The sequence below is a fragment of the Parasteatoda tepidariorum genome, chromosome 7 (genome assembly GCF_982258835.1).
Source record: "Parasteatoda tepidariorum strain Cologne lab strain chromosome 7, Ptep-v5.0, whole genome shotgun sequence".
In the NCBI taxonomy this organism is placed as follows: Eukaryota; Metazoa; Arthropoda; class Arachnida; order Araneae; family Theridiidae; genus Parasteatoda; species Parasteatoda tepidariorum.
In genome coordinates, this window is record NC_141761.1 from 105,597,403 (window position 1) to 105,669,491 (window position 72,089).

Genomic DNA, 72,089 nt, shown 5'->3' on the forward strand with positions numbered 1-72,089 from the left:
ATTAACACTGTGACGTATATTTTTCACTAATTTTATTTTTCTGCTATTGCCAAAGGTTCTTAAAGACACCCAAAATTTTATAGTAATTTCAATAGCTGTAAACGCTTACTGTTGAGAAACTTTTAAACTATTAAAGTTTTTTTTTAACTTAAAAAGGTTATTGACAAATGAAATTTTTTGAAAATGTATAATTATTACTTTTGAGATTTATCATTGTTTTTACGATGGATTAAAGCTGCAAGCCAGTAAATAAAAAAAATAATACAAATTTAAAAAAAAAACAACAAGCGTTCAACTAAATGGTTTGTTCATTGATTCGGTGAATGGTGATGCCCATATGCCCCATTTTATTTCTTAAATAAAATATAATTTTTTATACACGAAATTTTTTGTGTCTTAATGAATGTAATGTAAGAATATTTCAATGAAGATACCATATTTTATATGCTTGGCCTAAAATGGGTTAATATGAATGAACTATGTACTGGCATCCTGTGTAAGAAGTACATATGACAGATTGCAAATTGATTAAACTAGATTTTTTTTTTTTTGTAACTTATGCTACAGCAAAAGAAAAACAAATATAGTAAAACAGACGAATAAAGTAATTTATTTTAGGAACAAGTAACAGTTTCACAATAATAAAACAAATCTGAATTAGTTATTATACAGATGATTGGTAAACCAGCACAACTATGCTTCGATAACATACACTTTTGTTTTTACAAATGGGGGGAAATGAAAACTAATTTAAAATTTCACAAAACTGAAAGAAAATAAACTTATTTAGCATAAAATAAGGCAAATTTAGACAGCACATGTTAAAAATACAAGGTCAATTAGGATTTAAAATTTTTTTTTTGTTTAACTCAAACAGCAATATATCAAAAGCAATTTAACTCTTATGCGGATACATTAGAAAAATATATTGGAGAAATAGAGATTTAGTTCAGTATTATCATATTTTTAATATGCTTTAGTTATGTGAAAGACAACTTATAAACGTTTGGGAAAGAACCATTAAATCATAGAAAACAATTTTGAGCAAAAAAATAAATAAAATACTACAAAATATTGTTATAATCTTGATCCAATTTTTTTTTTTTTTTTACTGTTTTTATAAACTTTATGTTCTTATAATTCAATAAAATCAAAGGTTATTTGTAAAACTATTTTAAGACAAAGGATTATAAAAATATTTTTAAAATTTCAATAATTTATAAAATATTTATAACCTTTACATTTTTACTATTTCTTTTATGCATATAGAAAACAAAATAAGAAAGAATAGAAATAGAAGCATATTAACAGAACTCCCAACTATTCTTTTTAATTATTAGTTCGGTAAAAGAAAACCATTATACAAAATAATTTTTTTTTTTTAAAATAATAAAAAGAAAAATTATAAAAATATTTTTTTTAACTTCAATAAAATATTTACAGTCTTTAATATTTTACAATTTATAGTGGCATTGAAATTAAAGATAATAACAGAAGCACACAAATTGAAACTCTCACTGAGTGCAGTATTTAAGTCTGTAAAAAAGAAGCAGAATAAAATAAAAAAAATTTTTTTTTTTTTGGCAATACAAAAACAAGGAAATATAAAGGTATCTTCTTTGCAGTAACTTTTGCATTTTGAATTTATGACAAAATATAAGGCTAAAATATTTTTTAAACATGAGAAAATAAAGCAAACAGCTTCAACTACGAATGGGCTGTAATATTCTGTAAGTGCCATTACTTAAAAATTGTTACCACTAATTTAAATATTTCACAATAGCGACTCAAAAACTGAACAGAGGTGCTATATTGTTTGTCATTTACACATATATAAATACACATAAAAGGCATGATCATTTTTTTTTTTTTGTTATTTAAAATGTATTTCAATAAACTGCCCTTAAGCTACTTTCTCTGCCCCGCTATGAAGATAGCCGGAACAGATATATAGTCCTATTGTTTAGTGCCCAGTGGTCCCTGCCTATACCTTTCACAAACTTCAAAAAAAAAAAAAAACCAAAATCGTACACCGGAGTACCAAAACTATAAACATTAAATGAAGGGAAGAAAAAAAATTTACTTTTAAAATTCAAAAAAAAAAAAAATTGAAAGGGGACGACACAAAGACAAAAAGGAATCCTCTAAACACAAAGCAAGAAATGTACACAAAAAAAATCATCGATGAGGAGATGAACAAACAAAGATAATTTTTAGGCCAATGACCACAAGCTGTGTGATAATGTCCAGATCTCAAGAAACGCCAGCACTGGTACAGTTGTAGTAAATCAAAACTTTCAGGAGCAGTCAGCTTTGCGAACCGTAGGCGGCTATCATCTGTCCCACTTTGGGGGCATCGTATTTCAGCAGCCGGCAAGAATCTTTACTGGACACATCAACACCATTTATCAATTAAGAGGCCACCATCAACGCCTTTCCATATCTGTGGTAGTAGTGGATGCTTTTATTTTATTTTTATTTATTTTTTTTCTCATTTTTCATCTGGTAGCAGGTATGAGCGCTACTCTTCTGCTTCTGTGTTAGGAAACCAGTGGCTTTGTAACCAGCCCACTGATCAACTGTTGACCCATAGTAGAACTTCAATAGGGTTGTGAGAATTGGCCACCTTGAGATGCAGCAAAGTAGGCCCTATCTCCTTGGTATGTAGAGTCTTGTGAGAGCATCCCTTCTGTCTGGGAACGCATATCATCCACCAGGTAGGTGTCCTGGAGGGAAAAAAGTAGTTTGATAAACATTACAGTTTTTTTAAAATTAAAAAAAAAACAATTAAACTTGAAACTAAATTAATATAAAGCATAAAATAGGAGAAAAAAATTAGGGTTTTTTTCTGTATAATATGCATACAAACTACTTTTAAGCAAGACAAATAATAAACTTTAAAAAAATAAAAATTCCAAGAAAAAAAAATAATTTGATAAGCATAACAGCTTTTACCAAAACATTATTTACCTTGAAACAATAATTAAATATAAAACATAAAATAATAGGCCAAAATGAAGAGAAGAAAAAAAAAAATTTTTTTTTTTTTTCTGTATGATGGTATGCAAATTGACTACTTTTAAGCTGGACAAATAACACACTAAAACAAAATTTTAATACATAACGAAGAAAAGTTTATAAAAAGAAGAAAAATTTTATTCCTGGAAAAAAATAATTTGATTAGTATACAGCTTTTAACAAAAAATTATTAAACTTGATATAATAATTAAATATAAAATAATAGGCCAAAAGAGAAAAACTTGGATTTTTTTTTCCTGTATGGTATGTATACAGACTACTAATAAGCAGGACAAATGACGAACTAAAACAAATTATAATACATAAAGAAAGAAAATTTCATCATAAAAAAAAATCATGATATATACTACAGTCTTAATAATGTAAATCTGGAAACAAGAGGCTTTGTGTTATATAGAATTTTGTGTTACATAGATCATTTCGCATAACATTAAACTTACCTACTAGACATGGCAATCTGATACAGAACAATAGCAATACCACTTAAAAATAATTTTTAAATAAACAATATTAAAAAAAAAAAATTCTAAATCAATTCCTACTTAAGTCAACAAAGAAAAACTTTATTTTAGTTACTTTTTTTTTTAAATAATTACAATTTTTACTCCCATATAAATCTAAAATTAATTAATTAATAATTGAAAAAACTGTATGTAAAACATCAAGTGTCATTAACAACAAGTTTTTAAAAAATGTATTTGAACTTGAATGAATGAATAAAAAATATTTTATGAAGGATTGAAAATTTTAATAAGTTATATAAATATATAGAGGGAGAGTGTGAACTAATAGTAGGAAATGGAAAGAAAAAAAAAGGCATGGATCACACGTGAGCAATTAACTATTTCTTTGTTCAAATAGAGCTAAAAGTTAGAAATTAACACTGATGTTATTTTTAAAATATGTGATAAACTGAATCGCTTATAGTAAAATTTAAATCAATCAGAAAATTCCATTTCGTGTTTCACTCATCCCTATTTATCTAATAAATTAATATTTGCAAAAACTGTATTATTAACATCAAGTATCCACAAGTTTAAAAAAATGTATTTGAACTTGAGCGAATGAATAAAAAGTATTTTATTAATGATTTAAAATTTGATCAAGATATGGGGAGAGTGTGAACTAATAGTAGGAATTGAAAAATACCAAAATATACATTTACTTAAAGTATTTATTATTTATAGAAAAAAATTTATTATGCATGCTAGAAATAAAATTCATTTGGTTTGCTCTAGAGATTTAAAAGTTAATACGGTTATGAAGAATTGCAGTTTACATTAAATAGCTTTTCTACTGCATATTTTTAATTTTAGAGTTACTTTAAGAAAAGAAAATTAACAGTTTCTAGTGTAATTTTATAGAAGACTGAATTTATTAAAATTTGCGATAAATTTATGATTCAGTTGCTTTAAAAAAAAATAACCAACATTAATTTATTCATATTTCCTCCTACTAATAATTTATAAAATTTTTTAATAAAGTTTAAAACTTCCTTAATCAAACAAATTTAAAGTAGAGTTTCATTAATCTCACTATGAAAATATGGTGAATACGACTGTTTAAGATAAATTTATGATACTGTTGTTTAAAAAAAAAAAAAAAAAAATAGCCAGTATCAATTGGTTAATATTTCCTCATACCAATAACTTATAAAAATTTTCAATCAAGTTTAAGATTTCCTTATTCAAACAAATTTAAAGTAGAGTTTCATAAATCTCAAAATGAAAACATAGTGAATATGATGCTTAACAGTTTTGTGCGAAAGTAATTTTTGCAGATATGGATTTTCCTTCAAGTACTGTTAAAAATTCTATGATGACTAAATATGCAGCTTTAGAAACAAAACTTATTTCAGATTTGAAATTCCTATACCCAAACTAGGCAATATCTAGTATTTGCATAAATGCAACAAAAAAAATTTTCCAGGTCATGGAATGCCCTTTTCCTGTATATCCTTACTGGTCACCACACAACTTGTTTTTGTGCTACCCTCTACCTCTACACCCTGGTAATAATTAATAATTTGAGTGAAAAGAATATATAATATAATCAATGAGATAGATAGAGTATAAGTTGTAAACCATTAAAAAAAAAGTAATAGAGAGTGGTTTTCAAAGTAATTGTGGTTTACTCACCTGAGACAACTCTGGCTGTGATAAACCAGGCTGAGAGAGTCCTGGATAATTGGGCTGGCTCATCTGACTCATGCTCAACTGTCCTTGCGTAAGAGGACCTTGAGAAAATCCACCCATCATGTCCTAAAAGGCAACATCAAAATTGTATTAGTTTAACTTCATTGAATGGCATCAGAGCAGTTACAACTCAGGGTTGCCACTCCATACTGGGAAAAAATTTCCTATGTTTTCCCTGTACACATTATACACACTATAGTAAGAAGAAACACACAATATCTGTGCTCTTGTACAAGCTACATTGGGCTAACAACACTAGTTTTAATTGCTGGAAAAACTTAAGAGAAAAAAGGTACATCTGAACATATTTAAAACAAATAATGCTATAGTAAATTAAACAGTTTAGTATAGTTGAAATATCATCCTCAAATATTCCAGACATACCTGCCAACATTGGAGAAATAAAATAACAGAGATTTTTCCAGCAACATGTTTTAACCTACGAGTAGAGTTTTGATACATCATGCATAATCATGTAAGTCTTAAAGGAGAAATTCTAATTTGGAAATATAAAGCACTTACGAAGTAAAAAATATGTATACAAATCTTAACCTAAAGAAGTTTTTTTTTAAGCCATAATTTATAATTACTTAGACTGCTAACACTCAACATACTGCAGTAAAGGCAATTGCACTATCTGTTGGGGAATAAGAGAAATATTTTTGCCATCAGCAAATATTTTATCACCCAATATTTTTAAAAAAATTTCTTAAACAAATTATGGAGAAATTTGAGAATATACGGGTAAACAGGAGACTTGGCAGGCATGCATAGATTGTGCTTTGAGTGGCCACTATTTTTTAAAAAACAAAAATAAGAAACAATTCCCTTTTTTTTCTGTTTGTAAAGAAAAACTCCAAATCCCCAGCCTTTTTAGTGTTATTTTAGGTGATTTGTAAATTCCCTACTCTCCCTGTGGAGTGGCAACCCCGAAACTGTAAGCAGTTTCAAGAGAGTTAAATGAAGCATCCAAATATTACAAACTTTCGCTATGCCAACGTAGTTACAAAAAAAATCTTAAAATTACTTGGCTAGCTTGGCTGTTAAATCCAGTCTGGGAAAGGTTAAGTTGCCCATTGGAGACTGCTCTACCATTTGCTTGTCTGCCTCCACCTTTTCTTGTGGCATTACGATTCCTTTGGTTTTGACGAGCTATAAGGAAGAGAAAAAGTATTTTTTAACTAGTTCTGAAAACATTACATAAATGACAAAATAAACCAGTAAATTTTTTACCTTGAAGAGCTTGTTGATGTTGATTGTAGAAACGTGGAGGAATGTGAGCCATGTTCAAGAACATCCCAACAGGAACAGGCAAATTAGCAACGGTACCCTGAGCTCTTTCTGGACTAATGTAGGAGAGTTGATCGTGTGGTCGATTGTAAAATGCTGGACCTGAATGAAAGTCATAATCATTAACTTCCCTTCTTCATTTAAAATTAAACAGGGTGCGTAGCCAAATCTTTCAACAAAAAACAAGTACTTTTCAAGCACTCAAAAAATATTTTTAAGCACTATATACTTTAACAAAATGCAAAATAATTTTTAAAGACTTTACATGATCATGATAAAATAACTAATTTCTGACAAAGAACTCTTTTCTTGATTATATCAGCCATTATAAAATGATCAAGAGATTTTTAAGTTTGATATCAGTCTGTGGCAAAACACAGCAGAGTTGCACATGAAAGTGCAATAATCTTGTCGAACCCAGCTCAGTAGACGCATGTGTGGACTCGCAAGAATTTAATGTAAAATGATTGGTGATTTCATACGCCAATCATTTTACATTAAATTCTTGTCGACGGTACGCCGAAATAGATTGTGGTTGAATGAATTGTGAAAACGTTGAATAGAACAATTTGAAAAGCAGGCTTTTGCATAATACGTGGCGAAAATGGACATGGTAAAGAAGAAAAAAAAACTCCTTTTCAAAAAGGGAAAATTAAGCACTTTTTAAAAACAATTTATGAAAAAAAGCACTTTTAAGGGCTTTTAAAAAACGAAAATTGAAAATAAGCACCTTTAAACATTTTTTAAAAACCCTACGCTCCATGTTAAATGTTTAAAACAATTAGTGAAATGTTTCATCTAATTAATGTTTTTTCACCACAAAAAATATTTGAGTATTTAATTATCAAAAAACATTTCATTGTTTCATATATTTCCTAACTGAAATTCAAAATGTTTAGTTTGACCGTTTTTAAAACCAGATTTCAAAAATATACTCTTAACTTTTGGTGTTTCTAAATAAATACTAGCAAGAAATGCATTCATAATACCCATGGAGAGACTATATATTTTTGAACTTATCTCAATCAAAACTAATTTGTTTCAGACCCAACGTCAATAAATTGAGTAGCCTTATAAAAAATAATGCAAAATACGCCCAACATAAACAATGTAATTTAAGACCATGCTATTCAAAATAACTAAATAAAAAATAAAATAAATAATAAAGCTAAATACGTTTTAGAAATTCAAAAAAATAATTTAGGAGCTCCATGTTACTATAATTTAAACAATTATTTGTCTTGTTTTCTTTTTTATTGTTATTCAATTAGTTGCACAAATTGATCAATTAGTTTCGAGACCATTAGCTTTCATCTTAAATGAGTATTGATTTTACAGTGCTTATTATTTACTTTAAAATAAATTTTCCTTTTAAAATTTTATTAAGGTACATCCATCAAATTCCTTAAATATTCATGAAATTAAATTGAAAAATAAATAGTATCAATGCTATGAAAATAAAAAAGTTTTTTACCGAATGGAAGATTTCACAGTGATGTCTTATGTCTTAAGTTGGGCTAGTTAATAACAATAATATTTAATTGAAGTTTTCTATCACAAATAGCAAAATGGTAGAATAAAGTTAGAAATAGATTATTTTTTTTATTTCATAAGTGCTTTGCTCATTCTTTTTTCATTATGTTTCAAAATAGCACGTGCATTTTAAGGTTTAATAAAATATTAGATCACCTATCCTAGGGGTGCACAACCTTCTTGAGTGAAGGGCCACTTGCACAGCAGGTTGGCTAACGAAGGGCCGCACATGTATTAAGACATGTTAATGACAAATGTAATAATGTATATTTAAACATCAGCGTTCCATTTTTCTTTATCAATAAACTTAGTAACATCAATAACTTAGTAGTGTTCCATTATTAGAATTCATTCAAAAATAAAAAAACTTGCTATTTTTATCATATGAACAATAGATTTATCAAAATAAATAAACATTGAAGAAGAGAAATATTTTTTTTATCGTATCATGCAATATGAAAACTCATTTTAGAATTAAATTCTAATAAATTTTAAAAAAACTGCAATGCCCACAGAATGAAAGTAGGAAAAAGTTTAGTCATAATTAAGTCATATAAATTCAAATTAAATATTTCAATTGAAGAAAATTTATAGGTTTTAAACAAAAGCCTAAAATAAAAACAAAACTGTGATAGTTCAAAATAAAATTCAATGCTTATTTTGTACTGTACTTTATTATTTTATTTTATTAATTATTAGATTTTTTATATTGTAAACATATTCCTCTTTTTTATCGAAAAATATCACTTAAGCAACAAAAAATTGAAATCTAAACTACAAACAGTGAGCAGTTTAAAAATTCACGTTTTCCTCCATTTTATGAATTTCTCAAGTTGCAATAACATTGCGTTTAAATTTCTGAGGGATGTAACGAGTATTTAGCCCTTCTGTGAAAAATTAAGTTGGTTGAATGATCAGTCAAATATTTGGCAGAATATTTTTTAGAAATGTATTTTTCTAAGTTTTTTTTTATTTTTGAATTTTTACAGATATTACTTTTTTTTTTTACATTATAATCAGACAAGTCATTTTTGTCATTTTTTCGATACTTTGAGAATTGAGAAGGATCCATTTTTTGCAGTTTTTATTATAACCCAGCATTTTAACAGAATGTCTCATAGTATTAATTTATTATCACTCTTTCCCTGTACTGTAATATAAATAACCAGTAACATAAAAAAGTATGATTTTCAGTATTAAAGTTTTGTTTCAGGAACTAAGAAAAATTTGTTTTTTCTATTTTTCTTTTTTTAGGCATTTTTATTATGACTCAGCATTTTTTTTAAAAAATAAAGTTACAAATAAAATTTATTTTACAGCAATTTTTTTTCTTCTAAGATTATGGCAATGAGAAAAATTTAAATTGAGATTTTTATTTAAAAAATTAAGAACGTTTTTTCTAACTTTTTATTATCTTTAAATAAGAAAAAAAAAATTTTTAGACATTTTTATTATAACGCAGTAATTTTTAATAGCATTTCTGTTGACTTAATTCTTTTTTCTTGGCTTTTTCTGATAATTGGAAAACAGAGATGTTCAGCTTTAAAATTTTCTTTCAAAAATTAAGATTGATTTTTATGTTCTCTGTTTCGCTTTTCGACATTTTCAAAAACGTTCTTGATTGGCCTTATTTTTTAGAGTTAATTTATGAATACGTTTTTCCAGGAAACATTATTCTGAGCATTGAAATTTTAGTTTCAGTGTTGCTACAATGCTAAAAGATTTTGCTATTTGGCCCCAAGTGTACGGCGTTCAATTGATTTTTTCTTCTTTTTTTTTTGCCTAATATTTGGTTTTTGATCAAATCACAATTCATTACCACATTCGACCAAATCATATTCGTTGCGGAAATAAAAATGAAGGAAAAATAACTAGGAGTAACGATTAAACTGTACCGTAATACCATATCAAAAAGTGATTATTTAATTGCGTGACTAACAATCACGTGTCGTAATAACATCATAGTTAAATAACGGGATCGTCAAAATCATGAGGAAAAGTATAGAAATAATTAGGAAAAAATATATTTTTATGCTGAACTCAGCACGAATAAAGCGCGTCAAATGCATGATTTAAAATTTGCGTGTCGTAACAGAATAATTGGAATTTTTTATAATACGTGGGAACGCATAGCAATAACTGCCGAGAAAAATTTTTGAAAAAAAAGAAAGAATTGCAAAAAAAAGATAAAAAATCACTTAGATTTAAGATGAAATCGTCAGAAATAAAGTGCACAAAAAGTTATTATTTAAATTTGTGATCTGAAACTCGCGTCGTAATAAAAATTCGGAATTTTCAAAATCACTTAGAAAAGCGGAAATAACTGTTTAAAAAAAAATCCACAATTAAAAAAAAATCCAAATATTTACGATAAATTTGGCTTCAAGAAAGCGCGTTAAACGTACGTTTACTAAAGAATCTGTTAAAATTGATTGTGTCAAAGAGGGATGACTTAAAAGAGCGATTAAAAATTGCCATTTTTAAAAAAAAAAAAAATTTATTGAGTTTAGAAGCTCTCGCGGGCCGCACTTCAGTAGTCGAAGGGCCGCATTTGGCCCGCGGGCCGCAGGTTGTGCACCCCTAACCTATCCAAAAAGTACTTTGATTATAAATTTTATTAATTTAAAATTTTGGACTAGAATTTTTTTTTTTTTGAAAAATCCTAAATTATTATGATGATGGTATGTTTTCAACCCAATAAATTCTATAGCAAAAACCATGTTTCTTACTTTTTTGCGCAAAGGAAGACTTTGTAAAAGCTTAATTTGAGCAATACTGAAATATTTGAAAATGAGTAATAAACTATAATGCAAAGTTAATAGCTTATTAATTTAAATTTGGATCCCTGCCTTTTAATAAAATATAATTAAATTTAAAATAACTGGTTTCATCTGTCTTAAATTATCCAAAAACTAGTTTTGTAGTGTAAAAAAATTGGCAATATAATAAATTAGTGCTATTTTTTTATATTATAAATTTATTGTAAGTTTAAATATAAATTAAAATTTTGAATTCCCTTTACAAAACACACACTTTTAAAAATAATTGCTGTTGCTTTAATGAATTAAAACTATTAAGAACAAAGATTTATAGATAATATTTGAGTTTATGTAATTTACTGATATTTTATATTTAATAAGTTATTAATAAAATCTTAATACTATGAATAGTGGGACTTTAATCAATATCGAACTAACATCAGAGATGCCATCTTGCTCTGGACAGAGAATAAATATTTTCTAGTGGTAGTCTTTTAATGCCTGATTCTTGGTTTAGTAAACTTGATTTATAGAGATTTTATTCACCACTACTTCCAAATAATTCAAATGGCTTATGTGATACACCACTTTATTACCATAAAACTGTGTTGAGTCTTTTAAAAAGTTGGGGAAATTCATTTGAATCATTTCTAATAATGATTCAAATATTTAAAAAAGTTATAAGTAAAATTAATAATATTTATCAAATTCTTTAACTTAAATGCCTGCAATAACTTAGGCCAAGATTATTGCAGGCCTAAGTTATTATTATTAAATTATAATTATTAAGTTTAGGAGTTAATGAAGTCATAGCAATTAAAAGTCTCGTAATCAGCCAAAAAAAAAAAATTAAGGCAGATTTTGTAACAGCATACATACACCATAATATTTTTAAAAAAGGCAAAAAGCTAACTAAAAAAAAATGAGTATAATCCGCTTTATTTCGGTATAATATGGACATATTTTATCACAAAGGAATAAAATATACTAATTTTAGTTACAGAATTACTTATTTTAAAACAGTTCCCAGTATAATTTCATAAATAGAGCAGTGAACAATCTTATCTCTCTTAAACATCTCATGCTGGCATGCCCTTAACAAATTAAAACGCGAGATAACAAATTTTTACTTTTGTTTCGCTGTAAAAGACAATTGTCTGTAAGAAAATAATATTTATTATTCTCTCATCAGTTTCTTTAAATGTAAATAGAAAGAGATATGTTTGTTACGACTTTTAGATATTTTTTTATTAACTCTTATTGACAAAACAATAGTTTTTATTCAATAAGTTTATTTTCCTCATTTCACACTATTTAAGAAAGAAACCAAAAGAAGGCTGAGCAATGCCGATGTAGATATACGGCCGATGTATAGATACGGTCAAGCTGGAAGCTAAGATGCAAGCAGGCTCCTACATAAGGACTATTGTTTTTTTTTCTTAAACTTGCAACATAGTATAGAAATAAAACATACCTCCATTTAGGTGAGATGATCTATCATACACACTGCCTGGAATCATGGCTTCTCTTGCATCGTACATGGCAGTATTCATGAAATGGGATCCCTGAAATTAAATGAAAAAATATAAATGTTTGAATAGCAAAAACCAATTTGAAATTTATTGCTAATAGAATTGGAAGAGATACATACCGGGTTCACTGTGTTGGTAAGCTTCCTCGGTTTGCTAAACTGTATTAAGCTTTCCTTTAAATTATTTAACGGCCCTTCAACCAAAACTTTGTTTTCTTTGTAAAATGTTAATAAGTGATTCCACAAAGTTTGCTATGGAGAAAACGATTAAACTTTAAAACAAAGCTAAACATTTATAACAACAATAATTCGAAACCAATTTTATTAATTTTCATAATAATAATAATATTCAAATACAGAGGTTACTACTTAAAACACCATCAAAATCAATTTTGGATTCAAATGTTAGTAGAGAGAAAGATTTCATGTTGAATATATGAAAAATTTGAAAAGTAAATATTAAATATAAAAACAATGAAAAATATTTATATTTACCTTGGATAAAACTTTAGGGTTGCCAACAATAATTATTCCATACCTAAAATACACAACTCAGTGATTAACAATTCACAACAAAATAAAAAGTTATTACTACAGCATAAGGCAATAATTCATATAGTTTAATTTTAATAAAATGATATTTCTAACAATATTGTAAGATGACTAAGCAATTAAAAAGTATTTACTACAATAATTACTTACTTAAAACTTTTTCAAACTTGGAAACATTTAATTTTAACAAATAATAAATAATATTAAACTTAATAATAAATTTAAATAATAATGATGATTTTAAGAAGGATATTAAAATATATGAGATAATTTGGTCGCACACTGATGATAGATTTCATTTTTTCTCACTCAGAACAAATAATATTATTTATGGATTAGTTTTTGCAGCTTTGTAAACAAAACAATAAGTTAGAGACGATGTTCCATACAATACAGACTATGTTACACAATTGTCTTGTTGATAATTGTTTTAAAACGGAGCTATTTTTTTTAATTACAGTGGTCCCATATCTCAAATGGTCCAGACATCTGCAAGTCTGGAAAAAAAATTCTAGGCACTATGTCTTTAAAGTAAAAAGATTAAACCATATATCATTCTATAAATAAAAATTACAAATAAATGACAAGGTCAATTGATGAAATGACAAAAATGACAAGGACTACACCAAATGCTTTGCTTTTGATTAAATGACAGAACTTAACAATATTTAGAGTGAAGAAAAGAAAAAGAAAGCAGATTTAAAACAATTTTCATTTGAGGTGAAGAATTAGCAAAGATATTCAGATAAATATAACATAAAACAAGGTTTAAACTTCAGTAAATCAATCGTATATATTAATAATAAAAATAGGAAATAAAAGAACAAAGCGGATTTCTTAAGGAAAACATTAATCTTTTGAAAACTTTTTCAGAATTAGAAATTTCACGGTTTACTATATACCTGGACTCACTTTTCTCAAAAACTTCAAATTTTAAAATAACATAGTAGATGAAACAGAATTTGCAATGAAGAGTTTTTTCCACAGCCTGGCATCTTCTTAAGAGCAATTATTAAAGATACATAAATGTTCAACTATGTCATAAATTATTACTAATGTTTTTCAAGTTTATTTTTATTTAGTGTTTTGAAATTAACTACTGACCAAATTTAAAAAAATATTTTAAACATCTTCATGTTTACAGTGTAACTATTGAATAAAACTAAACTTTTTTGTTAAACAAACTTTTTTTGTTAAAAAAAAGTTAATTTTCTTTTCATGGCATGGTATGTGCAAAATCTGCCTAATATTTTATTCTTCAGCTATGGACATGGCAAAAAGAGACAAAATGAAACTTTTTTTTTGTTGTCAAAAAGATTTCTTTTTTATTGAGTGTTAAAAATTTATCTAAAAAATAGAAATTTCTAGAAATGGAGGTTTATATATATATCTTTATACAGTATCGATTTTCACATTACTCTAAATATATACACACACGTTTTTTACAACAGAAGGGGATTCAATAATTCTGCTATAAGATACATGAAACTTTTTTATTAATGTTCCAAAAAAAATTTTAAATTTAAATGTTCCAGACTCCTTTTTTTTAAATTTATTCTTAACTCTCGCAACAAAAAATTAACGTCAATACATATTACTCATGTTTTGCAAGCAATTAACTAATGATCAAAGTTTTTAAAAAAATCCTTCAAAAAAATTTTTTTTCAATAGCACCTATCGAATAAACGTACATTTTTTTAAAGAAACATTTTCTTTTCATGGCACGATTTGAGCAAAATCGGCCTAATATTTCAGCAATGACTAAATAAACTAAGATTTTTTCAAACAAATTATACACAATAAACATGTATGACATAAAAATAGATTAAGTATTAATTTATAAATTTATTAAAAACAGAGTTTGCGAAACACAACAATTTCTATAATTTCGTTAAAATAAGCAAGGAATTCATTTACAACTACCGAATTCCGCAATTTATTTCTCTAAGGGAAAAAAAATGCACATAATATGAAAATGTCTATAATTCATACCTAGCTCTTGTTAAAGCAACGTTCAAGCGCCTTGGATCGTTCAAGAAACCAATGCCCTGATGTTCATTCGAACGTACGCATGACATAATGATTAAATCTTTCTCTCTCCCTTGAAACGCGTCCACACTCGCAACTTCTATGTCCTTAAAAAGAGAATATAGAAATAAACGAATAATGTATTTTTAATACACAAATATTATGAGGATTTTCAGTCAATTTCACAGATTTCCAGATTACATTTTTGCTATACACAACACAATTAGAAATTTTAGAAATTCACATTTTTTTTAATCAATAAGCAAGGAAACTTTCTTTTTGATAGAGAATATGTCCTATAACTAATTATAAAAAATTAAATTTTCACTTAGCAAAAGTTTAACAAGCAGATTTCAAAATAGACAAAATCCCTGTGGCAGAATTTTTTTCGAGATTTCTGCGACCAACCTTTCTAATACTAATATCTTTCCGCAAGATAATCTTGAACATGACAACTATAAATGTTACTAATTCAAAGTAACAGAAGTGTCAAAAAAAATTGCATCAAATAAAACAATTTTTTAAAAAAATATTTAATTTTTTTTTAGTCTAATATTATGGGCGATATTCTCGCATTTTGTAAGGGGAAAACACACTGATTATTCATTTCCTTTTTCGTATTTTGTAAATCCTCATGCCATTAAAAAATCGTGAAATCCGTAGCAGTAACTACCGGGAAAAAAAAGATCGGCAACGAAATCACGTGATGAAAAGGGTTACTAAATGTGTGTTTCCATTTCGAGATTCGGTTGTTATAATAAATAATATCATAAAAATATCTGATTTTAAAAGCTATGTGGAAATCATTAGTAATGACTGCATAAAAAATATTAGAATGAAAGTTTCTGCAGAAAAAAAAACTAATTTTTTACCTTATTATTCTTTATTTCTCATTATTCCACTCCGATTAGCGAAAAAAGGCATCTTTTGAATATAATTCTGAAGAAAAGATGAATGATTATACAATTTCGATGTACTATTTTAGAGGTTAAATATTTTCAAATTCCCCTTTGACAAAATTGATTTTTTGGTACAAGTAATAATCACTTGATTATGATTCGCTCCACATTTTAAATAGTTGTAAAATTACTAAACTATACTTGTAAAATTACTAACATATGGAAAATTCTTTACACTTTTGTCAACATCATCTTGTGACATATTCACTAAAATTAAATGTGTTTTCTGGCATTTTACATTATTCACAAGTAACAAAAATGCAAATTAGCATGTAACAAAAATCTAAGAATATAGCAAAAACATTAAGAGGAATCTCAATTAAGGACATCGGTTCAAAACATTATTTTACAAGGTCTCCGATTGCTTTACAATATATTTCACACTACTCTGATCTGACACACAGTGTATTTTCAACTTCAACTAACAAAATCTAAATAAATAAATGATAAACTATTGAAAAATAATATGATAATAAATGATTGGGAAAAAAATAAATAACTGATTGAAATTAGTACAAAAATATCCTACCTGATACAGTTTTGCATGTAATGAACCATTATACTGCATATATTGCACTAAATATGCTCTTTGACCTTCATATGGTGTGATTATACCAATTTGCTCTGGTTTAACACTGCATTTCAGGAACCTTGTCGTTAGTCTTTCCACCAAAGCGGCTTCAGTTCTACGTGAATAAGGAAATTAAAATTAAGTGATGAAAATTAACACAAAAGTAACTTGTTCTTAACTTATGTCTAAACCTACCTATTAAGATAAGATGTGCCAGAGCCCGCAATTTCTTCTTGACCTTGGCAGGCATAGAAAAACATGGGTTTATCCGGCTGCGGCCACGGGAAATCAACACCTTTCATTTTTCTCTCCTCTGCAAAAGTTAAAAATTAATTTCATCATGAAACATTCCAACAGGAGAAAATAAACCAATAAATAAAAGGCTAGGTGATCACTAACACTGACAAGGAAATTACATGTAAAATTTCTACTGAAAATCATTAGAAACTGAGGTAGAACACACAATTTCTGAACAAATCATAAGTCTCAAATATTTGGTAATAAATCTGCATCTATTATGTTTTCTTTTTTTGTTTGTTTGTTTGTTTTTTTTTAATTTTCATAGCAAACTAAAACTTTGAAGAGCCATAGTTGCAACAAACTTTCTTTCCAGGGAGTGTTCTACTTTGCTCTTTATTTTAAACTTTGTTTATCTTCATCAGGAATTTCATAGTTGTTGCCATTGTGAGGACAAAAGTTTCCAAAATACTCACCTGATTTCTCTTGACAGTATTCTAAATTTGCCTCATTTTCGCAAACGACTTTAAAAATGATATTTCCAATCTATATTGCTTACGTCATTATATACAAAAGAAACACATTGTTTATGTTAAGGTTTATAATAAACAATGTGTTTCTTTTTTTAATTATTAAAAAGATAAATCAAAGAACTTATTCAGAAATGAATCAGTCAGGAAACAGAATAAAAATAAATAAACTTCCTTTTTTGCAGCAGTTTATAACATATATAAAAAAAAACACTCAACACAGTTAGCATAATTGCTGGGGAAATTCTGTTTTCTTATTTATGGAGATATATTTTTAATAGGATTAATTATTAACATTATTAAATGTTATATCTGTTCCTTACCTGTTATTAAATATCAAAATATCATTATATCTGTCATTAAATGCTATTAAATCTGTTATTGAATGTTATTATATCTGTCATTAAATGTTATATCTGTTATAACATTATTAATGTTATGTTATATCTTTCTGCGCAAAAATATCTTTAGAAGTGAATCTGCTTTGACCAAAGATCTTGATATGGTTTTAAAAGAGCTTTGTATGTTTTTAAAATTTTATCTTCAGATCCCTACTTTTTATAAATATATTTCACATGAATATCAAGTCTTGGAGAAGATAAAAAATTTATAAGATTTTTAGAATACTGATATACTAATAAGGTGAAAAGCCTTTAGTAGATACAGGGGTCTGTCCAGACATTTTGTGAAAAGTTCGTTTCTGTAAAATTGTGAAAAAATTACTCGTAATTTGTGAATATAAAATAAACGTTAAGTCACATTCTTTCAACCAGGGTCCTGTTTTGATGAATTTATACAAATAGGGTCTTTATTGCAAAAACCTTTTTCAAGGAGTTTTATAATTGTAAATCAATACAAGATTATGCTCAACACTGTAAAACTATAATTTAAAAAAAATTACATTTTCAAAAATAAACAGAAATTGCTGCTTCTAAATAAGAGATGCAACATACAAATACTTGGTATTTAGCCTATACTATTAAACGCAGAATATTCATTTCGGACGAATATAGGAAGAAGCGTCTGCCGAAGGCAAAACTTAATTCATTTACAGTTTTCTTTTTTTTTTTCTCCTTGGGAAGGGTTTATTCGATTAACAAAACAATAACGAAGATAAACGAATTTGTGAAGGGTCCGTTTTTAAGTTAAAATATTTTGTGAAGGGTCCCTTAACGGACCCAAATTTCTTCGAAACAGACCCCTGAGATATCCATAATGATATAAGAAATTGAAGCAAAACAAAGTGTTAGAAATTTAAGCACTGTTTGATGCATCTGTTTTACTTTATTTTGCATTTTTTGTGGAGGGAGGACATCCATCTTGAAGGTTCTTAAAGTAACCCAAACCAATAGTTCTTTCTCCCTGGTTTTTGGCTCATCTAAATAAAATTTACAGATTTTTGAAGATTAATTTAAATACTATAATAACTCTTTGGTTTAGATCACGAAAACATTTATCACAATAAAGATTATTTTAACCTAAAAGCTCCTGTAAAGAGAATAATAAATAAAATCATTTTACCTGCATAAACTCCATTTTGAAGAGAACCTTCATAGAAAAAGTTGGATGGAAACTTGCTAAGTTGAGGATGCATTCTGTATTGCACCTCCAGCCTCAGAGGCCTTATTCCCAGAACAACCAATCTCTCAAACAAGGATTGTGAGAGACCAGCTCTTGCAGCTTTTTTACACATGACAACAGGTCCCAGCTGACAATGATCACCCACTAGTATCAGCTGTAAAAGGATAAAATAAGTTTAGAAATGCTTTAAAAAGAGAACTATCTTTAAGAGAATGATATAGCCAGGCATAAAAGTGAACAAAAATTTTTTAAAAAGTTGAACTTATACAATTAAACTTTTTTGACTACTACTATACTTAATAATCATCATACTTAATAATCATCATAATTACTTAATAATCATCATTTTAAATTAATTGCCAGTAAATCATTCTAAATTAAAACAGTCGCTAATTTTCACCTCAATATCTTCTGAAAGATTGTTACTAACAGTTTTAGTCACTTGGACTGTTTTATTTAACCAATCAAACTTGAATTTATTTTTTTCAGTAGCATCGATCGTACCTTTTAGTTCATCTATCAAACTGACCTCCATTGTTAAAATACATTAATCCTATGATGGACCACGTAAAAAGGACAGAAGTAAATAAAAAACAAATAGTGCATGAACAATTGCAGAGACGGCTAAAAATAAGAACTGGTAAAGTCAAGAGAACTATGTACAGGTATGCAAACTCAATGAGAGTCGAACCAATAAGGAAAAACCTGGATCAAATATCAGGGGTCAAAACAAAATCGTTAAGAACTCAACAACAAGAACCTCATCCGATCTACAGTTGAATCGCGTTGTCAAAGCAATGGCACACCTGCAGAAGCTCCACCCATTTCCACCTGAGGATCATTCTTTCTCAGGAGGCTACTGCAGTGAAAAAAAGTTCGTCCCAAGTACTGCTATCGTTTAAGCGGCTTGAGTTTTGGCAATTAGGGGAGAGATATGCAATATTTGGACCCCCCCCCCCCAAAAAAAAAAATTCTGTTTTTGAAAAAATTGTCATACCAAATTCTGTTTCACATCTATTGTTATTCTAATACTTAATTTAAGAGCAAAATAAGTTCAAAGTAAAAATCATGAATTTTGAATGCAGAAAAAAAAAATTTCGAAAATATCAAAAATTCATATAAATCTTTACAGGATTACTTTCCATTCTTTTATTCTGAATAATCCAGCAATAATTTAGAAGAAATAAAATTTCAGAGTTTGATATTTAATGATTTACTCTAAATTTATCTGAACTCACTTTTCTATACTTTAAATTTTGAATCATTTATGTAGATAAAAAAGAATTCAACATGAAAAGTATGTTTCTCCCATGACATAGTGCCTTCATAGGGATTTACAGGGTAATATACTACATTTCTGATATTCGAATCCACAACTTTTCATGACTAATTCCAAAAAAAAATTCATGATTTAAAGAAGTTAGTATTTTCTCAGACAAAAATACAACAATAAATTTAAAAAAGCATGTTAATAACATTAATTGAAATGATAGGTATAACCAAAACTGTTATATTCTGCATCTTCATGTTTATAGATTTTAAATTTAAAAAACAGGTTTAAGAAAGAGTTGAAGCAATAAGATAGCCAAAAAAAAAAAATGCAAAAGTAAAAAATTAAAAAAAATGTCTTTTTTTCTGCAGAATTGACTTTGAAAGATACTTTTCTCGTTCATCGGGAAAGGAAAGTAATACTCCTGACTGATTTTTTCTGTTCTCATTTCAGAAAAAAATAATTCGCCTACTGGCTTAATTCAGCTAGAATTTTAAAAATTGATAAAATAAAAGAAAAATAAATAATTAAAAAAAATTCTGAAATTAGAGAAGTTTAAAAGATAATTCGCTCTAGAAATTATGGTCTTCCTTTCACTTTTTGAAAGAACACCATAATTTTTAAAGAACACGATAAAAATATTTTATATTTTAATAATATATGACAGTGAGTGGAGATTTTGTTACGAATGAAGTAAGGAACACCATGAAATAAGAGGTGGGGTGGTAAATTTCATTTTAAAAATTGAAATTTTTTGGCGACCTAAATCCGTGACTTTCCATTATTTATTTATTTTTAAAAAATAGTTAAAATCATGAAATTTCATGACAAATTTTGTTAAATATCGAAATCCATGACTTTCCAGGATACCCTGGATTTAAAGAGCCCATACAAAACCTGAAAAACTGCAGAATAAAATAAAATAATAAATTTTCCTTAATAATTAACTTGAATTATACGAGAATGATAAGCAATTTAAAATAAATTAAACAATTTCATTTAAACCATACCTGTTTGGCACCTAAAACAACAGGCACCATACATTCAGGTTCAGTAGCTTGCATGCTTTCATCTATTAATATGGAATAAAACTTGAACCTGGCAAGTCTAGGGTCACCTGCTCCGACACACGTGCAGCATATCACATCAGCAGCCTTAAAAAGACAGTTTCAATTACACACACTTAAACAACTATAGATTTTTAATTAGCTTCGTTGCAACTTGGAAACTTTTTGGTACAGTAGGGTAGATTTATTCACAAATTCATATTTTCTTTTGAATAAAAATTTAGATTAATTAAAAAAAGAAAAAAAATTCCACATGTTTTCTCTGTATATACACAAAATATAAAGAGGATACACAATAATTACTGTGCTCTTGTATGAAATATATTGAGCTAACTATATTTATTAGTTTTAATTGCTGAACATACTTAAATATCCCATAGATTACGCTTTGAGTGGTCACCATTTATTAAAAGACGAAAATAAGAATCAAAATTTTCCGTATTTTCCCCAGTTTGTAAAGAAAAACTCAAAATTCCCTGTCATGTTAGGTGATTTTTAAATTCCCTGTATTTTCCAGGTTTTCCTTATTCTCCCTGTGGAGTGGCAACCCTGCATATCCTACTTCTCCTAAAAATCCTTCACTCTTTCTTCTGTCTCTCTTTCTTCCTTTGAAAAGTTAGGGAAGATTTTTAAAACATGTAAATAAAAGAGAAAAACACATATTTTAATCTAAATTTTCATTGATTAAGTGGCATTCCATACACCTAAAGAAAAATAATTAAATTACCCCATTTAAGACACATAAATACTAAAAATAAATTAAAATTTTAAAACTCGCAATAGTCTATTCAAATAATCAAGTAGTGTAAATATTCCTGATTATTTTTAACCACACACTCCTTTTTTTCTCTTCAAATAAAGTTTTAAGAATAAAATAAAAATCTATTTAAAAAACCCTTTTGAGAATATGATGAATACTAGGTGCCGTAAGCTAAGGTGTCAATCATAGGAAAAATCCAAAGTGAGATGAAAAGGTTGACACAGATTTTACTTTTTCGTACTTGAATGTTAACTAGTTACTCATGAAATTCAGTAAATAGATATCAAGTGCTAAAATTTTTATATTATATAACTAAGAATAATAAACTTGGTATATATATCTATACATAGATTTTGCCACACTGGAACACAATCACTTCATTAGCAGTCTTTTTTTTAATATATATAATATTTTTATTCCCAATAAGACAATTTCACCATTTATGAATGTCATACTTGCTGACTTTAAAATCTTATTATATTTCGAACAGTTCTAGTAATTTTTTTAAAATAAGTATTGGTGAAAATAAGAATAAGTTATTTAATAATTAGAATTTTATATTTAGCAACTTTGTTAAATAGAGGTCAGGCAATATTTATGGATATTCCCCTAGGTCTAATGTATTAAATCTTAGCAACTTGTTAATTATATATTTCATCAAAAACTGCCGAATTTTTCTGATCCACAGAAAAGCAGAATGTCAGTGCATTGTTATTCAGTAAAACATAGAATTTTTTTTTGAGTAAAAAAAGAAACAGTTTTAGGACGACTACTAAAAAAGCATAATAATTATAAATATCATTGTCATACCTCTAAAAGTTCTTTTTCGCAGGCTTTCTTCAACATCCTATATCGTTTCTCATCAGCAGAGGATAGCTCACCCGTTTCATCCTTGAGTTGTTGTAATTTATGCAATTCGGAATGACTTTAGAAAGAAAAATATAAATAGTTAATAAAAAAATAAATTTTTTTTTACTAATTTCTGAATTTAATATAAAATTTATTAGATATAAAGATTACAAACCCTTCCAAATTTCTGATTTGATTGTGCAAGGCAAGAAAGGATACAGGAGAATTAATGGCTTCACGACTCTTGGCACATAACCGAACAACCTTAAAAAAATAGAATAAAGTTTTAAATAGCAACCTCACTTGGAAAAAAATAATTCACTAACTAATAATAATATATACACTCAAAAACTTCAGCTATCCAAGCTGCAATCAGTTAGAAACAAACTAATTGGCAAACATTATAGCAGAAATTTGAATAGATGTAATTTTAATGGATAATCTAATTAGCTGAATTTCTGATTATCTAGATCGTGCCACTAAGGTAAATTAATTGAAATTTCATATCATTGCTGATTCCATACAATGCAATGATGCAGGATGATTGCATCAATAACTCCAATAGATGCGGAAAACAAGGCTGCAAATATATTTTTAAAAAATTGAGTTATTCTGTATACACATACCTTTAAACCAGTCCTATGGATTTTTTCTGTTAGCTGATCAACAGCAATATTACTTGGAGCACACACTAAAACAGGTCCATTATTTTGGCGAACCAGGTGGTAAACTATAGTAGCTGAAGTAACCGTTTTGCCAGTTCCTGGAGGACCCTAAAAGAAAAATAACAAACTTATTATTCAAACGAAATAAAGTCTGAAATAAAACTATTTTCCTTTATGTATTTCAAAAAATAATTATGATATATGGCCCATGGGTATGTGCAGCATTTTTCTTGCAACCATCAAAAACTTTTCAAGTATATTCCCCCCACTCATTTATCACAAAATATATTTGAAATCAAACTTATAATTATTTATGAAAAATACATGTGTTTTACTTAATAAAACACATCTAAGATGCAACAAAAGATGCCTTGCTTTACCTTGCAATAACCTTTACTTAGTCACTCTTCTGTTACTCTAGTGACTACAGGGAAAATATATTTTTTTAATGTTATTACAAATTCCATGAATTGTATTCGAATAAAAAATTGAAATTCACATGCGAATGCACATTACATGTGAATCCATAATTAGCATGTGAAATTCACATGTGATAGCTGGGAGAAGAAATTATCTGAAATTTTCTTACATGTTTATTTTTCTTTTTTTCTGTACATAGAAGACAGATATGAAACTCATTTATGTGCACAAAAGTAACATTTATAAAATATAAAGAAAGAAAGAAAAATTTATCTAATAATTTTTATTTTCCTCTTAAAAACCTTTAAAAAAAATATTAAAAATTTTCTTTTAAAGATATTGTACCTGAATCAAAGACAAGGGTCTTTGCATGGCATGCTTTACAGCATAGACTTGAGATCGATTGAGTTCTGGAAGATTTGGAGCAGAGAAATGTTTTGGCAATTGATTTCTCATGGTCACGTCTTCCACTTCATGACCCAACAGCTTGTGATAGATATAAGCAGAGACACTAGTTTCATCAACAGCAAATTTCCTCAAAGCTGCCTGCATTCTAAACAAAAACAAAATTTAGGATTTTTAAACTTATACCACTTACAACTAAAACAAAAGAACACTACATATAAAATTAGCATTAAATTAATAAATTTAAAACATTAATGCAATAAATTACTCAACGATTACAAACACCAGTAAAACCTAATTAAGAAGGGACGAAAGAAGGTTCATTATTTTTATAAGAGGGTTCCCACAAGTAATAAAATACTCCGGTTTCTCCCCAAAACATTTCAAGTAACTTCTACATTACATTTTTGCAATATATAGTAAAAGTTCATTAAAATTACATTTTTTTATACTACAAAAACCTAGTTTTAGATAATAATTAAGTCAAATATAAAAAGCTATGTTGCCAACTGAAAAAATTAAATTTCACTTGGCGAAAGTTTACACTCTATAAATTATATATCAATGTTTCACGAGAAAACTAGAAAGAGTTGCATCAATCAGAGTCATGTATATATCCTACTTGTTATACTTGTAAAAAACCAAAATTAATTTATACAGAGAGACCAATTTTTAAAAATATAGTCTAACTGAAATATAAATATAGTATTATAAGGACGATTATGATTTATTATATAAAATTTTAAGAAAAGTTAGAAACATAAGCGCTAAAAGGGTAACTTTCATAAATTAGAAATAAGTATTCTTATAAAATAAATCTAGAGAAATTCAACAAAGCTTTAGCAATATTTTCCATGAAGTAATAAAAAAAGATGTTAGACTCATTTATGATGAACTTTATTGGCTACTAATTGTTACCTAGAAGTTTGAAATTTGTTATTTTCCAGGTATGTAACAGGATTCCTTCATATATTTTTTCAAAAAATAGCACTTTCCTAATATTAAACCTCCGGACAATTCCTCAACCTGTAGCAACTTTGCATAAAGCAAATTTTAAATTCCGAAAAACTAATTGCTTTGAATATTAGGGGATGTTTGGCAGTATAAGAATTTAATATTTTTCTAAATTTAAAATTCAGAACAGATTTCCCCTGTACTTTCTTAATACAGATACAGACATGCCAACCTGGCAAGCAATTCCTCAACAAGAACTCCGGAGGGATAAAAAAGGTAAGATATGAGACATATTCATCACTTTGAATACAATATTTTAAATAAAAACCAAATAAATATAAGCAGAGGTCTGTTTAGGATTTTCTGTAAGGTACCTATTTTGTGAAAATTTAGAAATAATTTGTGAAAACTAAAAATTATATTAAAAAATCAACACAAAAATGTGGTAAAAATATGGATTCATCGTTTCTTATGGAATACAAGAATAAAATTTTTAAAAAAAAGTATTTTTTCCTAAAATTGAATTTGTGAAGGTAACACTAAACAGTAATAAATTTGGCCTGGACAGACCCCTGATAAGATTGCAAGAAATCTTACACTATAAAAGAAAACAAATCGTGGAAAAAATGTAAAGTTTAATCAACAGTGTTGTTGTAACACTCTTAAAATTAAATAGGCAGTAGTTATATTCGAGTTTCTTAATTTCGACAGACATCAAAATGCGCACAGCTGTCATAGTTTTCTCATTGTAGCATGTAACAAGGGGATACAATTTTACATCCGACATGTTGCTATTATCAGCTGATACTGAAGATGAATATTGTTTTATTATTTCTATCACAGATTATTTTTCAGTCGCAGCTATTTCGCTTACAATGACTTTTTTTCTGTTCTATCCGCTATTTCTCTGCAATACTATCGCTCAGAATCATTTTTCAGAACAATGGCCAGCACAATTTATGGGCAAATTGTGCACTATCAAAAATGCAGTTATGTATGCTTCAACCCTTATAACAGAATCACCGTCAGTGTGCATTGAAATTTTTCTATACCTTGCAAATATTTTAGAGCTTCTTAGTGCTTTTGCCCATTTACATGCAATACTAATTTTTCTTGCCTTTATGAGCGATTAAAATATCACAAGCACAATCCGAACAAAAAGCATCCGTGTTTCCTTATCCCGCAGCAATAATAGAAGGAAATTCACTGGTAAAGGATTGGTTATAATAAGTTGCATATTTTCATTTGGATTTAGACATCCTAAAAACATTTTTTGGTTAAATATATGAAAATGAAAATCTTGATGCAGTTCACGTTGATTCAGTGAATAAACAGGCTTACATCAGTCTCCTGCTAACGGCTGAAGAAAAAAACAATCCCATTTTTGCAAACCGTTGAAAAATTACTCACTAAAAAGTATTTGAAAACAGCAGGATATGACATCCATTTCAACTATCAAGAGTCAGACGGGGGAGGGAATTTGACTCTCTACAGTTGAAATCTATATCGCATTTGACTATTGTTAATCAATATCGTTCTGAGACGTTATCTCATACATTTACCCACACGATAGGGAAGGGAAAAGATTCCGATGAGTCCTATTGGTAAAGGGGCGCGTTAAATAGGAGTGTGAGATGAGAGGGGTAATGTTGAAGAGTGAAAGTAAAAATAGAGTGCATGCAGCAGGGTGCGTAGCTAAATTATTCAACAAAAAATAAGCACTTTTCAAGTACTCAAAAAAATATTTTAAAGCACTTTAAAAAAATAACATAACTAGGCAGGGTTGAAAAGTTTGACAATTGATGGTTTTACCTGGTTTTAAACGTCATGTCAAAAAAAAAAAAACTTTTGGCATTGTTTTAGACAATTGTCAAAAATCATGAAATTTAGAATAGGGTAAAACAAATGGCGTTTTCATACGCTAGGGACTGACAATACGCTGAAATAGATTGGGGTTAAATTAATTGTGAAAACGTTGAATAGAACAATGTGAACGGTGTCTTTTTGCATAATTCGTAGCGAAAATCAACATGGAATGGGAAAAAATCTCATTTTGAAAAAGGGAAAATTAAGCACCTTTTAAAAACACCCAATGAAAAAAGCACATTAAAGGGCTTTTAAAGAATGAAAATCGAAAATGAGCACCTTTTAAAAACGCTATGCACCATAATGCAGCTGCGCTTTAGCCAGCTGGTAGTTCAACAAAAGGGGACATATTGTTAAGTAGGGAACGGATCCAACCGGGCAGATTTTCAGATTGATTCCAGAGGGTGGGAGAAGAACGCGAAATGCAGGAAATTTAGCACGTCAGCAGATAAGATAAATTGAAAAGAATAATTACCTGTCAAAAGAAGTTGATTTCCAAACGAAATCCACCACAAAGTTAGAAGTGCACTCAGATGGTACACCTAAATTGGTTTTCATTTCTATTCCAACTTCTTCACTGTAGTCTGAACAAAAAATTAAGAAAAAAACCACACAAAAATTTCAACATGCAAGAATACACACAAGACCTTTGAGATATGAATTGGTAATTTAATAAATGACGTAAAAAACATTTTTTAATGCAATACAGTTAGCAATAAATTTGCCATATTTTAAATAAAGAAATCAGTAAGTAATTCTGTTGTTATCTTTTAAAATTTAAAAAAGAGCAACACAGAGAAGACAAAGTTTCTATTAATTATTTTGTGAATGTATTCATATGATTACTGTACCGTTTATTAAAATTAATTATTTTTATCACACGTCACACAACAGTTAATACAGCATTTGCTTAAACTAATGAATAAGCATATGACTCCTTAATTTATCAACATAAAATTTTTCTGTTGAAAAACTGTAAATTAATTTTTTTCATAAAATGACCGAATTTACAAAAAAGGTTTAAACAAAAAATCATGTGGGTATACATGCCACAACCAAGTAAATAATCAGTAGTCGATCACTAAATTATAAAAATTATAATAAAATTAAAAAGTTATTTCAAAAAAATTTACCCCTAAAAATATAAAAATATTGAATCAAGAACTTTCAATTCTTCAAATTTGTTAATCCACATTTGTATCCGAATAAATATTGTCCTAATGTGACCTGCAAGAATAAGGCTTTTTGTTCAAACCATTTAATAGTTTCCAAGCATAAAAGATCAAAGTTTACATTTTCTACTAGTATCAATAGTTGAAAAAAAAAGATGGTCAATTGAAAATCCAAACCTTATCATTCTTCAAAATAACCATTTTAAAATCTGCATTAGTAGAGAAGATTACACAAAAATCGGTAATATCAGGAAAGAAAACTTAAAATCAAAAACAAAACAAAAAAATATTTTTAACCAGGAAATTAAAAATATCAAGACAATTACAAGCTCTATGCTAACTAATTGCACGATAACAGAAAAATTGCATATTTAAGTATGAACTCATGCCTGTAAATATCTTAGTTGTCATTTTGGTAGATGTACAGTGCGCCAAAAAAAGGACAACTTTGAACAACTTTTGATCAAATGAACTTCATGATATTCATGTTCTTGGACTCAGTCTTAATGATTTGAAGGTGTAAATAAGTTTATATTTGTGTACATAATTTTTCCAATTCGCTTAAGAAGTTCTCGAGCTATGTTGAAATACACAAAAAGTCAAACTAATATTAAGGGGTTCAAACTTAGGATCGCTCTAATAACCAAACTATGGAGACCATATTTAATTTGGGGGGGGGGATCCTCAAAAATCTGAATTCGTTAAAAAAAAAGGCTATGTTTATTCAGAGTACACTTTTGTGTTTGATTTTGTAACATAAAATATAGCTTGTACTAATTCTTTAGAATATTTGAGGTCACCCACCCCTTCAAGACATCAAGATTGAGCTCTTCAACTTGAAGATCTAATCATTAGATCTAAAGTTATCTATTGTGGTCTTTCTTTTTTGATGCACAGAAAAGAAAAAAAATGCTGGCATAAAAAATTGTCAAAAATTTGACTAAAACTTTACAAAGTGTTCGGCATGGATATCAAAAAAATAATAATAATAATAATAAACACTCAATATTGTTATAAAAAGGATACTGTCTGGAATCTTAATAACATGTCCAACGCCAGACCATGGCTTGTGAAGTTCTCCGAGATAACGAAGTCTCAGTTCATCTCCGTGCATCAGGCGCATATCTAATCGAAAGTAACATACAAAATAAGCAAATACTGTTAGCAAACAAGGAAAAATAAAGCAGTAAAATAACATTTCATAGACACAAATATTTTATAAATACATATAAATAAAATATTAAAAAAGTTTTTTTAACCAATTTATAATTGTAATCTAATTTTAATAATATTATTAATTTTTACACTACTACTTAATACATTATTTTTAAATAAGCGTATGCTGAAAAGCATTTGGAAAAAAAATTTATTTTACTATTCTTTTAGGAAATTAAAATAACTAATTTTACTAAATATGTAAAAGAGTCTAGTAAAACTGATAATAAAAAAGAATCAAAAAATAACTGTTTAAACAACAAAAAACATAATCAAGTTTTATTTATATGATTAAATTAACCTATCACATATTAAAAATACGGAATTAAGAATTAGAAATAGACCAATTTTTTAATCAAATACAATTGAGTATAAATACTCAAATCAACTCCTAAAAATATAATTTATAGTCAATTTTTAAAATTCTGAGTTAAAATTTTTCTTTTTAAAAAAAAAAGTAAAAAGTAGAGATGAAAAACTTTTTAAACTTACAATACAATAAATTTGTATAAATTTAAGCTACTTTTCAAAACAAGATCCAAAGATTCAAAACAAAACAAAATATATCACAGAAAAAGTAAAATAGATCACCTGTATCTGACTTAGCAATAGTGAAATAGCTTATTATTTTTTTATTAAGACCAATATCCCATCGGACTTCAATATTATCTTGGGTTTGAGATTCTTTCAATTTCTTATCATAATCTGCTTCCATTTTCACTAAAGGTCCAAATATATTCTGGTATTGGTACCCATCTTCATACCTGCATAATGAATAGCTATTATATACTAATATTGGAATTTAAAAAATCTTAAGATTCAAAACAAAACAAAATCAATAATTAGGAATTATCTAAACAGAATTAAAATGGTTTTTATTTTTTTATTTTTGATGTTTCACTATTAGAAATAAAAATTTCATGAAAGGGTAGTCAGACCACTCAGAAGGGTAGTCATGAACACTCAGAATTTAAAAAAAATTGATACACTTTTACCAGACTGGTTTTATCAAATTTCCCTGATTTCCTGGCAAGATAAATTTTATTATTAATTTTTCAATTATGTACTATTCTTAAACACGAAACATATAAACATTTATATATGCTATTACAGTTGAAAATAAAATTAAAAAAACGTTGCAATACTAATTTTTTTTTTATTATTAACATCAGATTTCCAGGTACTTTAAACATAAATGAATTTACTTTTTGTAACTTTTAGGACATTTTAGTTAAATTTCTTGATTTTTCCAGATAAAATTCCTTGCTCTCATTATTTTGTGGCCACCCAACATAATAAATTTGTCAGCCTTTCTAATAATTTTACCATTTTGTAAAGCTGTTATATAAATCCAAGATGGTCATTTTAAAAAAAGTCAATGGAAGTCGAATAATTTTGAATGCATTCAAAGATATTAACCATGCTTCGATATTTTTTTCATTCTCTTGAATATTAATATATCTTGATCAAATACTTTTTGTTTATTTTTTTGCCTTCAAATGCAAAAAAATTTTTTTTGACGGAGTTAGATATTTTTCAATGCTAAATACGTAACAATTTATTTAAAACTTTGCTCATTAGTCCAGTTAGAAGTAAAATAAATAATTTATGAACCTTTCTTATAATTGAAATATTCTATAATTTTTTTCTCCCTCTTTAGCAGGGTTGGCAGGTTTTTTACATGTGACAGTTTTTGAGAGTTTAAACCATGGTTTAAACCATCACGTCAAAAACCTCACTGTCAAAAATGTCAAAAACCTATATTCATATGTGAAATTTAATTAATACATAAAATTTATAAATTTTTTAAAGGATAGTGTTTCTAAATATGTTCTAGAAAAAATAAATTTAAAATTTTGAAGAAACACTTATATTTTGAATAGTAACCAAAATCTTGTACTTTTGAAAACTCACATCTTTTGTAATATTATGTATTCATTTTCATGTGTTATTGAAAATCTGCAGTGATATTATTAAGAAATTTATTTATAACCAAATTTAGTGTATAGTATAGATTATACTAAAAATTAGACATTTTTAAAGAATAATACAGTTAAATACATAGAGTAGTTAGTGTCGATTTACAGTATATTCAGCCTATTCATTTACTATGCTGAAAATTTAGTTTATCCAAATACTTGTGAATTTCATTTTGCTGAATACGATATAGTTTTGTTGAATATCTAAATATTCAGCTGTTGAATAATTACTTCTTGCTTTCAAGATATGCATTATTTGTATTCTTAATACAAGTGGAGAAAAAAAATTAAGAGATAAAAATTGTTTTAAAATGATAAGTGTAATAATTATAAATAAATATAATAAAAAAATATGAATTATATTTATCATTATTCATAAATATAACTACTTTTAAATTCAAATTAACATATTGGATAATAAAGATACTCGGTATAACATTAAAAAAAAAATTTTATACACTTGTATCTTGTATCAAGTTTGTATTTATACAACATAACTTGTAAGTTCCTTATAAATATTAGTTATATGTTCCTTATATGTCAAAAATGCATAGTAATAAACTTTTAATTTTCTTAAGTATCAAAGAGAAGAAAAAAAATTTTAAATATAAATATTTAAACAATTTTTGTGCAAAATTTTTCTGCACATGCATTTGAATATAAATTTCTGAGATTTTAAATCTGTTATTTTACATTAATTTTAATTAAAAAATATTTTAAAACCTGCTGATTACCTATAGTATAATTAAATTTTAATATAATGCATGGCAACTGTTGGTAGTTTTGAAGTTTATATATTTTCTTGGCAAACTTCAGCTTTTGACATTTTTGACGGTTTAAACCAGTATTATACCCTTGTCATGTCAAAAACCACTTTTTGACGTCAAAAACCCAACCCTGCTCTTTAGCAATTGAGACATTTTTCTTCTGCTTTTTTTTTTTTTAATTACATAATATTTTATCCTATAACATTTCCTTTTCTTTCTTCCACAGTTTATTTCATTCCTTTTTTATTAATCTGGACCAGAGGGTAGTAAAAAAAATAAGCAGTTGAAGGATAATGTTGAACTGCGCAGAGAAGGTGTAATTGTGACAGAAAGTGAAAAATCGCGAAAATTTTATATGCCAAAATGTGCTAGCAATTTATGCACAAAACATAATAAACAAATAATTCTACAAACTACATGCTTATTACAATATTTTGAAGATTTATGTTTTAATAATTTACCAATAATAAACACCCTAAATCAATTACTTATCAATGATAAACAACAAATTTTCATCCTTCTAACTACCAAATCTTGTATTTAGAAAATTATTGCATTTTTTCCCCACATCTCAAGAGTACGGAAAAGTTTTACGGCAAATCAAGTAAGTTTGCAGCCCTGGATCTACACTATGGGGGAGATATTCTCTTCTCACATTGAAAAAAAATTGCATATTCCGTTGCTTTACATTTTGAAAATCATAATTTTTTTTAAAAAAATAAAATAAAAAACGGAACTTGAAATGCAATGAAGTTAACTGCATAAAAGAAGAACTGCAGTTAATTAATGAAGTTAACTGCAAAACCAAGTGAATTTACAAGCAAATCATTCTTAATAATTGGATCATTCTTAATCAAATGGATTAAATTAATCATGCTTTATCATGTCACATTTTAATGAAATATAAGTTATAATAATAATATAATAATATTATATATAATTATTTTAATATAATTTATGCTATAACATTAAAAACGAACCACTTTTGGAGTGGCAATTTTTTAAAAGTTCTCTTTTTCAAAATTATATTTTGTACTATAAATGTTACAAATTGGTTTTGGTGATATTCCTACAATCGTTTTTGTGCTAATCTGAGTTTTTAAAAAATTATAGCATATGAATGAAAACTCAGGTGAAAAAAAGGGGGTGCACGGTAAGGAAAGGAATAAACAATTCGTACCACCGGTTTTGAAATATGCAAAATTCTATGAATTAGTGGAAAATCGCATCTCGCCCCTTGTTTCAAAATCCAGAAGGACAAGACAAAAAAAATAGCATAGAATTCCATGGTACACTTGGAATACAATTACAATTGATAGAGGTTATAGAGTGACAAACTTGACACACCAGGCATCTAGTACAATGAAATATAAATTAAGAAAAAAATATCAAACTTGGTATTTCATCAACAGTTTCATAAACTAATTTAAAAATATACATTCTACTAATGAGTCCGACTTCGAGTTGTCAGCTGATACAACTTACACAAAATGAAATCTTTAAATTCATTACAGAATGAATTAATAGCAATAAATATACCTTAAAAGTACTTGTTGTGGTTCCTCATCAACTCCAGGCTTTTCAAGATCCTCAAAAGAGGCGTCCACATTATCCTAAAATGACAAAAAAACAATTTCAATTTCATATGGTAAAGTAAAGAGAATATCAAAAAGGTTAACTAAAGTTAAAATACAAAAGTGTGAAATACACTTTATAAGCCAGTCAAATCATTAGTATACAAATAAAAAGTTACATAAATAAAAAGCTACATAATCAAAATAGTATTACTGAAAATTAACAGGCTCAAGCATTTTGATACAAATATATCTTTATAGAATAACCAATTTTCTCATTTATAACTATATTATATAGGAAAGAAATAATTTAACTTGCCAATTTGGTCTTCAAAGAATAATTAAAGGGGTAATAATCACACACAAATATAATGCTGAAATTTTCTATGAGTTATAAATACAAACTATAAAATTCATCCTCTCAGAGTACAGTCATAAAATAAAATTTAAAAATTTTGATGAAGAATTAAGTGTTATCTAAGTAAAAAAGGTGTTACTGTTACATAAATTTCAAGAAAATTTTTTATAAAATAATCATGATACTGAACAATAAAATAATATAATTTGACAACATAAAAATTGAGATATTTATTATGTACTATATAAACATTAATTGTGATCTTAATTATTAAAAAGAGAATTTAGAGCAATAAATGGAAGTTGGTCCTTTTTCTACACAACACAGGATAGAAATTATTAAATTTACTTTTTGTAAATATGTAAAATATTGTAAATATGTAAAATATTGTATATCTTAAAAGTAGTGAAACTTACCTTCCACAACTCTTCCAGCTTATTAATTTGTGCTGCACTAACCTGCCTTGCACGTAACTGTTCTTGTTCCTGTGGTACTTTTACTAACCATGCTAAGAAACTGCGATCACTTATAAGTGGTTTCCACTGGTCAGGATCCCTAGTAAATATAAAATTAGTTGTTATAAAAATAAATGTTACAGTTAAAAAAACAATCTATATTCTTATAAATGAATGAATATAGTAAAAATTTTCATTAAATTTTTGTCTTGTTTTTCCTAATTTGCTTTATGAGAAATTCTAAAAAAAAATTAAAGGATTTTTAAAATGTGACTTAAATAAGCCTATAATTTAAAATTAACTAATAAATAAATACAATAATAAATTTTAAATCCATGAAAATCAATAAAAATTTAAAACAAAATTACATTAAAATGCGTTGTAAATTTGGAATTATCTATGATTTTTTTTAAAAAAAATAATTTTAATTAAATCAATTATTTTCTTTAAGAAATCACTTTATTTAAATCAGATATTTAGATTTAAATATAGATTTCAAACCCTGGACAAAACACTGGCTAAATTCAGAAACCAAGCTCTTACCTTGCAACGTTAGCATTAAAACGTACTTACCAATTCATATCTTTTAAACTGCTTTGCGCTGCACAGGGTTGTCTGCAAAGTAAAACTACAACAGAATCTGCTTTGGCGGGAATAAACCCGAGGACAAATACATTTCTACAACCACAGCTGTAGCACTCTAGGATAGTTTCACCAAGGGGGCCATCCTTATGAAGAGTAACCTCTTTGTGTTTCGCACGAACAAGATGGTTTATTATGTGACTGCAAGAACAAAACTGCATCTTAACATAAAATGTATAACAAATATATAAAATATGAAACTCAGAATGATTAACCATTTAATTAAACGCTGAGCTAGCTGGGTGAAGTATATAAAATATTTACCATCATAAAGGATCCCTTGTAATAAAATATTTGAAGAAAATACATAGCTGCCAACATGCATAGGTAAGAATTCAGTAAATTTTACAAAATAATATGAATTTTATGATAATATGAATTTTTTGTTGTATAATATATTTAATGTCTTACACATAGGGAATTTTATAGACATCAAAATAGAAAAACTGCAATATTTTCCAGTTCTGATTGACATTAAATATGCCTGAAATGATATATATTATGTTTACTCATAATTTTAAATAGTAATGGTCATTAAATTCTTTAAAAAAAGTTAAAAGAATTTTTAATTAATTTAAAAAAAGGAGTTCTGAATAAAAATAAACTGAACATTTTAGAACAAAAAAAGTTTTAAACTGATCTTTAAAAATGAGAAACACTTCATTATGTATTAGTAATACCTATTTAAATATTCATCACAAGCAATAATCTGTGCAAAATAATTATTTTAATAGGAATTTTTTAGGAAACTTACACAATTTTAAGGAATTTGTTAAAATGTACAAAAATCATGAGAATTTTTATTAAACCAGTAAACCATGAAAAACAAGCAAAATCCAGTAGTCTACTGGAAAACCCAGTAAAGTTGGCGACTATGTACATATGAATAACGTAAAAAGACTAATAGTAGACTCACTTTCTAAAGATTTAACTGTGCCCATTTTAAGAAATATATTTATTTAAAACCATTCTGACAAAAAATAACAAAAACAAAATAGAAAGAATATCATACTGACCTCCCTGAAGTATTACCTCGTCCATTACAAAACCATCTCTTGCAAACATTGCACTGTACAACACAACTGGGATCATGAATTCCACAATACCTAGAATAAAAATTCAAAAATGTTCATATTACCGGCATAGTTTAATAGAAAACAAAATAGAACAACAGATTTTAAAAACACTGTAGTACAAGTAGGCTGATGGAATTTCAATTTAACTCAATAAAAAAAGTAGCCTATGAATATTCTTTATATCTCTGTATTTTAATTCCCTAAAGTGAAACTACATTTTAAATCATGTATCTTTATTCAGTGAATGGACTTAGTCTATTAAAAATATCTGTTAACTATTATTTATTAAAAAAATAAAATTTATGCCCAACTCTAGGTTATTCAAATTCATCCGACATTTTAAAAAAATAATATCACAAATTTAAAAAATGAGAAAAATAATGTCATGGGTAGTTTAAGGAGAGCATAAAATAACATGCTTTATTCATACCAAATATCATTTATAATAAATTGCTCTAGTCACAGTTACAATTTCATAAACTAGGTGCCCCAGCCATATTTCAGATTTTCACCAAGAAAAAAATTTACATTTATGTATCATATTTTTCATAACTTACGATATATTGATTTAATATGCACCATTACAAAACTTAAAATAAACTTTTTGTAAATTAATGTATAAAAATTTTTTAACTTCATATTAAAAATCTGTTTTTTTTAATTACTCCTGGCGTTAAAAGTATCTTTGTTATTTTAATGCAACAATTACCAGATACAAATTATGAAAGCAGTTGCTTTTATATGAAGGCAAAATTTAATGGAAATATTTCAATATTAATAATTAAAGAAAATAGCATATTATTTAACACAAAATTATAACTCTGAAATTAGCCCATTTAAAAAGAATCAAATGATTTAAATCAAGATTTTTTTAGAAAACTCAGATTTGCTGACTTTAAAATTATTTTTAAATAATAATAATAATAATATAAAGACAAATGTGAATAGCCAGATAATCTATAGAAATTTCCTTACTTGCAAGCATGTTCAGGTAAATCTTTAGTGTAATATTGATCTTCTTCATCTTCTTGAAAATTCAACTCTCCTATTGTCTGAGTAGTAGAACAAACATCACGGTCTAAGCCATTTGTAAGTGATAAATCTGGGCCATTCAACTAGACAAAAATAAAATTTATACAATCAATAAAATTCCTACTTACTTTTTTTCTTTAGTTAATTATGAATATGATGAATGCATCTTTCAAAAGTAAAATTACTGATAGAAAGACTACAACAGAAATGTTACAGGTATGCCACAGTAGTTTCCGAAACTGAACTTTGCATGATAACAAAAACAGGTTTTTTTAAATTATGCTAAAAATTACAACCTGAAAGGTATTATAATACACTAACAGGACACATGGGGTTTTGGACAGGGCACATAGGTTTTACTGTCTTAAACTGACTAAAACTGTCTTAAAGTATCCAAAACCTTCAACATTGGTAAAAGGTAAAAATTCTATGAGTGTAACCATTGTACACATAATAATTTCATTTATTAATAAATATTTGATATGTTTTATACAATTTGCTTTATTAAAGGAAAATAATGTAATATAATAGGAAAAGATTTATAACTTTTGAAGCTCCACAATTCAATTAACAACAAAAGTGAATACCTTATCCTTTAAATACCAATAAATATGCTTTAATACTGATAAATTATGTTTTTGCATAAGGATAAATAAAGCAATATTAAAAATAATAATAAACTTTTTAATAAAACAACTTTTCTCCATTTTTCCTGTCATGTTCAAAGAGTTTAAGCTTATTTACACATTATTGAAATGAAATTGACATATAAAAGCTTAAATAAACTCAGCTATTTTCTTAATATAGTTATGTTCTTTTTCTTTTTTTTTTATAAACTTATTCTATGCAGAAATGTTTATTTAACTCTAGTTTAATATAGAGCGAAATTAAAAAAATTTGACCAACCAGTTGTAGCATATTTTAAAACCACTTTTTTAAAAGTTTAATCACTTATAAATAAACTGTTGATATCATTAATGTAAGGCATCTCTTTAAAAATATTTCTTAAAGATCTTATGGTAAATACTACATGATTCATTTTTAAAGTGAAGAAAAATTTCAAGAAACAAGTGTGAAATAAAGTAATTTTCATAAAAAAAATTTACATATTTTGATATTTAATAAAATGATAATGAATTACACATGGGATGGAAAAAAAGCGATGATTGAAATACATTTTTTTATTAAATTACAAATGTAATGTAGATTTAAATTAGAAATTGATATAAATTTGAAAAAAAGAAAAGTATTCTTCTCCTAATGAAATACAATTCATTTTATGATCATTTTTCAAAACATTTGCACATCTTTTTTAAATCCTGATGTTATTTTAACTCACAAATTTCGAATTTGAGTTATTCTTTTGGCAAGTTTGATTCTTCTTGGTTTTATCATAAATCCATGTCTTACACTGATCATTTGTATGCTTTGTATTACTTTTCATCTATTTCCACAAGGTTCTGTTCTTCTAATTCAAACATTTTCAACGTATCTATAAAATGTGCGAATTTAAATTGAGTTATAACTTTTTAATGTACTCAGTTTGCAACAATTCTATCACTAACTCAGACCCATTTTCAATAGCTTTTCTTTTTTTACAATTATTATAGTTTAGCAGGTTTTCAAATGTTCATGTTTTTAATAAAATGTTAACATGCACATTCCGAACATTGAGATGTCACTTGTAACTACTCAGCTCACAATAATTCCATCATAAATTCACACCATTTGCCGGCCGTTTATCATGCGCTATTTATCGGGTTTTTATTTCTTTTTACCATTTTTACAGGATTTTTCATATTTTTTAATAACTAATGCAATGTTAATTGTTAATTATAAACTCATAGCACAAATTTGAGTATTTCTTTTCGGCATCTTAACTCATAATAATTCTATCTTATAACCATGTCGCTTATTCAGCCGTTATTTATTGTTTTCAGCCATTTTTACATGCTTTTGACACTATCAATTCACAATGATTCTATTGTACATTCACATTGCATTTTATTTTTGCAATAATTCTTTTTTCTTACCATTTTTACAGTTTTTTAAATGCTGATGCTTATATTATGATATTACAACTCATTGCCATTGTTCTCCCATCATTTGTCTTCCATTATTTATCTTTCTTTGTATCATTTTCACATGATTAACACAATATTTTAAGGACAAGCAAATTTTGAATTTCAGTTACCACTTGTTAAAGTGCTTAAAAATCAAAATATTTTGTTATATTTGTAAAAACTTGGGACTTTTGTGCCCCTCCAAGAAATTTGAGACTTTTTCGTGACTGAAAGACACTTTTGTATTTATATACTGTTAAAATAAATTTCAAATGTCTGCACAAGCACATTTAATCACAACACAAATTACACACATCTGGTGACATCAAAAGTTTGATAATTCCATTGGTTTAAGCAATACACCTATAGGTAATCTGCAAATGTTAGAAATCTGGACCTTCCAAACACATTAAGCAGTCTGGAATTTTGAGATCATATTGAAGATTATAATGCGTAGGTACATTTTTACTAGTAAATTTTGTAATTAATATCTCTCTGGTACATTTCTATCACATTTGAATTGTGCATTTGTATGTTAAGTACTAAACAATATTCTAAGCAATATTAATTCTACAAAACATATTTGATTTGTTTTAAATATTTCAAAATGAATTTCATTAGTTTTTGTTTATAACAAACTTCCATCTTATTTATGAAAACAAAAAAAAACAAAAAAAAAACACAGAAACACAAAATTTAGATTTAAACTCACTATATACCAATCAATAATCAATAATCACAGTTAAAAACAAAGCAACAATTATTTTACAATAGAGTGGAGAAAAACTAACTGCATTGAATAAAGTTAACTGCATTTAATGAATTTCATATAATTCAAGTATTTTTTTTTTCTAAACGGTTTATACAAAATCAAAACAAACAAACGGTTTAAAATTATTCTAGAAAACATTAGCAGTATTATATATCATAACATAAACAAATAACAGTTAATATATTAACTTTCTACCGTGAATATAATACATCATACAATGAAATAATCAATGGGTTAAAATAATTTCGTAAAGTTATTGTTCAAATGTCGATAATCAATTACAGCTTTAGTATAAAGTAAATAAACCAAGTAGAACATCAAAAAAAAGGAAACGGAGATAAGCCTACATGTGAACAAATCTAAACAGACTTTTTAAATAAATAATTACCTGACTTCTTGATGCTTGACTTTGATTTTGGTCAATTTGTGATGCTTGTGTTTGAGATGCTAAGGAAAAGTCTGTAAATTCGAAGTCCGACCCTTGGGTATCTGCTCCTAACAGATCGTTTCCTTCATCTGGATCAAGAAATGTTAAAGTCTGAGAACTAGGCCCGTATGCGTCGACACTCATATTAAATAATTCGCACTAAATTGTCGAATCTTTAATGTCTATTAAGTTATTATTGCACGCGAAATAAAAATTTGCAGCAGTCGCTACTACGCAAGAGGATCTGCCATGTTTATTACAACACTACAAAAATCGAAGTGCAAGTTTGTATATAGTATCGATATAAACTGATAAAAAAAATATAATAAAAATCGTGGTTTAGAAAAATAAGAAATAGAATTATTAAGAGACTAGTTATACAGCCAGAATTAAAATTACACATGAAACTATGTCATCATTATTAGTTCTAAATTAAAACATTATACTTCATTTTCATTCTCGATGCATGCGATTCACGCATATGAGAGAAATTCACAACAATCGAACGAGCTGTAGAAACATGACGTCACATTGAAGTCTTGTTTCTACATTCAGGTTGTACTGCGATCGTCATTAATCCTCCCAACTATCGAATGTCTTTCACCTTTCAATTTGCTGATAGAGCACTTCGAACGTTAGAATAGGTTACATGTAACACAGGGATTAAATCAGATTTCTGATTCACAAACATAATTTTTTCTCTCTCAAATTTATTGTGTCCCGCAGTGGACTGATCGTTAAGACACGGTTCCCAGCAGATCACCGAAGTCAAGCATCACTGGCTACGGTCAGTGTGCGGGTGGGTGCTGGGTGACCACTTCGATCAGTCTGCGTAGGGACCGAGGGTGTGCGGTATTGGTTCTCGTTAAACTGTGCTACCGTAAAGTGCTTAACTTCGCTCGCAGGTCGTCGGGCTACCGAAGCGGGGGTGCCATCCCCTCCGCAGAAGATCAAAATTGTGATGGCATGTCTTCGGATCATCCTCCGAGATGCTTCCCAGACCGTCACCAATAGCCCATTGCGCAGCTTTAGTGCGACGTAAATTAACAACAAAAACAAATTTAATGTTTCATAAAATAAATTGATTAAATAAATTAGTTTCTTGAACAACTTGTTTCGAAATAAAATGTGAACAATTTATTGTGTATTCTTGGTTACATATGTTTAGTATAATTTAAAGTCAGATTTTTATTAAATTATATTTTAAACTTAAAGTATTTACTAAATATTCAGTAAAAAAATGCTTTGTAGTTAAATAAACTTTAGTAAAGTCGTGCATTTTATTTTTCTTACAAAAAAAGAAGAAAAAAATCGGCGCGCTTGGTACTTAATAAACAAATATAATTTCTACAATAACTCGTGTATAGTGCAAGTTATTTTAGTATAATAATCTCGTGCGTAATACAACTCAGAATTATTATAATTTATAAACGTATTTTTCATCCATGAATTTTAACATTACAATTTTCTGTAAGAAAAAATTACGAGAAATTTGTAAGATCAGAAGTTTCAATGCAATCGTTTTCGAAATTAGTATAAAATTGCTGATAACATTAAATGCTTAATTAAGAAACATATTTTCATTTCATTTCTTTGTTTTTCTCTTGAAAATCTTTCAAATGCGAAAATTTTCATCTAAATATAACGAAATATACTCGCTTGTTTTTTAAATTATGTCACATTTTAGGAACGAAATTTGTTAAGATTAACATTTAAAAATTTCGAAAATCGCAATTTTAAATTTTTGTTACAAATTGTATAAAAATGTCTTGAATAAGAATTTTTTTTAAAATTATTTCTTAATTTGTTGTTTGACACTTGACCTTTCAAAAATACTTATTTTTAATAAAATGATAAATTGAAAATTTTTTGGGGGGGAAAAACTTAAGAATAGTTTTTTCTCAATTTTGAGATTCTTTATTAAATATCAGTTAAGGTATTCTAAAGATATACAGATATATGCATGTATTATTATTAAATTAGCGTTATTAGGCTTTATTCAGATAATCTTTTTAAATTACTGTGACATCGAGTCACAAGTTTTAATTTAATTTATTCTAATTTTGTTATTTAATTCGTTTTAATTTAATTTCTTCTAATTTTTGTTATTTAATTCTAGTTCTAATTCTGTTTACTGATCCGATCCCTCTCGCCCCTTAAGCGTTAGGCAATAGACACATTCTCCCCAAGAAAATTCCTTGCCCTTTCATCCCAGTTCTGGGAACGTTCCACACCTGTGGCGGAACCTTTTGATCTTGGCAAGCACGCTGTCGCGAAAAATGCTTTTGTAACTTTAACGTTTAAGAAATAAATGTTCAAAACATCTCAACACAAAAAGGGGGAGGTTTTTCAATTTAATTTTGAAAAAATAACTGTTAACGTAACTGTAAGTTGTAGCAGTTATAAATATAGTGCAAGAATTTTCACACCGTGCATTCGGAATTTGTGAGTATCATACTCCACGTCGCGCTGTTGCGTGTTTTTTTTTTATATCCTGTACTCGTTAGGAGGTAAGGATGGCGTCTCATTCGCAATTGTTTGTGTGTAGTCTCTTTTTTGAGAGGTGAACTTTTTTTCATCATTTAAAAATGAATTGCACTGACGGCCTTATTGCTAATATGGAAGCATTCGAGATTTGTGATCCCCCCTGCACTCCGCTCCCGTGTTGAGCGATGTATATATTTTTCTCCCTGCTCTCTTTTTTTTTTGAGAAATGGAGCTATCACCTTTTTGATGGTGCTGTCTTTACTCGCTATTACATACCAAAATGAAGCAGCAAAATTGACTCCTTATATGATTCCTTGGATACAACCAAGTCTCCGGAATGACTTTAAGAATCTGCAAAATTTCCTTCTAAGATGCTTCCATGTTTGTTCCCCACCACTAATGCCTCTATTCCTTGCCAATCATGTACCAGTTGTGTAATGATGATGTAGATGATGTAGTTTTTGATGGTGCCCCTCGATGTTTTTCAAATAAATAAACAAGTATTTTATAGTGCTTTTCCGAGAATTTGTCTTCATTTGATGTCACTGACTTAAACTCCTACTTTAGGTACATGTTCAACTTCATTTTGATAAACTGTTATTTAGATCCAGGTTGGTCAAGAAAGGGTATGCAAAAAAAAACAAGTCTTTGTTATTGTTTATAAAAATTGTACCTCACCAGTTGTATTTTAAGGGATATTGCAGCATATCGTTTTTTTTTGGTACTAACCATTTTTTTGAATTTTATTTCCTATCAATTTTTTTTGTACCCGGCTCCAAGATAACAATTACCTAATGAATTATGCGATTAATTCTACTTCAAAAAGATTTTAATGAATTTATATGACACGTGGGAAACAAAAATTCCTTCAAATTACTTTTTTTGCACACTTTTTTTTCTCCCTAAAAATGCAAATCTTGTACATCAAATACGTAAGCGTACACGTGTTTGTAGGTGAAGCCAGTAGAGAAACAGGCTTTAAGAGTGCGCGTAAAATAAGACGTATTTCGTTTGTTAGCACACCTCGACGAATTTCTTGGTGTTATTTTGCAGCAATAGGTTAAATTCAAACTGTAACAGTAAAAATGAGTAACCACCAACGTTTAGATAATGGAATGAGGTGATGAACTGTGGGGAGGCTAGAAGCAGGCCAATCTCAGCTCCAGACTTGTAGAGAGTTCAATTTAACGCCAGCGTTGTGTGCAACTTATAGAAACCATTCCAGGATATCGGATCCATCGAGAGAAAGCCTAGACAAGGTCGTCCAAGAGTCACGACGGCCAGAGAAGATCGCCATTTGTCCATTATAGCGAGGCGTAACAAGGGGGCTTCAGCTCTCTCGTGACTTGTATGCAATCTCAAGAACCTATGTATCAAAGGTGACTATTTCCAAATGACGTCATGAGAGTGGGTCAGCTCTGATAGTATAGGAGCCTTAGTTTGCGAGAATAGCTGCTTTTGCTTCCCGCTCACTTCTACGAACAGGAGAGTCCCTGCAGCATGGTGCAGAGAGCATAGAGATTGAAGTATTGATCAATGGGAGACCGTTCTCTTTACTGATGAGTCCCAGTTCAGCCTACGCACCGATTCTCGCCGTAAGCTCCATGGAGAGATCCAAAGACCCGCTACCCATCTTCTAATGTCCACGAAATCACCCATTATGGCTGAACAGGCTTAAAGATCGGGGCAGGCATCACGTTGGATGACCGCACACCTCTTCATGTCTTTGAAAGAGACTCTGTAACTAGTGTGAGGTATAGGCATGAGGTCTTGGAGCCCTATGTTTACCTTTTCAGGAGTGCAGTTGGTGCTGGGTTCATTTTAACGGACGATAACGCTAGACTGCATAGAGCTCTTCGGGTCGACGAATTTAAAGAGAGTGGGGATATTCACAGGATGGATTGGCCAGCCAGATTCCCAGACCTCAACCCTATAGAGCATATCTGAAGCACACTGGGGAAAGCAATTGCAACTCGCTATGCCCCCCCCCCGAGAACCATCCAGGGAATGAAAATGGCGTTGCTAAACGAGTGGGACCAATTGCCACAGCAAATGAGAAACTGCTTTATTTCAAGTATGAACTCACGCTGCAAGGCCTGTCTAATCAAGAGCATCAAAAATTCATGGCTTTTTCATATTTTCATGGCTAGATAAATCTGTGCCAAATCCCAACATCCCTTCTAGGAAACCCATTAATGTAATAGATGCAAAACTCCAGACAACAATGTTTTCAATACTTAATATAAAGGCCGGAATAGCCTGGTCGGTAGGGCGCTGGGCCCATATCCAAGAGATCGTGGGTTCGATCCTCGCCGGCCGAAGACTCCCCGTGTAGTAAATGGTGACTGATGCACGTTAAATCTGTCGAGTCTCAAAGTCCTCCATGTTCCCACAACAAATCAATACCTCTGGGGGTACTGATCCAGGAGTTTCCTTGTCTTCTGGATTGGTTCAAAATTACAAGGCTACGGAGTTGAACGTAAGTAGTCGTAAACCCATGAAATTGGGTCGGCTGTTCAACGACGGTTATAAAATAAAATAAAAAAAAATACTTAATATAACTTAATAAAATGTATCTGAATCAGCCTAAGTCTCTTCAATTATCTAGCCTTTAAAGGCATATTATTACAAGCCGGCAATTGAGAAGTAATTTGCTTGGGAATAATGGCCAGTGACAGAAAAAAAAAATTTAGAAAAAGGAAATAAAAACTTTATCATTCTGACTCAATAAGCAGTTTGGAAATAAACAACAAAGAACATACTTATCGTTTCCTTGCAACGAAAAGACTAGAGAATGAATATATGTTACATTCAGAAAAAGAAGATGAAAAGAATTAAGGTATACTTCAATACTTCAACAAGTTCCTATGGATGGAGTGAAAAAGCTGAATTCCTTATAGTTCCCTACCAAAAGAAGTAAATAGAAAAATATGCAAGTGAATCATCAAATCAACGAAAAAAGAAACCTTATCGTTCTGCTAAAGTCGATATACAACCGTGGAAGAAGTTATTATGTAACAATAAATATCCATTCAAAAGTTCATCGCAGCATCTGGATCATTCAAAGAATCATCAAGGAGAATTTCAACTCCTTAGAATCTCCACCCCCCAGGAGAAGAAAATAATATCACATCTTTTTACAGTCGAGATTCAGCGGCGTCACCGTCTAAGTGTGGACATGTGAAAGAACTAAATTATAAGAGACATGTGGAAAACGAATGATTATTGAATGAATGATTGTGAATAATGGTGTGAAAATGAATGAATGATTATTTCGCTGGTCTTTGCACCTTAGAATGTATGATTACGTTGTAAAATATACAAAAGGTAGTACAGATATAGATATGTTTTCGAGAGAAACACCAGATTCAAATGTAAATGTAAACAATGATGGAAGTCAAGTATCACATCTATTGCAATTAAGTGAAATTATTGAAGCGCAAAATGTGACAATTTAACTGGAAAATTTGTAGAAATTAATGATGTATTATGCCTTCGTAAAAAAGGGTTTACTAAAATTTTAGTACCTTTTTCATTACGATTAAAATTACACAAAATTGCTCATGAAAAATTTGGACACCCTGGTACTCAAAAAACAATTAATTTATTAACTCCTGTATATTATTGGCCAAACATTACTTCTGATATCACAAAATTTATTAAGCATTGTCACACATGTCAAATGAATAAGAAGACCAGACAGAAGAGATTTGGGTTTTTACAATCGATGCCTCCTGTTGATAAACCATTTGATTCGCTTGCAATTGATAGTGTTGGTGGTCTTAATCATTATAATTCAACAAAAAAATATTTGACCTTAATTATTGATCATCTTACGAGATATATATGGGTATTCGCTTCAAAATCTATTGCAACAGAAACTTATACCACTTTTCTTCACAAATTTTTCAAAATCAAATATACCTACAAATTTCTTAATGATAGAAATGCAGCTTTTACATCTTCGCATTTCGAAAATTTTTTTAAGCATCATACATTTAAACAACTTTTAACTACAGCCCATTGGCCTGAAACTAATGGCAAAGTAGAGAGAATAGGACAAACAATAATCACGCGTTTGAAATATAAAATTAATGAAAATTCTTCAATGATACCGTGACCTAAATTATTAAAAGAAGTTGTTCTCGAATATAATTTAACTCCTCACTCCGTTACGGAATTTCCTCCGACATTTTTATTAAAGGGCATAGTTCTATATGCAAATCTTTTAAAAGTGGATATTTGTCCTCCACTTGAAGAAGCTGAGAAAATAGTTATCGAAAACACAAAACGATACCACGAGAAAAATAAAGTTTATTACGATTCTAGATTTGTAGATATAAACTTTTCACTCGGTAACACAGTCATGTATGAAAAGTTTAAATATCCTAACACTAGAATACTCTCTCCAACTTTTAGTGGTCCTTATAGCATCATTCAAAAGATGTCTGATGTAAATTATGAAGTAAATAAAAAGAATAGTCATAGTAAAGAAAAAACAGAAATTGCGCATGTTTGGAAACTAAGAAAGTATTATAAACCAGAGAAATTAAAACTTAATCATGAATAAAATTTATTAAATAAAAAATATAAATATTAAAAGAAAAACAAATATATAATTTGTTTTGCATTATATAAGTTTAATGATATGAAATTGTCATGGACATGGTTCGTTTGAACATGTTACCTATTTTTTGAAGAAAGATCTGACCCCTCAAAATTTCTACAACTGTTGTGTTTACCCGTCTTCAAAATAAATAAGGGGTGAAATACTAGTAACTCATATGATCTAACCAAAAACACATAATATTTTTCATTGTTGTATATTTTGAGATGGGATCTTCGGTATCAATATTGCTGAGATACAGGACCGTTTTCCTCCCTTTGGGGACTACAATATTGTATCCAGTAACAATCCCTTTACGATACTAAAATCTTAAATTCTAGAGTAGCGACACATTTGTGCCCTTTTCTTATTTCTTTCATTCACTTTGAAAAGATGTGTGAATAATGAAATTCTGTATATTTGTTTTTAAGTTTATTACTTTTAATTTGTTTTCTTTATTAACTTAAAAAGGAAAAAAAAAGAGTCTTCACTTACAACATTTTGTGGTGTTACTAAACAGATTTTTTTTTAAAAAAAAATACTGAATAATATTAGAGACTCTAATTCTTTTTGTTATGTGTTTATGTGTACATAAACTTTAATACATTACCTATAGAAGATATTTTGATGCTAACATTACATACTGTTATCCCCGTGGCAGAATCGCAGCGACACGGCGACATTGTCGCAGAACGTTGCAGATTTCTTGCAGAAGGATCACTTTTTCGCTCGCTCAATTATGACGATAGAATCGTTAATCGATGTAACGTTTCGATCGTATTTTCGGCAGTTATTAACATTGATTTTCACGTGGAATTTAAATATCCCGATATATTTCAAACAATACGGAAAATTCGAACCGTGCATTTGAGAATTTACTTTTTAGGGCAATAATTCTATCGAATTTTTGACAGTTATTTTCTCCATAGTCTTTAAATCCGATATTTTTATGCGATATTATTTATTACAACAACGTAATTTCGAAAGAAAACACGCATTTGAGGAGTCCGACTCTCGTCCTTTCGTCGTCGATCTTTTTTTCACCATTAATACCACGGATTTTAGGATTTTTAATTATATTTTTTATTGTGATAATTATTTACAAAATGCGAAGGAAATAATTTGTGTGCTCCCCCCCCCGCAAAATGCGAGAATACCACCCACAATATTAGAATAAAATGAATCCTATTGCCAGAATTAAGCATCAATTTCAATTCACGAGTACATTAAAAGAAAGTCTTTCCACATAATCAATTTTAATTTACATTGATTTCAATGAAAACTTTAACATCAAATAAGCATCAGAACCACAGACAGTACACTTTGGGACTCCAAAAACACGCACAGGAAGATTATATCAAACACCAACGGAAAAGACCACTAGTTCTTAATTTTCAACTCTATCAGAATCTCTAAGAAATTACTCCTGTGCTCTTACTAACCAGGTGGCCGAGTGTTTAGCGTGTCTGACTGCGGAGTCGATGGTTACCGGTTCGAATCCCTCTCAGGGAATGGATGTTTGTTTCCCTCTGTGTTCTATGTCATGTCCTTTCTGTGAGATTGTGTGAATGTAACCCGCCCTATAAACGGGTTTGTGGTTGTATGACGAGGGCGACGCTACTTCACCACCGTGGCTTAGACATAGTTGCGCGCTGGGTAACGAAAAGAGAGTAGCAATTCTGGCATTACTGAGACCAATGGGAAATAGACCCAAGTGCCCGCCATTAACAAAAAAAAAAAAAAAAAAAAAAAAAAAAAAAAAAAATTTAAATAAAAACTCAAATGCTATTTAAGCACACATAAAGAAAATTTTAAGTAATGCTACACAGAGAGAAAACTTAAAGGAAATACGTTTATTGAGTGATTCGCTTTCAACACTGTATAGAAATAAAACAAATTTTTATCTTTTAAAGTATTTAATTTCTTTTTATTTTTTCTAATTTTTCCTAATCCGTATATTTTACAGAACCGGGCCATGGAAAGGGTGTACCGGATGGTGTTGGGGCTGTTCCTCCGAAAAAAGTGTAGCTTTTGGTGGAGACATACCAAATATGAAAACTTTCATTTCTGTTGTTGAAAAATAATGTAATTTAATAATTAAGAGGTATAAACTTTAGAAATATATTTCTAAAATAGATTATTATAGATTATTTAAGAAATAGATTTCAGATATAGAAACTGTCGAAAAATTCATTGAAGGAAAGTAAATCATTCCATTCAAGGGGTCTATGAATGTGCAGCAAGTCTTCTGGAAAAAAAAAAAGATTTTAATTAGCCTCTCATTTCGTAAAATGAGCTGTAACTGCCAGTATTAAATGTGACTTTCATTGTTGCAACCTTACGTCAACTTTGTGTTTCAATTTTCTCTTTGTTGTCACAAAAATGTTTAAATCATGATTTTTATCGTGATAAAATAAAGAAACCTATAAAAAAATTATTAGATTGTCATTTGATAGATTAGTTTGTCGTCGTGGTAATATGCGTTTAAATGGCATAGAGACTTCCAAATATTTAAAGTATGTATTTCATTTTTATTTGTTTTTAAATATTGTGCTTTGCAATGTTTTAGAATAAATTTGCTCAAAACGTACAACGGAGAAATTTCAGAAAAATTTGAGGAAAAAAATAAATAAAATATAATTACAATGAAATAAATTAGCTATATTAAAAACGTTCTATACAAATTATTATTATTTTTCTCTAAAATTTCTCACACTTTAAAATTTGAAGATTTTTGGTCAAGGAAACCTAAAAAATGATAAAATTAGATTCTTCCATTTACTCATTTCAATTAGTAAATTAATTTCTCTTACACATAAACTCATAAGAATGAAGACAATAATTTGCGTTGCTCCTATTCAATTAAATTAAATGAAAAATTTTGTAACTAAATTAAATGAATCTTTATTTAACGTGAAACTGAATGCTGACATTGAATAGGTCCATGTCAAATTTGACAGTGAAGTAGAAAAAAATAAAATGAAGGAACAAATTGTAAGGAAAGATTCCTATTAGTAGTTGAGCTACAAGCAAAAAAGTGGTTAGCCCCTATAAATAATTACCCTAGTCATCTACCCAACATCAATTTATGGGCAAGTCGATAGATATACCCTTTTACAATCAATATTTTTGGAGACATCAATAGTTTCTTTTGAAATTCACTTTTGAACTAACTTATTTTAAAAATAGTTTGAAATAAAAGGTCATGTATAGATAAATTAATTTTAAAAAAAAGAAGAAAAGAAACGAATGACGACAACCGTTACCAAAAATTCCAATTAAATGTCACTACATAGACAGAAACATATAATGCCTCCTTCAGATAGGCACTCTAGTTTTCTATATATTGCCAATCGATGACCAAGCTTTAACCTCTCTGTCAATCTTTAACATGCTGATTTCGAAAAAGAAATTTAACTGCTGAAATTTTTTAATTAAAAATAAAGGGTAATATAAACAGATAAACCACAAGAACAGTTAATGAATGCCACCAACGGTCAATGCAACACGGGCATTACTAATATTTAAAACTATTAGCAATTTTAAGATATTTTTTTGGAATTTTTTTTAATAGCTTTTAAAAATAATTAAAAATAAAGTCGTAAACAGAAGGAAAAAAATATTTAAAAAAAAAAAGAAAGAAAATGAATAGCACAGATTGTAAAACCGATCTCAAAACACCATTTAGACAAGAACATAATGTACCCATTTTAGATGGGTGCCCTAATCCATGAGGAATCGGTTGCCAAACCATAACTTGATATTTATAATAAAAAACTCTACCCTTTTTTATTCAATATTTTAGGAGATATTGTAATAATGATATAATTTTCTATTGTAATCGTTAATGCAATAAAAAATAATAACAAATAAGGTGAAAAATAAAGGAAATTGATGGAAAAATTCCTATTAAATGACGCCTTATACGTAAAAATTTGATTTGCACACCATCCCCCTACCCAAAGGCACTTGACCCAGTTGTTTAGATTACCCATAACCTATTGATAACTCTTATGTAACCCTCTAGCTAGACTAATAATACTATCCCTCTAGAATCAAAATTTCTAAAGATATAATTTTCATATGTATTTTTATATTCAATTTTAATCAATTTTTAATTAATAAATGTCATAAATAGGAAACAAAATCGGGAAAGAAATTTCATTTTGAATCAGTGCGACGTTAAAAACTCGACCTTGAATAAATTAGCGAAAAAGCGCTTCCATTTGATTTTCTCATTTCAAAAATTTTTCTCTACGCAGGTAACTTTTATATCGGAAATCACCTATTTATTATTCTTTTTATCTAGATTCATATATTACCATACCAAAGGAAATAATAATAATAAATACATTACGGAGTTCACAAATAGGCATGGTTGATTCCACAAACCACAGAAATTACTTAAAAAGCTACTAAATATAATTATTAGCTATTATTACTATAATTGGCTTACTTAACATAATTATTGTTATTTTTTTACAAGTGCGTTCATGTTAAAGCTGCTGAAATTAAGCACTTTTGTTTATTTGTATATATATAATGCCTCATATTTCCCCTTTATATTAACTTATAACTTTGAAACTTAGTCAGATATTATCTATATATATATATTACACGGCGACAAAAAAAAGCCTCATTACAACTCCCCGAATGGCAACGCTAGAAAATCGACTAATGATTGCCGCTAAAAATGTCACATCTAGCTGAGGTGGCTCAACGTATAGCGCTTTTAAAAACGGAAACTGAAATAGCCTTAAGCTAGGCAGAAGTGAGTAGTCTTGGTCGATAGATCTCTATTTTAGTATTTTGTCGAAAGCGCTTTTTTTCACGAATTTATGTATTACGAATTTATTTGACGATTTTTGATTTAAACCACGAATTTATTTGTTTTATTATTGTTATTAGTTATTCATTGAAAAATGAGTCTCAGTCGCGCTGTTACGCTTTAAGATTTTATACTATAGCACATTTCTAATAGGTTTAGCGAATTACATGTCATTTATTTGAATTCAAATTTATTTTAATGACTTAGTATTTACTAAAAGGATGTAATTTTCTTCACAAAAAAAAGTTGTTAGATGGATTTGAATGATTGTTTTGAATTCTTAGAATTTTGTGCATTTGCAATGCACCTAAGTTAGTAGCGAGCGAAGCAAACCATGCAAGATTGCGTAGTAATTTTCGGGGGTTGGCGAGCGTTAGTGAGCAGGGGGCGCATCCCACTAGTATAATATAATACCATAACAAAGGAAATAATTATTGACAATTAAGAGGAGCACAATTAGGCCTAATGTGGTTGCTTCTACAAACCACAGAAATTACTTAAAAGGCTGCATTGCAGCGTAAATCAAATATTCATTTGCTTAATATAATTATTTTTTTTATGTCAGCTTAGTATAAGCGTTAAAATTTGGAAATTGTTGTTGTTCACATACTGTATATATGTGTAACGACCCGTATTTTTGCAGAAATTACTTAAAAAGCTATATATTGAAACGTAAATAAAATATTTCTTCACTTAGCATGGTTATTTTTTAATAAGAATCTATAGCATTATCGACCCTTTGTTAATTATCGTCACCTTTATGTGCGTTTCAGACAAGGACCATAACTACAAAACCATAGTTTTTGCCGTTTGTATCATGAACTATTTCATTTCTTTAATTAATCTATCTATATTTTAGAAAAGTCATGATATTTTGTACAAATTTCTTTACTTGCTGACAATTTCTTAGAAGAAAACGAAAAGGACAGTTATTAAAGCCAATCACAATTTTTTGAAGCCAATCACAATTTTTTGAAGCTTTTTGACCCTAAAAGAAATGGTACGGCAATCAAACCTTAATGTTGTGAAGAGAAGAGTATTCTTGTTGTTGTTGTTGTTGTTATTAATGCGACCTGCCGCATGGGCAAGCGTGCTGTGTGAAACCGCGCAATTTAATGCAGAGTGTCCGTTTCTTTTTTTTCAGTGGTGCCATCGATGGTCAAGAATTCGACTTCTGCCCCACCATACGTCGCACCAGTTTATAGGACGGACCCATTCATACATCCATTCATTCATCCACAGATCGTAATTTTGACCTGAATCAGAGAGCTATCGATCTCCAACCCAGTACCCCCAGAGGTTCCGACCAGGCTATCCCGGTCACAGAGCATTCTTGGAACCTGAAAACATTTTATTTCAGCTAGAGCCATCGTTAGTGTATTTTATTGGTACTTTGCATGCTTTTGGTAGTAATTATGCAAAAGTTGGCGACGCATACATAATGATGTGTAGAACAAAATATACAAATTGCTCTAAGAATATTGTTTATACCTATTCAAGTAAATAGTCAGTCATCTTTAGTGTGTTTTATTGGTACTTTTCATGAATTACACAAAAGTTGGCGACGCTTAGCATGTCGAATCAGCTTGAGTGTGTGTGTGTAGTAGGGGAGAGTGGGGTCAATTGTAACAGGGTACGATTGTAACAGAGCAAAAATTTCGAGTGTCGGTTTCTAGATTTGGTTCCTAGGTGGCGCACAAGGTGTATTTAATAAATCTACATGTACACCCCTGTTGGCAACCATTTTTATGTACAGTCCGCAAAAAAAAAACGAATCACCCTGAATAACTTTCGTTCTAATGATCGGATTTTCACGAACTAAGTGTCAATCTTAATGGTTTCTGGGGGTGACCTCAAATATGTTAATTAATTAGTGCTAACTATTAATTAAGTTACGAAATCAGACACAAAAACGTACTTTCTCTGAATAAACATATATTTTTTTTTACATATTTGGAATCTAGACACTTGAATTAGGGGGGGTTAGACAAAATTTTAAAAAAATTGGGCGGTAAATTGGGCCGCAATAAAGGTTTATATATTTGGCGATAGTCCAGAGAACCGCCAAAAAAAGTCGCCTGCGCAAATAAATATTTTAAGATAACCCATTGACTAATTCAAAAGAGGAGCGCTTAGTTTTACTAGGTTGCTACGCAACCAAGCTTTGATAGTAAAAAAATTGAAATAATGTTCAGTGATTGCTCGGAGAGGTTTAATTTATTGTTAATAGGAAAAATCTCGAAGTTTCTTGGCAATAAACAATTTTTTTAGGGGATTTCTGTCCAAAAAGCAAAAAAAAAAAAAAAAAAAAAATTTATTTAATCTCCTTTGAAAAGTAAATTTGAATCGATTTATAAATTATTTATGATAGTTTTTAGAATTTAAATACATGAACTTTTCATCTGATATTATTTAGATTACACTGTTTTTACTATATTTATTCGAGGATTTTATACTAAAATCAAATGAACATAAATTATTATAGCTATATACAAAATTTTAGGGATAATCATTTTTACAGCTTTAATCGAGTCTTCTAGGCAAGAAAGTTTGAAGAAAAAAAAAAGTGCTTGAAAAATAAAATGTAGATTGTATAATAATTCTAATGCACATTCACAAGGTTTTCTATAATTTATGATATTTCTTTTTTCTATAACTCAAGGAATTGCTGAATGTTTAGTGGCATTTTAAAAAGATTGAAATATGTTATGTTTAAGAATAAGATATTGAAATAATATGTTGCATATTGTAGGATTCATTGTTTAAAAAATCGCTTCATTCTACTGGATATTTAGGTTACATCGTTTTCTTTGGATAAAGATGATTAGCAAATAGCATCTTCATGTTTCGATACATTCTGAAACTTATATGTTCGCAAATTCACCATAAAATGTTGCACAGCATATTCTTCATTTACGATAAGCTACATTTACCACCAAATACTGCTACTATGGTTATTTTTGTTTTCTTATATATATCTGATGCTCTCTTTTTAAACAGAGCTCGTAAGATCCTTAAGATACTGAAATGGGGGCACAAAAACTTAAAAGATAAAATATTTAATTTCATTAACTCAAAATATCTGGTGTCAAAATGTTAATTTTTAAGTTAAATATAACTTTTACAATATTGATGTTCTTACGTTTTTAAAGACCACATGAATCCTGATAAAATATTAAAATGCATATGTTTACTTTAACGAGTGTAAAATCCTTATCAAAATAATGATCAAGATCCAAATGTAAAGCAGTATAATTGACGATAAAAACTCAAATGGCTTCAAAACATATGAAGAGGGAAGTAAAAGCCGACATGTTTCGAGATTTCAAATATAATCGCCCATTCTCAAGACTTGTCAGGCTTGGATAACTTGTGACTTTTATTATTGGACGCTCAAAACATGTCTATTTTTATTATCATCTATTATTTTTTTAAATCAATGAAGTTTTTATATTTTCGATTCAGTTTCTTGGGATTATCCATTTAGTTACACAACATATTAAATTATTTCACTCGATATTAAAATAAGTTTTACATATGTTATAGGCACTGGTTCTTAGATTAAAAAAATAACAATTCACTACTTTGTAAAAAAATCAATGCAGTAAAAAAAAAAATTTTTTTTTTGCTGCAAGCCTTAACATTTTAATTTAAGGTCATAAAACAATTCCGCTTACAATTGAAATTTCAAAAGTCGAATGTGAAAATGGAATGTCCCCTAGTACCAGGAATCGAAATTAAATAGTTACAAGGACAACTTTTTTAAAAAATAGTGTTTCCGTCCTACTCGAAGTTGTTCGAAAAGGTATTTTTTATATATCGATTCCAAAGTTTATTCTACATATATTTCAGGGTATACTTTCGGAGTATTTCGATTGAGTTTAATTTTACACCCTTATTTGCTTAAAATTATTAAATAATTTACTTAAAATAAATTATTCAAGCTACATGATTTGATGCATTTATAGTATAATAATAAACGGAGCTTCCAACGCATATCCTTAACCTTAATACCGCTATCATTAAATAAATGGAATAAGCTTAGATAAATAATAAAAGCTAATTTTTCCCTCGTTTTAATTTTCAAGGAATAATATGTTTCGATCAAACAGATTTCATTCTGGAAATAGCAAAATTATTGAGTAGGTCACTTGGAGCAATATCATTCTTATCTTCTTTTGACGAAATATAGGAAAAATTAGTTTTCACAGTTTCTGTGAAAAGTATGTTAGCCTACTTGCCACGTTTTTTTTTTTTAAATTTTTTTTATTAAAATAAGTTCGGAAATTGTGTATTTTTTATAGCACTTTTTTTAAAAATCAGATGACTCTAAAATTGGCACAGCTTCGGAATCCTTACAAATTTCAATTTTTAGTATTTCCTGCTTAACAAAATAAGGCATTTTCCTGATAATAAATTATACTACAATAATATCTTGGAAATCATGCTAAAGTAAAAAATTAAACAAAATAGTTTAGTATATTATCAGAAAAAAAATCTACTTGGTATCATAAAGAGTAAAAAATGTAATGAAATAATTAGTGAATCACGCGTGGTCAGATAATTAAAAATTTAATTTCACAACCAAGATAGTAGGGCGACATTTAAGATACTAAGATATTTTAAGACTCTAAAGAAATTGGCTACGCATTCCACAGCTGTTCGGTATCTTTATCCTCTTTGTAGTGACTTATAAAACATCAACACTATTTTAGATAATCTAAGTTGAAGTCACAAGAAACAAAAAAAAAGACAATCAATAATTTATATTCTTTTTTCAAAAAAATAGTATGCTAAGTAAATAATCAGCTGTTTTGCCTTAAATAATTTTAAACAGCTAAATGTTTTTAATTTCTTAACAAGGTATTATTCTTAGCTAGCAGACAATAATTCTTTGAAAAAAAACTTGACTATAATTTAAAAAGGAAACCTAAATTAAAGAAAATCTAAATTAAAGTTCCAAAACCATTTTTTAGTATATTAATGAAGAAATAATAAACGTAAAATGGTAAAGAATAAGATTTTTAAAATGTTAAAATTTAATTAAATAGTTGGTAAAATAGTTCTGCGATACACTTCCAGAAATTTCTTTTAAGATTAGGATGATATAGGGTAAACCAACAAATGAAGGAGCATTTCATAGATATTTCTTAGAAATAAGATTTTAAACGTTTTAATTTAGATTGATTGGTAACAGTAGCTTACTACCAAACAATAGGAAGTCATCTAACAATGCATTTAGTTACCTGGTCTTAGAGTCTTCTCTGGAAAAAGCTTTGAATTTGTTGGTATCTGTTCAACGCCTTGTTTCTTTGACAAAATTATAAGGTCAGTGTTTGTTGTTATCCGTTTAAACTACAATTAATTGCATATAATAATGCTTTTTTTCTCATTGTGAAAAAAAGAATTCAAAATATGGTCATTGAAGTTACGTTTTATTTATTTTAAGCATCATAACATAAGCAAGTACTGAGATTAGGGGGTGTTTATTAACTAGATTACCGAACGATGAAAAACCAATGAATAAACAAGTGTTCCTTTACTGGGATTTTTTCAAGTTAATGAAAATAAAAGAAAATTTTAATTTTCTTGTACCTTTTGTCATATTATAAATCAAAATTATGTTAAAAATAAAAAAACAACAACTTCTAACCAGTGAAGGAACAGGCATGTTCCTTCACTGAGAATAGATTTCCCAGTGAATGAATAGTATGTGTGAAATATGATTTTACATGGATAATTAGTAGTTCAGCGAAATAGAGGACTCCTAAAATTCAGTTAAATGTTGTATGAATAGTTCCTATAACAATTTCATTTAAATATGCAAATTTAATTGCTAAATTTATTTAAAGAATTATAATAATAATTAATTTATTATTTATCTTTATAAATGTAGTGATTAGTTATTACATCATACCTTAGACACCTTAATAAACTATGTTTATTAACTAAATATAACAACTAAATATAATAATAAAAGCTTGAATGGAAAATTTCCTTGCAGGATTTTGTGCCAATAATTAGCTAAATTATTATCTTATTGCCGTCTTTAATGTCCTAACGGGAACTGGTAGGAAAAAATCCATTTAAAGACAATTATCTAGGTGAAAAATGGATGAAGTTTTTTTTTAAGGCGACATCCACCGATAACTCAGTGCAATGCGAAGGTAATTTCAAAAGGCAAAACTTCCCTTACAGAATAATATTCGAAATACTGGTTTTAAGAACTTCAGAAGAATCTTTAGGAGGGAAGTAATATACTTCCTTTTATAAAGTGATTGCATTTACAATGCGAATGAAACAACAGTTAAATACTGCCCTTAAACGGGAAAAATCTGCGGCCTTAAAAATTATAAGGATTTATATTCTAAAGTACCTAGGAAAGAAAAAGTACCTCCATTGGTAGTTTTTCCTTACAGAAGAATTCGTAGAGATATTACAGAATCAGTCCCTGCTACATATTTCATTGGAAAAAGCTATTCATGAAATGAAACGATGACCGCAGCAACATTTTACAAATGTATTGCAAATGTTTGTACCCATGGCTAATTAAAAGCGCAATCAAATTCCATATTTTGCTTCTTCTGGATAGGTATAAATCTCATATCAATTTGATACTGAGCAAGTTTTGTTCCTCAAAACAAATTTTCTGGTTTAATTTTCTACCTAATTCATGGAAATCTCTCGTTAGATCTTGAAAGACAAAAGAATTGTAAAACAATATGTCTAGAAAATTTTACATCCATTTTTAAATAAGATTTGAGGCATCAACTGATGAAGTTAAAATGCTTTTAAGAAATGCGATATTTTTCCATTCGATGTAGAAAGCGTTGACTGTAACAAATGCATGCAAAACAGACACCAAGAGTTAATGAGCAAGACAACTTATCAACAAAACACATGCTTTGAGAGTAACGATGCGCTATTTCTTCAGAAGCTTGAGAAGGAAATCTCACAAGTTATGTTGCAAATTTTTAAAGGAACATTGACAGAAAAGTTTAATTTACCAAATATCCAATAGCCTGTGCTTTCTTCAATATTGAAGAATTTATTTCAAAAAGAACAATTGCATAATAAAATTTTGGCTCTGAAGCTGAGACAACTAACATTAATAATGAAAGTATCTTGAAAACTGATTTTGAGATAAGTCCTCTTGAGGCATTGTTAGTTGCAAAAACAATTGGTTTTATAAGTAACTACTAGATATAAGTCAATGAGAGATGGGTTTTACTCAAACTTCGAAACTCCTTTTTCTCATTTATTATCCAGTGAGGAATTCTGGAAATGGAACTGGAAAATCAAAAGAAATTTCGGAGATACATTTACTTTGACCCAAAATTTGGAATAAAGAGGAAGGTTAAATCAAAAGAAAAAGAAATAAATTACTCATGACGAAGAGAAAAAAAAATACTTAAAAAGATTTTTAAAAAAAAGCTTAAAAAATATGGGGAAAAGAGTAAACAAAAAAATGATCGAATTATAATAATAATAAAAACATCATCGGATTACACAATGATAAACATTCATAATTTAGAACGGACTATTAAACTGTGAGAAAAAAATGAAAAACATTTTTTTAAAATTATGTATTCAAACATATTTTACTTTCCATTCCATGACTGAAAAAAAAGTAATATTTTCCACATTAACTATGGTCATATGTCGTAATTCCAAGAAAAATATTGTTTTTTTTACACATTTGTGTGGCCTATGGATTCCTAACGAGCATCAAATATTCTCAAAATTAAGTGTTCATTCACTGGAAAATTTAGTGTTTATTCACTGGTAAGAACTGTTCCTTCACTTGGTCATCTTACTACTTATTATTTAAACCACCAAAAGCTTAAAACAATATTATGTAAGTTATCTAACTTTTTTTTACATAATTTGCATTTAATAACAAATATGTCGACACCATCATTTATGTAAAATTACAAATTTTGAAATTTTTATGAATTTTTTTTAAAGGCAGGCTAAGCTTAAGTGTTCCTTCATTGTTTAGTTTAACCTATAAGATGTTGAGAAATTTGCGATGTTGTGAGAGATGTTTAAAAATGTTGACTACGTATTTTTATTAATATTTATAAAATATATATTCAAGAAATTGATAAATATATTATTCCAAATCTATGCATACGTATATATATTATTGAAATTGTATCAGTTATTGAAAAACAAAATAAGAAAAATAAAAAATAATCACATTAAATAAGCACAATCTGGTGTATTCTATCAGAAGTACGCTTTTTTAAAATTAGACATTTGTTGAATAAAGTGTTTTTTATTCAAAATTCTTTACTAAATTGGAAATAAATTATTAAATGACTAAAAAAGAAACATCATATTTCATAGTGTGAAAGAAATAAAAATAAAAAGATTAGCAAACGATTATTAGCGAAAAAAATATGAATGAAATTTTACGCTACGCGCGCGAAGTCAAGTTCCTCCCAAGTTTATCACATTTTAATATTAATCGCCCCAATCAGTTATTTCTTTATTGTCGCCAAATTATTTTTATAAAAATAATTAATTTTAATTTTTCTCAGCTTCTAATAAATAAAAACAGTTGAAACTTTAGATTTTTCAATTGAAAAATATGTAGATTAATATGGTATAAAAAAATTCATACCTTATAATTCAATATTTTTTCATCATCACTTTAATTAAATAATAAAAAATAAAAAATAATTATTAAAAATTATTTTTTGCATGAAATTAGCTTTGGGTAAATGAGTTTTATGAGTGGGTGCAATTTTTTTTGAATTGCTTCATTAGTTTTGAAAATATGACTGAAAACGCAAAAAGCGAAATTAACATTAAGGGGTACGAACTTTGAATCGCTCTCCTGACCAAACTATGGGGACCACATTTCCCAGATTGCGGCTACCCCCTATATTTTGAAAATAAGAAATCCAAATATGTTAAAAAAAATGCATGTTTATTCAGAGAAAGTACGTTTTTGTGTCTGATTTCGTAACTTAATTAATAGTTAGCACTAATTAATTAGCATATTTGAGGTCACCCCCAAGAACCATTAAGATTGACACTTAGTTCGTGAAAATCCGATCATTAGAACGAAAGTTATTCAGGGTGATTCGTTTTTTTTTTTGCGGACTGTACTTTTGAAAGAGTTACATCACAAAAGATATTTTCACGCTACATAAGTACTTTTTTTGGTATTAGCGTATTATATTGTAACAAAGTAGTTTTGTTTAAACAAATAAAAATTATTAACCGAATATGTAAGAGGACACCTTAATTAATATTTCAGAAAAAAAGATTAGTTTTGTTAATTAACTAGCACTGTTTTTAACAAATAAAGCTGAAATGGCGTCTTGGGGACGATTGTAACAATAAGTAAAGGGACGATTGTAACAGCTGAAAATAAATAATCTTATGTTTACAAACCATTACTTAACTCTTTAAGAACCACCAATAGTTTCCTATATCATTTATATTATGTTGCATGCGCATTATTTTATTTGTCACCTTTCACAGCATAAATTAAAATGTTTAACCCCTTAAAGTTAAAAGTTTAACCCTTTAGGTCTCTGCTTATTATTATTTTTACTCCTAAAATATCACTATTATTTTGATCAATAAAAAAATATATCACAACTATGCTAATATGTATAATTAACTATGTTTTAGTTGAATTTATGAACTGTTACAATTGACCCCGTAAGTGGGGACAATTGTAACAAGTGCACAACAGTCAAAAATTGTTAATAACCAATATAATAACATTTAAAATAAGGTATTTCTTTTTTTTCTAGTAGAGGATAGTCTACTTTACTCGTCTGCCAATTAATACTAATAATATATAAGATTTTTTGTTAGTTAAAAATAGTTAAGTAAAAAATGTTACAATTGACCCCACTCTCCCCTACACATAAATGCTCGACTTCGCGTGTCGGTCGTTGGGCTACTGAAGTGAGGGGTGCCATCCCCTCTACAGAGGATCAAAATTATGATTCCATGTCTTCAGATCATCCTCAGGGATGTTTTCCAGACCGTCGCCAATAGCCCATTGTGCAACTCTAGTGCGACGTGAATGAACTACAACTATAAGTACAGTCGGCAAAAAAAAAAAGATATCACCCTGAATAATTTTCGTTCTAATGATCGGATTTTCACGAACTAAGTGTTAATCTTAATGGTTCCTGGGGGTGACCTCAAATATGCTAATTAATTAGTGCTAACTATTAATTAAGTTACGAAATCAGACACAAAAACGTACTTTCTCTGAATAAACATATATTTTTTCTTACATATTTGGATTCTTAACCTTCAAAATATAGGGGGTAGCCGCAATCTGGGAAATATGGTCCCCATAGTTTGGTCAGGAGAGCGATTCAAAGTTCGTACCCCTTAATGTTAATTTCACTTTTTACGTTTTTAGTCATATTTTAAAAACTAATAAAGCAATTCGAAGAAAATTTCACCCAGTCATAAAACTCATTTACCCAAAGATAATTTCACGAAAAAAATAATTTTTAATAATTGTTAATTATTTTTTATTATTTAATTAAATTAAGAATGAAAAATTTTTGAATTATAAGGTATGAATTTTTTTATACCATATTAATCTACATATTTTTCAATTGAAAAATCTAAAGTTTCAACTGTTTTTATTAATTAGAAGCTGAGAAAAATTAAAATTAATTGTTTTTAAAAAAATAATTTGGCGACAATGAAGAAATGACTAAATGGAGCGATTAATATTAAAATGTGATAAACTTGCGAGGAACTTGACTTCGCGCGCTTAGCATAAAATTTCATTCATATTTTTTTCGCTAATAATCGTTTGCTTATCTTTTCATTTTTATTTTTTTAAGCTATAAAATACGATGTTTCTTCTTTAGTCGTCTAAAATTCTATTTGCAATTTAGTAAAGAAATTTGAATAAAACATTTTATTGAATAAAATACATTTTATTCAGAGAATGTGGAGTTTTATAAAAGCATGCTTCTGATAGAATATGATTATACAACAGATTGTGCTTCTTTAATGTGATTTTTTTTTTCTCAATAACTGATAAAATTTCAATAATATACATACGAATGAATAAATTTGGAATAAAATATTCATCAATTTCTTGAATATATATTTTATAAATATTAATAAAAATACGCAGTCAACATTTTTAAGCATCTCTCACAACATTGCAAATTTCTCAAAATCTTATAGGGTAAACTAACCAGTGAAGGAATACTTAAGCTTAGCTTGTCTTTAAAAAAAATCATAAAAATTTCAAAATTTGTAATTTTAGCTAAATGACGTATTTGTTATTAAATGCATGTCGACATATTTGTTATTAAATGCAAATTATGTAAAAAAAATTTAGATAACTTACATAATATTGTTTTAAGCTTTTGGTGGTTTAAATAATAAGTAGCAAGATAACCAAGTGAAGGAACAGTTCTTAAATTGAATAAACACTAAATTTTCCAGTGAATGAACACTTAATTTTGAGAATGTTTGATGCTCGTTAGGAATCCTTAGGCCACACAGATATCTGTCGCCCTGTAGATGCCTGAATTGACTGATGTTAACACAGGCGGGCATTAGGAAAAAAAAATCTTTTAAGTTTTCGTGCCCCCATTTCAGTATCTTAAGGGCCTTACGAGCTCTGTTTAAAAAGAGAGTATCATATCAGATATATATATATATATATATATATATATATATATATATATATATATATATATATATATATATATATATATATATATATATATATATATAACATAAAAAGCTTCAATTAATCTTTTTATGTTAGTTTCTTTGCTATAAAACTTCATCCTAATTAATTATTCTAAACGAAATACTTTCTCACACTTTTAAAAACCACATCCTGTTCTTAAATCTATTTTTGGCTCAAGTATGCATTTAATTAAGAGCAGGACATTTTTCCCTTTGCTCTTGTGTGGGAAACGTTCGATCTATTTCATAAACCAATAGCAACTACTAAGAGTTCCCTCTTTCCCTAAATTAAGACATATTACGGATTTTACTTTGCAAGATTTTCCCTAACATATAACCAAGGAGCGCAACTTTTCATGTGCACTGTGCACTTTCACTCATTCTCATGACTGCTCTTGTCTAATAATTAATAAATAAATTTTGTACCCTCCTTCCCGACCTATGACCTGCTGTTTTAATCCTTCCACTCGGCAACGACGTTATATATATATATATATATATATATATATATATATATATATATATATATATATATATATATATATATATATATATATATATATATATATATATATATATATATATATATATATATATATATATATATATATATATATATATATATATATATATATATATATATATATATATATATATATATATCTGATATATATATAACAAAAATAATCATAGTAGCAGTATTTGGTGGTAAATGTAGCTTATCGTAATTGAAGAATATGCTGTGCGACATTTTATGGTGAATTTGCGAACGTAAGTTTCAGAATGTATCGAAACATGTGGATGCTATTTGCTAATCATCTTTATCCAAAGAAAACCATGTAACGTAAATATCTAGCAAAATGAAGCAATTTTTTAAACAATGAATCATACAATATGCAACATATTATTTCTATATCTTATTCTTAAACATAACATATTTCAATGTTTTTAAAATGCCACTAAACATTCAGCAATTCATTGAGTTATAGAAAAAAGAAATCGTAAATTACAGAAAACCTTGTGAATGTGCATTAGAATTACTATACAATCTACATTTTATTTTTCATGCACTTTTTTTTCCTTCAAACTTTCATGCCTAGAAGACTCGATTAAAGCTGTAAAAATCATTATCCCTAAAATTTTGTATATAGCTATTATAAGTTATGTTAATTTGATTTTAGTATGAAATCCTCGAATAAACATAGCAAAAATAGCATAATCTAAATAATATCAGATAAAAAGTTCATGTATTTAAATTCTGAAAACTTATAAATCGATTCAAATTTTCTTTTCAAAAGAGATTAAAATAATTTTTTATTTTATTTATTTATTTATTTTTTTTGCTTTTTGGACATAAATGAACTTAAAAATTGTCTATTGCCTAGAAACTTCGAGGAGTTTTCTATTAACTATTAATTAAACCTCTCAGAGCAATCACAAAACATTATTTCAATTTTTTTACAGTCAGAAATTGGTTGCCTAGCAACCTAGTAAAATTAAGCGTTTCTCTTTTGAATCAGTCAAGGGTTATCTTAAAATATTTATTTGCGCAGGCGACTTTTTTTGGCGGTTTTCTGGACTATCGCCAAATATATAAACCTTTATTGCAACCCAATTTACGACCCAATTGTTTTAAAATTTTGTCTACCCCCCCTAATTCATGTGTCTAGATTCCAAATATGTAAAAAAAAATATATGTTTATTCAGAGAAAGTGCGTTTTTGTGTCTGATTTCGTAACTTAATTAATAGTTAGCACTAATTAATTAGCATATTTGAGGTTACCCCCAGGAACCATTAAGATTGACACTTAGTTCGTGAAAATCGGATCATTAGAACGAAAGTTATTCAGGGTGATATCTTTTTTTTTTTGCGGACTGTACATATGGAAAAAAAAAGATTTTATTTTTTCATCGGATTAAACATTTTGGTTTCAATTATCTGTCGAATTATTACTAATTCAATAAATAATTGTATGTTTTTCAAGTCCTAAAACAATTATTTTTCAAATTTGTCAGGAGGTATGTAAAAATTTATGCTTTTTTGGTAAGGACCCGCTTTTGGTAAAAAACTATTCAAATATTCAGTAGTTCTGTTTCCAAGAACCAGTGCTTCTGTAGGTCTACTGTAATTCCCATTATTTGGCTAAATTCGTATTTCGTTTTTATTTGGCTTCGCATCTTTTTTCGGTTTTTTTACTTCTATTTCAAACTTTGTGTCTTCAGCGTTTTGATTGATTTGATGCTAATTGGATTAAATGTGAGGTTTAGTAGGACAACTGACAAGATGATCTTTCAACTTAAAACCAAACAAAAAGTAAATTACAACAAAGCCGTGTCTGTTATTTTATAAAACAGAAACATAAAAATAGACATAAAAATAAATATAAATAAATAAAAGTCATAAAGGATACTCTAGGTAAGCTAACCAATCGGGACTATAAAATAAGTCTGACTTGAACCCTAACTCAAAAAAGAAAAAAAAATTAATCTAAACACGCCCAATAAATTGAACGAGCATTTTTAAAGTTTCAGTTAAACCTGTTACTTGGGTGTGTGTGTGTGTATATATATATATATATATATATATATATATATATATATATATATATATATATATATATATATATATATATATATATATATATATATATATATATATATATATATATATATATATATATATATATATATATATATACAGTGCACTCCCGATTATCCGGACTAATCACCGGGATAGGTCGCACGGACAATCGAAAAACACGGATAATCCGAAAACTCCTTTTATTAAAGAAAAAATAAATATCAGTTCAAAAAATATAAAAATTACTCACATTTGCATGCTGTAAAACATCAAACTAGGAATTTTCCTTTTAAAAAAAAATGTGTAATGCGTCTTCGCCATTTATCGATACACATGTTTTACGAACCGTAGTAATGTCACCGTAATCAAATCCTCCCATATAATCTAATAAAGTTTCCACAGAGCAGCAGAATGAGAAATTGTATTTCCCTCATTTACTACATCTTCTGCATCAGTTACTATCATCACTATTTGATTTAACAACATAACGATGTCTTCATCTGTCAAATACTGGAAACCAATCTTCTAAATTTTCTTCATCAAGAATTTCGAAACCTTAGATTCCTTTTGCTTGTTCGAAAATACTGTTATCATATTTTTCTTGAACATCTGAAGAAGATTGTTCATCAAGCGGTATGATCTCTCTCCAAAGATCGTGATAACATAGACGATTTTACCCTTGACCATGCTTCTGATATTCCATATACTGTAATCCAATAACGAATATTGCTTCCAGACATTTTGTAGTGTTATAACTTCATGAATCAAAGTTTTTTAATTTTGAAAATGCTTCTCTTTATATTTTTTGTGACTCCGGAATGAGCACGGATAATCCACAAACCGGATAATCGAGAGTGTACTGTATATATATATATATATATATATATATATATATATATATATATATATTTAGAATTTCTAAATTAAATCTCAAATTAAATGAATTTCATATAACATTAACTACATCTCATTATAATATATTATAATGCTACCCTGAAAAATTGTGTAATGGGAACTCCAGGATCAAGTATAGGGAGAAATGTTTCCCTCGAGGAGGACTTTTGGAGGGAAGTAACCCGCATTTTCGTTACATAGAGAGGAAAACCACGAAAACTTCTAATTTTAGTCTGGTGGTAAAGGGACTCTAACCCATGGTACGTATACAACAGAGGATATTTCACGCCAGCTCTGTGGTTGGTTCGAGCCGGGCGCGGAATTCGTATTGATAAGCTGGACTTCGAACCCGATTCACCTCATCGTGAGTCCGATGCACTATCTCCTGATCCAAAACAGCTTACGCATTTTATAATTATAACGTGTATGCCTCTATATGTATGGATTAGAAGTAAATAATAACATTAGCATATGAAAAAACTGTGAAATTTCGAAAAGCGAAGACAAAATTATTTACGAAAATTAAATGACCTATTGAGAGCTGCAATCTCCTAAATCAGTGTTTCCCAAAGTGTGGTACGCGTACCCCCAGGGGTAGGGGAACAGTTTAGCGGGGGTACGCGTTCTTATTCGAAATATCTGTCAACAAACGAAAATTTCAAAAAATTTTATTTAAAAAAAAGCAAGTCATAAAAATTGACGATTACGTATTTTTCTATTGGCTATTTTTTGCAGAGTTAACAGTTAATAATTAGTTGAGTCGACAGCCAGTTGTTTTAAACTTTTGTGCATTTTTTTTCCTAGTAAAAAATACATTCATTTTTTTATTAATGGCACACAGCGTTACGAAAAATTTAGAAAGGGTACACAAAAGTCATAAGTTTGGGAAGCACTGCCCTTAGTTAAAATTATAGTTTGTGTGGAAAAGGAAAAATAAGTCCAGTGCTCCCCAAATGTTTCTTTCACACTCCTCACATAAAAACAAACCTGTCTTTATGGTGAAGCACAATTTAGCGCCATCTAATTTAATCTTATCATTTAATAACGTAATTTTAAAATTAATCATTATTACAATATTATACACTAATTTAATCATTTGCTAACGTAGTTTTAAAATTAATTTAATTATTATTACAATAATTTCCAATAATTTAAGCTAAGCCTTAAACACTACTTTACAAGAAGCAGTATTTTGGTTTATTCACTACTCGTATTGCAAAATATAAAACACTTTATTTATATTTTAAAAACTTTGCTTAGTTTGAATAATATTAAAATTTAATAATAATTTGAAATAATATTTTATGTTTTAGAATGTTTAATAAATCTATATTTCTGAGGACTTGAAAATGAAGCTAACTAAAAATTGATAACTCTCAAAACAAAATAGAACACCAGTCTTTCACACTAACAGTTTCAACCACTCTGCTATAAATAAAAGAGCAGCAAATTTTTAAAAAATAATTCAAATTTGTAACCTTAAAACATAAAATTACATTTTCAGCAAACTTAAACTACTTATTTTTGTGTCTTCTATTATTATATGATAAGGAATATATAGAGAGAGTTGAACTTGCTTATAACGAGTCTCGATTTAACGAAAACCCGGTTTTAACGAGAAAATCGAAAATGCTTGGTTGGTCTAGTGTTAAGTCTATTGGAGCATAGCTCACATTTAACGATCTAACAACGGTTTAGCGAGAAATATTTTTGAGATTTTTAAAATTTGTACTTTTCTACCATCTTTCCAGCTCAGCTAGTCCCTTCTTGAAAAAAATCCTTTTATATCCCTAAAGCAACTAAAAGCTAGAGATGATCCATAAATCGATAAAGAAACAATAAATAGTTCAAAGCAAATTATTTAGCATCTTTAGCACTGTGCAGAAATAAAATAAAAAATTGAGTAATTAATATATTTTAAAATTTAATAAATATTTATGAAGTTTTATATATTTCTATTAAAAAACTGTTTACGAATGGTTTTGTTATAAAGAGCAAATATTTCGGTCTCTTCGCGTTTACAGTTTCCAATCTTCTCGTGTTCGACACACACAGCGAGAGATTTTTCTTGAATTTTTAAAGTGGTATCAAATGTTTCATACAAGAGCAATTCCAATTTTGAAATATCTAAGTTGATTGACAATTGTTTGGTCAGCACTGTATGTAAACAATTAAAATGAGTAAGACCTGATTATAGTGCAATGAAGTTTTTCTTCTTCTTCCTTGTCAGCGCAACAGCCCGTTGCTACCTCAACAGCTTAGGCCGCTTTTTATTATATAACACGATGCCGGCAAAATGGACCCAATTGTCACGTGACGATTCCGGGTCCAGTGAAATATATTGCAGAAGTATTCTTGCTACTTACCGATACAATAGTACTTACGTCGGCTCTGACCTTGGCCATGAAATATAGGAGTCAAGTATAAGATTGGTTCATCAAGTTAGGTCGTATCTTTGTACTCCATGACTCTGACATAGCTATATTGTTTATAGTAAAGTGATTTAACTTTGTGATTGCAGAAATAAATACATAATCTTTTAAAAAATTTTAATTAAATAATTTCTTGATCACTACAAAATATACAAATTATGACGGAGCACGGCGCCTGACAACGTGTATCAGCAATCAATGGAGGAGATCAAAAGAAATAATTATAGACAAATTAAGAGGCTCACAATGGGGCATAACATGATTCCCTCGACAAACCACAGAAATTACTTAAAACGCTATAATATAACGTAAATAAAATATTCCTTTACTTAATAATAATATTATTACTATTATCTGGAAGTGCGAACATAATAAAAGCGTTAAAAGTAGGAAATTGTTGCTAACATACTGTATATATATATAATGTCCCATATTTCCCCCTTAATAATAACCTATAATTTTGATACTCGGTCAGATATAATATTGTAATATAATATACTACATACCAAAGGAAATATTTATAGACAGATGAGGGGGTGCACAATGGGGCATAACATGGATTCCTAGACAAACCATAGAAATTACTTAAAAAGTTTGATATGAGTTCTGAGACCTAGTTGAAGGCGTAGCGTTATGTAGTTTGAAGACTAAAAATACCCGAGGGTGAGTTGTATTCTCGGTCACCGTCAATTGTTAAATATTATATTTAAGAAAAATATTTTTTATTTATTTATTTACCAATATAGTAACGTAAATAAATTTTTCCTTCACAAATTTTCCTAAGCGCGTTTATAATGAACCGATAGAAATGTTTTTCTTATGTACTATATTTATGTAATACTCCATATTTCTCCTTAATATTAACTTATAATTTTGAAACTAGGTCTGATATTATATCATAATATAATATGCTACCATTTCAAGTGAAATAATTATAGACAAACTAGCGAACGCACAATAGCATTCTGAAAGAGCTATTTTTATTTATTGAAATATAGCATGTTATGATTACAGCTGTATTGTTGACATCGTGTTGCGATCTTGCCTGTATTATCATGTATGGAATGATATGGAAAACATCTTGTTCATATATATGAAATGTGTTAACAGTGACGAGATTTCTAGAAGTATGAAGTTGGTGGAAAATGTAAGAAAATTGTTATATCAATATTCAATGTAAAACAGTAAGAAAAAAATATCTATGTTATCATGTATAAAATCATCGGGACCTTTCTGTTAACATCTTTTTGAAAGCTGAAAAAATTCTCTCGTTATTTAAACCCAATTCATGAATCTGAATCGTTGTACAAACAGTTTAAATTTCATAGTTTGCAACTGATATTTTGAGAACAATTTAGTTTTTATCAAAAATAAATAAATAAATAAATACAATTTTAGACTTGGAACTATCGAGAAAAATAATTAAATAGAAATTATTGTAATAGAATTAAATAGAAATTATTGTAAATAAGAATATTATTTTGAACTTTGTCGTAAAAAATCAAATCTAAAAATTCTGCCACTTTTTTTTTTTTTTTGGAACAAGGCATTTTCTATTAAAATTATTTAACGACAATATGTCTCCATCTGTCATTTGTAAGGCGATTATTGAAATTGATATAATCGAAAAACAGCAAATGATTCCCACTTTTATTGTATCTCCTATCGAAAAGTATTGGTTGAATAAAAAAAGAACATCTACGAATTCTTTGTATGGAGGGGGGAAGTTAGAAAATACCTTTGGAAATGCATCCCGCGCCCCTGGATATGGGCTTCTGCAGAAGAATGTGTGCGCCCTCATCCCTCAGCAAGTGGGCGGTTGCGCGCGCAAGGTCCCCTTTTTCACCATGAACCCTGAGTGAAGTGATGGTTCTTCCTGGTGCTCTCGAATTCCCCGAGAAAAATAAACAAAACGATACAATTCAATCAGACGATATTTAAATTTAGAATAATATTAAACTT

General features: G+C 28.4%; 2 protein-coding genes across 2 annotated transcripts in view; one reads left to right on the plus strand and one right to left on the minus strand.

The window, feature by feature from the left end:
- Positions 1-587: 587 nt before the first annotated feature.
- Upf1 (Upf1 RNA helicase) lies at positions 588-40,887 on the minus strand. Its single transcript, XM_043040835.3, has 25 exons — positions 40,555-40,887; positions 37,275-37,414; positions 36,240-36,329; positions 35,155-35,364; positions 34,543-34,681; positions 33,734-33,807; positions 30,040-30,212; positions 29,260-29,358; positions 27,537-27,645; positions 24,182-24,389; positions 23,378-23,524; positions 22,927-23,015; positions 22,713-22,827; positions 21,086-21,229; positions 18,746-18,959; positions 16,653-16,770; positions 16,416-16,572; positions 14,892-15,034; positions 12,843-12,885; positions 12,468-12,599; positions 12,291-12,381; positions 6,468-6,626; positions 6,262-6,386; positions 5,178-5,300; positions 588-2,726 (listed from the first exon to the last, which is right to left on the minus strand). Exons 1-25 carry the CDS (start codon positions 40,735-40,737, stop codon positions 2,601-2,603), a joined length of 3,351 nt encoding a protein of 1,116 aa, XP_042896769.1. The 5' UTR covers positions 40,738-40,887; the 3' UTR covers positions 588-2,600.
- A 31,053-nt stretch (positions 40,888-71,940) lies between these two features.
- LOC107441021 (muscarinic acetylcholine receptor M4-like) overlaps positions 71,941-72,089 on the plus strand; it is a 10,227-nt gene continuing 10,078 nt past the window's right edge. Inside the window, exon 1 of the mRNA XM_016054148.4 lies at positions 71,941-72,089. This exon is cut by the window's right edge and continues 153 nt beyond it. The gene's annotated coding sequence lies outside the window, so the exon portion shown is untranslated.

Excerpts from the sequence above, each read along its gene's own strand:
- Upf1 (XM_043040835.3), bottom strand. The coding sequence starts at position 40,737 with ATGAGTGTCGACGCATACGGGCCTAGTTCTCAGACTTTAACATTTCTT. Across the intron at positions 36,330-37,274 it reads TTACCTGAACATGCTTGCAA|GTATTGTGGAATTCATGATC; the intron begins GTAAGGAAATTT and ends TTTTTATTCTAG. Across the intron at positions 33,808-34,542 it reads AGCTGGAAGAGTTGTGGAAG|GATAATGTGGACGCCTCTTT; the intron begins GTAAGTTTCACT and ends TTGTCATTTTAG.